General features: G+C 37.3%; 6 protein-coding genes across 6 annotated transcripts; 2 read left to right on the top strand and 4 right to left on the bottom strand.

The window, feature by feature from the left end:
- Positions 1-4393: 4393 nt before the first annotated feature.
- LOC110904315 (MLO-like protein 12) lies at positions 4394-9958 on the top strand. The gene is made up of 15 exons (XM_022150161.2): positions 4394-4600; positions 4691-4748; positions 4839-5077; positions 5634-5750; positions 5893-5953; positions 6795-6883; positions 7009-7083; positions 7339-7433; positions 7551-7600; positions 7683-7723; positions 7821-7994; positions 8678-8713; positions 8807-8874; positions 9148-9208; positions 9319-9958. The coding sequence occupies exons 1-15, from the start codon at positions 4478-4480 to the stop codon at positions 9772-9774; spliced, it is 1743 nt and encodes a 580-aa protein (XP_022005853.1). The 5' UTR covers positions 4394-4477; the 3' UTR covers positions 9775-9958.
- An 11431-nt stretch (positions 9959-21389) lies between these two features.
- On the top strand, positions 21390-23500 carry LOC110904316 (zinc finger protein BALDIBIS). The gene is made up of 3 exons (XM_022150162.2): positions 21390-21847; positions 21960-22359; positions 22464-23500. Exons 1-3 carry the CDS (start codon positions 21715-21717, stop codon positions 23287-23289), a joined length of 1359 nt encoding a protein of 452 aa, XP_022005854.1. The 5' UTR covers positions 21390-21714; the 3' UTR covers positions 23290-23500.
- Positions 23501-26848: 3348 nt separating this feature from the next.
- Positions 26849-27823, bottom strand: LOC110906081 (fasciclin-like arabinogalactan protein 12). Its single transcript, XM_022151393.2, has one exon. The coding sequence runs from the start codon at positions 27776-27778 to the stop codon at positions 27035-27037; it is 744 nt and encodes a 247-aa protein (XP_022007085.1). The 5' UTR covers positions 27779-27823; the 3' UTR covers positions 26849-27034.
- Positions 27824-49441: 21618 nt separating this feature from the next.
- LOC110907580 lies at positions 49442-62225 on the bottom strand. Its single transcript, XM_022152541.1, has 7 exons — positions 62189-62225; positions 60957-60982; positions 60859-60863; positions 53911-54224; positions 52817-53802; positions 51488-52444; positions 49442-49513 (listed from the first exon to the last, which is right to left on the bottom strand). The coding sequence occupies exons 1-7, from the start codon at positions 62223-62225 to the stop codon at positions 49442-49444; spliced, it is 2397 nt and encodes a 798-aa protein (XP_022008233.1).
- LOC110907579 lies at positions 62222-67506 on the bottom strand. Its single transcript, XM_022152540.1, has 5 exons — positions 66795-67506; positions 65416-66521; positions 64948-65182; positions 63521-63912; positions 62222-62404 (listed from the first exon to the last, which is right to left on the bottom strand). The coding sequence occupies exons 1-5, from the start codon at positions 67504-67506 to the stop codon at positions 62222-62224; spliced, it is 2628 nt and encodes an 875-aa protein (XP_022008232.1).
- A 2680-nt stretch (positions 67507-70186) lies between these two features.
- LOC110904317 (fasciclin-like arabinogalactan protein 12) lies at positions 70187-71189 on the bottom strand. Its single transcript, XM_022150163.2, has one exon. It carries the CDS (start codon positions 71149-71151, stop codon positions 70396-70398), a length of 756 nt encoding a protein of 251 aa, XP_022005855.1. The 5' UTR covers positions 71152-71189; the 3' UTR covers positions 70187-70395.
- Positions 71190-72089: the final 900 nt, after the last annotated feature.

Below are 72089 nucleotides of genomic sequence, written 5' to 3'. Positions count from 1 at the left end.
CAAGTTAGGGTCTTGCCCTTTCTTGTTTGTTATTGGCCTTGGCGCCTTGAAATCGACATTCTCCGTCATCAATACCTCCTTTGGAGTTTTTGTGAGCGGAGTCCAGTGTTTGTCACGGTTGTCGTCTCTGACTGCTTTCTTGTAACCGATTCGGTCAATCGTATCTCGCGCGTCTTCTCTGTAACGTGGCCTGTCGTCACGGCCTCTGGGTCTCTCAGACTTCCAGTCATGACTCTTGTACTTGTTGCGCTTGTTGTTGTTGTCGCGCGTACTTCCTCTTGAAAATCGATCTTCTGGGTAGTAGCCCTTTCCACCAGCAAGGGACTCCTCAGTTTGCGCGACGATTTTTGTGGCTTCCATCAGTTTATCCCACTCCTTCGGCATTCCATCTTTGCCTGTGATGGTTCTAATGAGACTATCGCAGCGTATAGCCTTTTTAAAGTGACAGCGCATGAGTTGCTCACTGACGCCGCCTATTTCCAGGCACTCTTTGTTAAAACGCGTGATGAAGTCCTCCAGACCTTCACCATCTCTTCTCCAAATATCTTCTACTTCGGCTGTGTCACGTTGGTAGCGACGTTGTTGGCTAAAGTAGCTTAAGAACTGCGTCTTGAAATCTGTCCATGACTTAATCTTTCCGGGCGGAAGGCTGTCAAACCAGGCGCGAGCCGCTCCGGTAAGAGTTTGAATGAACAGGTGGCACCACATGGGCATGTTCCAACCTCCCATGCAGCCCACACTCGTTAATGTTCTGACGTGGTCGTCTGGGTCAGTCAACCCATTGAATTTCCCAACGGTTGGGGGTAGCTTCTCTCGTGAGAGTGGTGCGAGTGCGATTTTCGGGATAAACTTGGAGTGTTCCGCAGCTTCCGCTGGTCTGTATGCCAGGCGGAAATCTCGTTCAGCCTCTTCTGTATAGCCAATGTGTTGTCTTGGCTTATAGTACTCATGGTTTTTTGGTAAACGATTAAAGACTGATGACTCTTCATCACCTTCCCATGTAGGATCATATGGGTCGGTTTCTTCCCATTCATTGTTCATGTTGCGCGGCGTGAGCCGGCTGTGAACAGGGCCTCGTTGAAGGTTCGACGGATATTCATAGTAACTATCCGTTTCCCCTCTTGTATCGCGCGTGTCTTGTACGCTTAAACGTCTTGTAGGGGGAGGCCTGTTGGTTCTGCCTTGTATATTGGCTGGTGGTGGCATTTGGCGCATCCCCTGACTCGGAGGGGTGACCAAGGACGGTTCTGCCGTCAAAACTGCCTGCTGCGCGATGAGCGATTGGTATGCTGCATTGATAGTGGCGATGTTCTTGGCATACCACGAGGCTGGGGTTTCGCCCTCTGGTAAGCCAAGTAATGCAGATACATTTTGAGGTGGCGCTGTGTTCGATGGTCCCTCTCCGTTTCCTGGGGTGACCACTTGTGTGATGCGGGTGAAGCTCCCGCGCGGACCCCCAGTATTGTTGATTTCAACTTCGCCGATTTCTTCGATTTGTTGGGCTTGGAAGGTTTGGACTCCTTCACCCAACGCCGTGTTAGAGTTGGTTCCGAAACCGAACTCTGGGATGATTCCTTGACCAGTCATAGTCGAAGGAAAAGTTGTCAAAAGCTCAAATAAAAGAAGATGAGGGTGGTTATAGAAAAAATCGGTGGGCGCCAATGAAGAAACAGTGATCTAATTAAGGTATTAATTAGGTGGGTTTATGTTCCTATCATAGAGGTTAATCTTCTTTTAGGTATTTGAGCTCCGACTGGTTAGTCAACCTGCAAAACAGAACACCGTTACTCGTTAAGAGGGGAATGTGGGGGTTTCCCTCTTAACCGGGCTCCGGCGTGAGAATAAGCGACTGCTTTGAGAGTAATTAAGTAGTTAAGAGTAAGAGCCGAGAGAATAGAATGTTTAACCTGAGGAATGAAGGTCTCTATTTATAGCCGGAGAGGTGTAAGGGGTTGTGGGCTGATGGGCCTTGGGCCAGAAACGGACAACAACGAATATGCTCTTTGCCTTGCTGGCCTCGACCGCTTAGTGGCTTCTAGATGCTCGCCGGAGCTGGCGCACCTTGATTGGAGCCACGTGTCATTGTTGTCGGCCTTGTTGTCCTTCTGTCATCAGCAGACGAGTGGAGATCGTGGGACAGTTGTCCCCGTCTCTTGATTGGTGCCGTGTAGGCGTCCTTGTGTACTTATCGTCAGAGGATCGTGGCGCACGATTGAACAGAGCCTGCTGGGTGCTCATTGGCTATTTTTACTGCCACTTGTACCCTGTGTACCTCTGTAGGTAACAGCGCGTCTTCCTACGGAGGGGATTTTGTTTGATGGCAACTAACCCGCGCGGGGCTAGTGTGCACATTTATACCATTGTTTTTATGCTAAGTGTTGATATCTGGGTTTGTTATGTGCTCTTCCTCGCGCGGGGTAAGTTATAATGTGACGTGAGTTGCGCGAGGCTGTATTATCAAGTTGTTATGTTAAGGAGTATGGTCTCACGTGCAACCTGTTATGAGGTTTGCGCGACTTTTTGGGACCATACCCCTTCAATGCATAAAGGTTATATATTTGAAGAAGATATAGCAACTAAACAATTAAACTTTGAAAAAAAGATAGCACGTGGAAAATATCGGATTCCATCATAGTTGAAGGATCTATCTAAACAATGATATTTGTATTCAACTTAAAATGTGCAAAGATTAATTGAGTGAAGAGATTGAATTTTTGTATTGTAAAAATGTAGGTATGATCACAAAAAAATAAGGAAATATTTAAAATAAATAAAAAAGAGATACATGATAAAAAGAAAATAAAAAAGTTAATTTTTTGAGAGTATATGTTTCTATGGTAAACGAGTATATATGGTTTTGGGTAATCAGGGCGAGTATCACCTAATCCTCTCTGTATCCACCCCATACCCTCAAAATATATATATTTTTTTTCAATCCCAAAGCCAGATCGACCCACATCCAAATACCAGTCCCAATACCCGCCCTGAATATTTCGCGTTTTGTGACTATTACCATCTCTTGTATGAATGCGACAAAATATTGTTAAAATAGAGTAGAGTTTCAAATATATGATATGACTTGTTAATTAAAATGATATGGCTTGATACAAAGTTAAACATGTCAGGGTTTGGGGTAAATGTGTCGAGAGGCTAATGGTACGATTGAAATTGTGTCTAAATGGGTTCTACCAGCTTAACATGTTTTTAAGACACGTAACACGTTTAAACAAGTTAATAGGTCAACAAGAAAAATTTAAGGCCCGTTTATCAAAACAACATAGTTTTAGGGGGTGTTTGGCCTAGCTTTTATTTTTTGGCTTATGCTTATATTTTAAAGTAGCTTATAGCTTATTTTTTATCATTTAATAAGCTCTTTTTAAGTGTTTGGATTAGCTTATAACTTATTTTTTTTATCATTTTTCAAATAAGTTAAAAAACCATTTTCAAATAAGCTTCTTTAAATTAGCTTATATAAGCTAATAAGCATAAGCTTAAAAAGCTAAACCAAACACCAAGTTAACCTTATTTTATAAAAAAACTAAAAAAGCTATAAACTTTGTTAAAAAAGTTAGGCCAAACACCCCCTTAAGTATAAATTATAATTTTTATTAACTTTTATTTTAGCATATTAATTATATCTCTTTATTTATGTGTTTTAGTGAGTTGTGTAACTAATTAATTTAAATTTAAACTTTTGGTGCCATTGATGTTATTAAAATACACATATTTATTTGTGTCATTCACGTTATTGACTTACTTATATATAACCATGTTAAATGTGTCATTTCGAGTAACCCGTCTGTTGATCTCATATGTGTTGGTCTTTAATAATTGACACATATAACTAAATATGTCTTGTCAAATTTCAGTAATCGAGTTAAACGTATCATGTCAAACACGTCTTGTTTAACATCACACGACACATTTTTCAAAAACTTGTCTGAATAGATAGAAGATGAAAAAACGGTAACACAACACAACACGGCACATTTTTTCATCTCTAATTAAGAAGTCAACAACTGGTCCGAACAGAAAGAAGATGAGAAAATGGTGAAACTAATTAAAGAACCAAGGCATTTTTTTTTTCAAATAATATTAAGGCTTTAATCCGGTAGAATATTTCCATAATATCTCTTGTCATATCAAATATTAAGAAAAATATACACTTCTTAAACCTTACAAACGTATACATCTAGTTGCATTACATTTTTTTTTTTCGAACGGCGGATTATATTAAAAATATAAAACAAGGGGTCAACAAGAAGCTAGAGTCCACGTCCCCGTTGTAAATGCCCACCTTGAATTTCTTCCATCACTATCCCTAAAATTAATTCATGACTATCATAAAGAAAACAACCGCTCTTACGTCTTAATTATTTCACCAATTAAATTAATTTATGCACGTATATGGTGTATATATAGCGTATTGCGGCCTCCATTTGGTTTTGCTTATGTTATTGGAGTCACAGAAACCGCTATGGGAGAAGCAAGTAAAGGAAGATCTTTGGAACAAACGCCTACATGGGCTGTGGCTACTGTCTGTATTGTATTGGTTGGAATCTCCATTCTTATTGAACACATGATCCAAAAGATTGAACAAGTAAGTAAACAAGTCTAGATGTTTTTTTTTTTTTTTAATTCTATTTATATTCGGTTAATTAGTTATTGATTAAAATACGTTCGAAATCAGTGGGTCAAGAAGAAACAGAAACGAGGTCTATATGAGTCATTAGAAAAGGTCAAAGCAGGTATACGTCGTGTTTTTTTTTTTTTTTTTTTTTTTTTTTTTGGGGAAAAATTCACTGATGATCATGATATGATTTTTTTTCTTTTGGTAGAACTTATGTTGCTTGGATTCATATCATTGCTACTGACGGTAGGAACGGCTCCAATTACACAAATATGCATATCGGAAAGCGCTGCGTCCACTTGGCATCCATGCAGCAACCAGTATGAGCAGGCGTTAGACATATATGAAAGTACAGAGAGTCGCCGGAGACTCCTCAGTTGGTCGGAGACTGGTGAAGGCGGCCGTCGCATTTTGTCGGGAAGCCCCTACACCAAATGCGCAGAAAAGGTAATATATCAATATCAATCACTAATAAAAAAATATATAGGGGCACGCTATACCCTCTACGCCTTTTGCTTTCTAAGGCCACACGGGGCGGTCCCGTGATGGCCATGTATAACGAGTTATGGGCTTTTGCTACACCGCCGCCACCACTTGAAAACGCGTGGTAAAATAAACGCGTTACCACCAACACGCGTTGAAGTTTTGAGTTTTATAGGGTATGACTTGTACATTGTGCATTAATACTTGTATATTGGAATCCCCATCACTAGTGATTCCACCCCTCCTACATTTCTATCACTAGTGATGGAAATTGGATTGATGACATGGCATTAGTTGATTGGATAGTGGGAGTGATGGAATCCATCACTAGTGATTCCACCCCTAGTCCCCTAATATTACAACGTTTTCAAACGGGCGGTGTTGGGCGTTTGACAGTTAGGGCTTGTGTCATAGTCCTCCTGGTTGTTAGAAGATTCGTGGTGTGGGAATGCCATGATCCTTTAAAAAAAATAAAGTTTAAGAGACGTACGGATTTGATCGACGTTTTTAATATTTGCAGGGAAAAGTGTCATTTATGTCTTATGATGGGGTTCACCAACTTCATATATTCATCTTCGTGCTGGCTGTATCTCATGTTTTCTATTGTATCCTCACTATGGCTTTAGGTAGATTGAAGGTAATTACGATATATACGTTACTTTGCCTAAATATTAGTGTTTTTGGTTATTGTTAGTGAGGAATATATATGTTTTTTTATGTTTCACCATCTGCATGGGGAATGCATGTATTAACGATTTGGTTATTATCAATCGGTATAGATGAGAAAGTGGAAGCAATGGGAAACAGAAACAAAAACGGAAGAGTACCGATTCTCGCATGGTATGTAACTCCTTCAAATAATTAGGGGAGTGTGGGTGATCACTAGTGATAGAATTCCATCACTTACAATATCCAATCATGTTTCGCCATGTTAGCAACCATATTTCAATCACTCACAACCTTTTTTTAGTGGCGGTGGTCATCACTCACTACCACACCCAACAATTTCCCCCCAACCAACAACTACCCTCACAACCAACAACTATCACACCGTGAAAAAAATCACAGAATCGCCCCAACGTTGAACTATCACGCGTGGAAAAGGGAGTGGCGGTGGAAAGAAAAAACCCATCACTCGTTATTTTCTTCCATCACGGAACCGCCCCGTGTGGCCTTATTGTATATAATATATCTCACCATAAAAATAGTTATGTTAAATACAAAAAAAAAATATAAATATAATCATATATACATAATTTTATAGTTATCAAAAAATAGTAGGGGCCGGATTGCTTCACAATTTGATGTACGCAACCTTACCCTTCTCTTTGTGGAAGTTGTCTTATCCCATGGCTAGAACCCATGACTTCAAGGTAACAAAGCAGTAACCTTATTGAGTGCTCCAAGGCTCGCGCTTAAATAAAAAAATAAATAAATAATAAACAAGTCAAACTTGACTTAAAAAATTACTTAAGAGCTAAGCTTAAGCTTTAGAAACTCGAGATCACACTCTCTTAAGTTAAACAACCCTGAGCTGGGACTCAACTCATCTTGTTGAATTACGAGCATAGGTCTTATAAAAAAAATTAAGATATGAGTAATTACATTTTTGTTCCTTGTGTGAGTTGCGTACGTTGGTAGCTGTATTTTGGCCGGTCTGATATGTTAATAAGATTTACAGATTCAAAAAGATTTAGATTTACAAGAGACACATCTTTTGGAAGAAGACACATGAGTTTTTGGAGTGAATCCCCCATTTTACTTTGGATTGTAAGTCTCCATGCTCTATCTTTGATAAAATACCTTTTAGATTTTGTATGGCAAGAGTAACAGAATAGGTGACCGTTTTTCTAGATTTTATTTACACTAATTAACCTTTTGATATGCTACTGTAGGTCTCTTTCTTTAGACAGTTTAATAGATCGGTGGCTAAAGTTGATTACTTGACGTTAAGACATGGATTCATCATGGTAAGCAACCCTTTAATTGCCTAACAGTCGATACAATCTGTTTAATTTTATAATCGATCCATTGTTTTTTAAATATCATCGTTGACACTGACTATTAAAATTCTCTTTTAATACCATATCGTCCTTAATTTTCTTGTAGTTTGACGCACCTAAAAATTGTCATGGGTATATTACCAAAGGGGAATGTGAAGATAAATTCTTTTATGACGTAATTAATTAATTTGTATCATACTTTTAATTATTGGTTTGTTTTAGGCACATTTGACACCACACAGCGACTCAAGATTTGATTTTCAAAAATACATCAATAGATCACTTGAAGAAGATTTCAAAGTGGTTGTGGCAATCAGGTGGCTATTTATTTCTCAATCTTTATACAAATTCATATTTCTGTATATTAAATTGTTAGTTCCAAAGCGATAAACGTATAGCCGTAATTCTGTTTTTGCATTTTATTTTCATGCTAGTCCACCTATTTGGTTATCGGTTGTGGCGTTCTTGCTCTTCAACACTCATGGTGAGTTTAATATTAATAGTTAAAGGCATAATTTTATTTTCATCTTACAATATTAATTTTTTTTTTTTTTTATTCTGGGCAGGATGGTATTCTTACTTATGGCTACCTTTTGTCCCCTTGATTGTAAGTATATATTAGGTTTTATGTTAATATGATTTAATTTTTTATTTGGAAATTATGTGACTATTAATTAATTGTATGTGTGTCTTATTTGGTGAAGATTGTTTTACTGGTGGGGACAAAACTACAAGTAATAATAACAAAAATGGGATTAAAAATAGAAGAAAGAGGAGAAGTTGTGAAGGGTGTACCGGTGGTTCACCCTGATGATGGACTCTTTTGGTTCAATCGCCCCCATCTCCTTCTCCACCTTCTCAACTTTGTTCTCTTTCAGGTTCCTATATACACACTTTTGTTTTAAATTCTTTATATCTTATATATTCATGTTTGTGGGTCATGTTATTAAATAAAAGATGAAATTTTTTTTTTGATTATGCCTTGATGAAAATAATAAAAAAATAATCAGCCAGCTAGCTGAGTATACCGTTTTTTCTCAACTTTTATCTGGACTTTAGAATATAAAATCCAAGTTTTTTTTTTTTGACAAAACAAAATATGAATTGAAGCCCCTAGTTGTAACTAGTAGAGAAAAAGATCTTTAGATGACACCCGACAAAAAATGATCCATTTTCGTTGTATGGCTGATGTGACATCCCTTATTGGTTGCTCAACCATGCCAATGTTGATTTTATAGCTCTAAACCATGTCATTTTCGACGCCGAGTATATTTTAGAGAGGCCAATAATCATATCATTTAAAAGGTTAAAAAGTAATACTGTTATAAATTTGATTTAATGGCTACTTATTAGCTAAACACTTGTGTCAACATGTGTGGTGCTTAAAAGTTTTATAAGAGTTTTAAATTAGCAAAACACGGTTAACCTTTAAACAATATCATCGTTTCAGCTTGAGAACACAAAAAAAAAAAAAATAAGTTCAATTTCTTTCTTTGTCCTTTCTTTTCTGTCCACTTGTTATGCATTAGCATTAACTTGTGTTTTAACATGAAAACTGCAGAATGCATTTCAGCTAGCCTTCTTTTCATGGACAGCGGTAAGAATTAATGTCATTTATATATTAATTATTGATTATTGATTACATAAATATAATTATCAGACTGTTAATTTTTTTTTTCTTATGATCCAGTATCAATTTGGATTGAAATCCTGTTTTCATGAGCAAACACAGGATGTTATCATCAGAATTACAATGGGGTCAGTTATTAAGTCTCCATTTTATGCTTCAGTTTTATTGAGAAATAATAAATATCAGTGTATTACACATTTGTATTACATGCAGATAATTTTTTTTAATTAAATTTCCAATTTATTTCACTAAAAAATTTGTCAAGTTACATCAAAACAGAAGGTAGACGGGCTGTTACGCCGCCACCATTTCTAAATTGCAAACTCTAACCTTCCAAAGACAAACCCCTGCCCCCGGGGATGAACAATTGTTGCAGATAATATTTTTTTTTAATTTCTCAGGGCTTTAATCCAGATCCTTTGCAGTTATGTCACTCTTCCTCTATATGCCCTCGTCACACAGGTAAATTTAATCAACGTGTAATTTTGATAAAATCTTTATTTTATCGACGTTATGATTGTAAATAATATTTTTAGTTTTTACCGTTTTATGAGGTTTTGTTAATGTTGTAGATGGGTTCCACGATGAGACCAACAATATTCAACGATAGAGTGGCAAGGGCACTGCGAAAGTGGCGCCATGCCGCAAGAAAGAAGATAAAACAAAACAAGAAACATCCAGGCCGAGTGACCGCAATGTCAAGCAGTCCCATGACACCATCCGCGGGCAATAGCTTGTCCCCAGTTCACCTATTAGGTCACTACCGAAGCAATATTGATAGCCTTGATCAGCCCCCCTTGACCAGATTTAACTTGAATAAGGAGAAGTGGCTTGTTGATGGCTCACCCTACCCTACATATCATCATGAGATCGAACTCAGCCACATGGACCAGGGTATGGACCAAGCCCACGAGTCTAGTTCATCGGTTGCATCATGTTCTGATTCCGCTGCTAAAATTGAACATGAGGTGGTGATAGAGGATTCAAAAGATTCTTCTTTTGAAGATAAATTACCAAATGAAGACTAGATGTTTATATGTAGCAAAATAGCATACCACATTTGGTATTGAATTAGTGCTGATAATTCAGTTACTAATATGTATGCTTTTTGTGTAAGTTTTATTTATAATGTTTCAATCGTCCCCTTTTGTCACATTAGAAGCATTGTTCGTGAATATATAATTTAGTGAATAAAATCAGTTTTGGATGGTATTTAAATGTTAAATTACGAAGAAGGTATATATTCTTGATTTTAATGGTTTATTTGTTATTATATTAGAATCCTTTTTATAAGTTGTAATATAACTACAATGTAATAATTAAATGAGTTAATTACTGTTTTCGTCCCTGTGGTTTGTTAAAAATCACTATTTCAGTCCATTAGTTTAAAAATTGCGATTTTAGTCCCTGTGGTTTCATTTTCGTAACCATTTCAGTCCCTGTGGTTTCACTTTCGTAACCATTTCAATCCATTATTCTGTTAAGTACAGGGACTGAAATGGTTACGAGGTGGACTGAAATAGTTACGAAAGTGAAACCACACGGACTGAAATCGCAATTTTTAAACGAATGGACTGAAATAGTGATTTTTAACAAACCACAGGGACGAAAACAGTAATTAACTCTAATTAAATACTGAAACAGTTTGTTTATCATAAGTTGTAATATAACTACAATGTAATAATTAAATACTAACAATTTTTAAGATGTTAAGGAATGGGCCTGGATGGGACCATTAATTATGCCAAAATTAGTTTGCATTATTGAGTTTAGGACCGGAACAAGACCGTGAGTAGGATCGGACATCACTTTTGAATTTAGATCTGGGCCTCCAATGACAAAAGCCTATTGCAACTGTAATAGACTAGTACTATTATTCTCTATTACATATCTAAACCAAAATAATTGCTTTAACATAGGACGTATTCGTACATTTTTGTTATATATTTATTTTTGGCAAAATAGGTAAACTGTCATAACTTATTACCATTTTACGGACAATAGTTGAAATTTAAGTTGATTTATAAATTAACATGTAACATCTATAAGATACCATATAATGTATTTTTTTTTTTTTGAACGACAAATTTGGATCACTAACGGACCAGTAGAGTATTATCGTGCCACCACTGGAACCATCCTTATCCATCTCTACTAGGCATAATATGGGAAAACCCCCCTTGTGGGAATCGAACCCATACCCTATTGGTCTCAAAGTCCCACCTCCAAGATGCCAATAGGCTATAAAGCCGTGGACCCATATAATGTATTTAAATGTCAGGTTGTCAAATAGCGTGGTTCACAATCAAATACGTTGAGAGTTCAAATCTTACAAGATGAATGTATAATGTATTTGTCCTAAAATATTTAGAACTTGTTGTTAAAAAAAGGATATCTACCCCAAGACACGCACGCACTTGTTGCACAATTTTAGTTTTAACAAGTAAAAGAAGTAATTTTTTTTTTAAAAAGTGTCCCTCTATGTTAAGTTAAATAGAAAGTTGTATAAAAACAGATCAAATAATAATTTAATACATGAAAGACTACCAACTACCTTTTTTTTTGAACGGCAACTTATACTCACCAAAGAATCGAACCCCTGCCAAATGAATTAACATTGAAATAACCAACCAATTTACCACCAACTACCTAATAGTGTATATTTCTGTTACGTGTTGGAGAGGGACATTTAGTTTCATGAGTTGATGTAACATAGGTGAGCGATGCCACATGATACATTCAATCACTCAATGAAGATCACGGACGACTTGAAAAAAATATATATAAATAGTGACTACTCAATACTCACGTTTAAATCGCCAACACATTGCTAATGATTTTAACGTTTAGAAATTATTGATCTTCCAGTTATTTTATCATCACGGCAAATTTTAAAGTTGTACCATTATTTTATGAATTTAGTACGTTGAACCTTATCATAACCATTTTATTCTAGTATATGAAATAACACTTGGTTGAGGGTCCCAGTGATCCCATAACGGGCATAGGTGTAGATCTAGTAGTAGGATCAGAGGTATTTGAGGTGCAGGGTGTACATATAATAGTAGGATTGGAAGTATATGAGTTAGTCGTTCAAAACAAAATCAATTGTTAAACGTAAATGTGGGTATGTCAGATACCCGATGGGTAATTAACCTACAATATATGACAAATATTCAATATAAGACCAAAATTACAAATACCTTACCGAAACGTGAGAATGCTAGATACCCAATGTGCAATTAACCTACAATATCTAACAAGATTTGACTAATATAAGATCAAAATTAACAATACCTTATCAATTGGTTTAGTAACACTCTAATGGGATTGAGTGACCACAGGATGAGTATGGGTAATTGCTATGGCTGCTGGTGGAGATAACGGTTTCAATGGCGGAAGAATGTGTTGCCCTAGATGGAGATGGCGAGCTAGATGGTTGGGTGAGGGTGGGTGGGTAACGTATCCGATGATGGCACCCCTATAAGTGATGGGTCAAGAATAAGTGACTCAATAAAGTGTCGAGATAGCCATATAGGGCAGGGATCATATGAGTAACTCATAAAGTCATATAAAGGAGAAAGTTTGAGAGAAAGGAATCAAAAGGAAACGAAGACTCATAAAAAAATAAAATGATGTGAAATGATAATCTTCTTGGTATGAAGATCAAGATATTGCTAGCCACGATGATAATAGATGGGTAACAAAGGCATCCAAAGATGCGAAGTGGAGAATAAGATGTGGTTTGTTAAATAACTCGGTGAAATGGATGCCATTGTTTATAAAGGCGAATGGAAGAATGTTTAGACGTTGGGTAGTCATATGTAAAACTTCAACCCAATTTTCAACGTTTAAAAGACGTCTAGCTTTTATAGCGTCTTATAGAACCGATTTAAATAGTTTCTAATAAAAAAATAAAAATTATATCACCGGTTTAAAAGATGTCTAGCTTTTCAAAAAAAAAAATATTATTAAATTTTACCAGCAACCTATTAATCATATATGCATCAATCAAATATTTAATTTTACATTTATATATACAAAATAATAGCATTTACAATTTAAATTTACATTTATGTATACAAAATAATAACATTTATAAATATGTGTCTATGCTATAGTTTTCTATGATCAAATTTGTGGGTCTACAATATGCTTGACTAATAACATATTGTGCTTCAAGTGCACCCAGAAATGTAAACATTTCAATGTAAAGATAAATGCATATATACCTTGTACACAAGTATAACAGATCATGCATGCCCATTGCAAGTCCATATAAACATGAAGATAACATGAAAGGAAGATAATTCATACCTTGTATTCAACATATGTATATTATCTACAAGTTCGTCTGTTTCTTCTCAACTAAGTGGCATAGCATTGTAGAAGATCTTTAGTAGACAAACAGATAAAAGTTAAAGCGTACAGTTTAATATGTATTTCAGTTCAACATATATAAAGATATAGATATTATAATTAACTTACAAGATGTTCTTGGTAAGTAATCATAGATTCATTCATGGTTTCATCACATCACGTAATAGCCTCATACTCATTGTCCCTCTTATTGAAGGCACTGAATATATTTAAAATTAGTATTTAGGGGAAGGTTTAAATGAAAATCACTTTTATTGTGAAAACTCGAAAACTAACTAAAAAAAGCCTAAAAATCACACCAAATTTTTTTTTTACAATTTTTTTTATTAAAAATCGCTATTTTTTATATATATATATATAAAACTTTTTAAAAAAAAAAAATTGTAGTACACATGTGTAATAATACACATGTGTAGTATTACACATGTGCACTACAAAAAATATTTTTTTTTTTGAAATTTTTATATATATATATAAAATAGCGAAAATTGGTATGCAAAAAATAAAAAAATTGGTATGTTTTTTTGGTTTTTTTAATTAGTTTTCGAGTTTTCGCGACAACTATTGGTTTTCATTTGAACCTTCCCCTTAGTACTTAAAATAAATAAATAAACAAACAATAATAGAAATTTACTTCGTATTCTTTCCATCTTTAAGTGAATGTTTAGTGATTTTTAGCTACATTAACAAATAATAACATTATGAGTAAGTTGTCAAAATCGTCACTGAGGTTTGGGTATGTTTGTCATTTTCATCAAAAACAATTTTTTTGTATCATATAGTCCTTTACTTTTGGGATTTTTTGTTATTTTCATCCAAACGTCTGACTTTTTTTGCTAAAATTGTCCCTGAGATTTGGGATTTTTTGTCATTTTCATCCAAATGTTTGATAGAAAAAATAAAGCAAATTAAATGTTTGGATGAAAATGGCAAAAAATCTCAGAAGTGAATGACTATATTGTACAAAAAAGTTGTTTTGAATGAAAATGACAAAAAACCTTAGGGACGATTTTGACAATTTATTCTAACATTATATTATTCATCCATATAATTCGGATAAAAATAAATATTAGAAGACCTTAGCCTCCTAAATTAAATGCTATTTACATTTAATACATGTATAAGTGTGTTTTGATGTCAAGAACCTCTGGAATTAAATGATGAATTTCAACATATCAGATAGTATAAGTCTGATTCAAACTAAATGACACATGAAATAATTAATGCGGGAATTTTGATCGCCAAATTTAAATCAGTACAAGGAAATTAAGTATTTCTTTAAAATGTTTACCCAATCATCTTGTAACACCCCTAAAATATAAATCTTTATTATAAATACGATGTCGGTAATAAACCCGAAACGAACTAACTAGGAATAAAATAACCTAGTTAGAAGAGAAGTCTTGTAGTGACATACTAGTGGGTTAAAACACTTAAAATAAAAACCTGATAATAGATGGGGGACCAAAGTTGTAAAGTGTGAAAATTGAATGATTAAAAACAAAATAACACACCAAACACACACCTAAGTGTGTGTCTGGTTCGATCAGAGCACAGGGCGACCAAGGAAAATCCCCCATCAAACCCTTAACCACACAAATCTCATAAATTGAAGGCACAAATCAGTTCCAAAACAAAACCCGAGCATAGATTGATGATCTCTCCTTAGTAAAGGGATCATAAGGTATGTGAAATTTCGTTGAATGATTCCAATTGAAATTCTGAATCAATACTTGAAACTCGAAATTAATGATGCATGATAGTTGCTTGGATGAAAGAGGAATGAAATAGTGTTTAGGGATAAACCCTAGTCAATTACTTGTTGAAATTTTGCTTAATTCTTGTGAATTCACCATCACCATTGAAGGTTATAAGTGGGTTTTGTAGGAACATGTTAAACACTAGAATTTTGATTGTTGTTCTAGTGTAATTTGAGCTCTAGGAAGTGAATTCAGATTTTGTTAATGTGAAAATTGATATGAACATGCCTAACTGATGTTAATCTTGGCTAAATAACAAGTTATGAACTTGATTATGAATTGTGTAAAATTCTGCCCTTAAGGTGTTTGTAAAAATGTCCAAGCGAAGGTTAAATGTGGAAATTTGAACAAAAAAAACGCATACTTGTACAATTTGGTGAACTATGCGTTATATGATAATAAAAGAGTTCTAAACGGTTTGCGGTTGAACTCTATAGGAAAGGAAACCGGAACGTCAAGCGGACAAGCCGGTGGTGACGCGCGTTTGAAGGGTGTGCTTTGAAGGTATGTAACCGTGATCCCGTTACATTATGTTGTAAGATTAATTATGGATATTTGGAATTGTGTTTAGTAGAAAAGGTAGCGTTAGTAAAAGTGACGTAGATCAATATTAGTTAGTCGAGTCGTAAACTTGAATAACAAGTGTTTGGTAGTCATTAGAAGTGGAGGATTCCATAAATGAGCCAAACGGGTCAAATAATTGTTTAGTAAGTAGTAAAAGTGTGTTTAGAATATCATTTGACAATGATGGATTACAAGAGCGTGAAACCATAGATTTGGTAATGAAACGCCGGTGATCATAAGCCCTGGATGTCGGGTAAATACGTCTTGCGGACATAAAATTTGTTAGTGGTTAAATTAACGCAAAAGCTAAACGGGTCAAATAAATACATAAGGCATTTATAGACTTTCTGCCTGTACATCTAATTTTTGATATAATCATCTTGATAGATGCGTTGGTAATTTAATTACGGACGCGTAGGAAAAAGAATCACCTAAAATGGACTTACGAATCATAAGTTATGGTGGTTTTAAGTTTGGACTTGATAAAAGGTTGAGCTGGGCAAGTGCAGCGACAAATAAAGGAACTTTCTGTCAAAAAGGGGGCTAGGTGTAGCGCGACGCCCCTTAGCGTACGGCGACGCCCCTTAGCGTACGGCGACGCCCCCTAATTCTAAGAATTGTTTAAATTTTGTTGTTTTGACTCATGAAACTTGTTTATACCCATTCTAACATTATCAAAACTAACATTTGATGTGGTTTTGACCTTAGGTGATGTTGGTCATGCTCCGGATGACGATCAAGCAACAATTCAAGAACCGAACACTATCTTTTGAAGCTTCCGCGCTTGTCTAATCTTGTTGAAAACAATGTTTTATGTTATAATCACTTAACTTGATGTTTTGGGATGTTAAAAATTAGTTGGTAGTTAACTTGAATACGGTTATTATGTAAATTTTCGTTTTGTATAACATTAGGAATGAAGTATTATCTTTTAAAAATGCGTATTTTATATTAAAGTCCCAATTAAATAAGACGGGTGTTACACATCTCTTCAAAACGTTTTCTATCTCTCTCTTCAAAACCCAAAACCTTACCATTGACCTTTAAGAAAAACACTAATGGCAGTCGAACCATCGCTCAAATATTGGTTCTACGATCGGACCGGAAAACATTTTATTTGCACTGGCGTAAATATAATAAACTGGTGGGTCTTTACCGGTGTAAATTGTTAGGTTTTATATAACGGTGTTCTCTAAAGGGTTTTAACAAATGTATTAAATATATAATTTAACTAGCAACACTGTTGTATTCTGTTAAATAAAACGCTTCATAGAGAATCTCGAGTCAAGTATTAACTATAACAATGTTTAAGTGTTTTTTGTACCGCAGTTTTATTGAACCGCTTTAATTAATTTTATACTGTTGTAATTAATGTTTTTATAGTACTGTATTTCTATCGTAAACTAAACTAAATTTTTGGTGTTTCTCTTATATCCTAAGTAATTATATTGATAAATAAATCAAACAAAGTAATTACATTTGTAAATAAATCAAACATTCAATAAACCATCTAAAAGAATATTCATCTATGTTAGTTCATTAAATTCTTGTATGTTCACTCATTCACATTGAAAAAGAAATGAAGAACTCACATAGTCACGTACTCACATTCATTGACTCTCTTAATATTGGTCCTCTTACATACTTAATTATTTACTCTTACGTCGTGTGGTGCTCATAGGGTGACATCCCTTTTGTGGCAAGCCGAACGGCGTTATATTTTATGGTATTCTCATTGGCAAAGAAATATCTACTTGGATCTTGTTGTTGACAAGAATTTGCTTCTTCATAATGATTTGGTGTTGTTGACAAGAATTCGCTTCTTCATAATGATTTGGTGTTGTTGACAAGAATTCGCTTCTTCATAATGATTTGGTATTTTTTTACTTTATTTGGATATCCACATTTACTTTAATTAGATATCCGTTTATAATCGTTCATCTATAATTTTTTTATTCCTTTATTTACATGGCTTTGTTCATTTATGTTTGTTTGTCTCTGTTTATGTTCGTGAATCGTTTGCTTGGATTATGAACAAACGAACGTAAATAAACATGTTTATTTCTTAAAGAACGCACAAACAAAAAGATTTATTCATTCATTTGATCAGATTAAACAAACAAACACCAACAAGTCTCATTCATTTTTATTTAATTTATGTATAAGCTTACAAGTCACATAACATGTGTGATTCACGTGTAAATAAATGCATAAATTAAAGTTAAAAAACACTTGAAAACAAAAATGTGGTGTCGTTATCATTCAAAAAAGGCGTCCCACATTTTTACAACATGGCCAGAGAGTATTTGTAATCGTGTGAGAGAGGTAGAATAGGTTTTTACTTTTTAGTTTAGTGGTATTTAAGTAGTTTAATAAACTTAAAAGTTGGCATTTGTGTTTGAATTTTGAAAGGTGTATTAGTAGGTCTTTGCTATTAATAGCAATTAATTATATGTACAATTGGGGTTATACATATATAGGGGTCAGTTATTGTACAAATTGACTTAACGTATGAAGCGTACAAGATTCAGTATCAACATGCGAAAAATGATTTATAACATGCGAGTTTGGTTTTTTGAGTTAGGTTGGAACATGTCCTAACTAATTATGAGTCTTTCCATTTACTTTTGTAGGTGTGGGTATATATCACATCCACTTTATAGACTAAACAAATACCTGTACTGGGCTGGCGTACTATCATTATATAAGACGGTGGCATACTGCCTATTATGAACATAGTTTACTACTGACAACCCATAGTGGGAAGGCTCACTGCAATTGCCCCAGCTTCAATACCTCATTACGTATCATGGATCCAGAATACCCTAATTCCTATTCATATTATACATCATATTTATTTATTTTATTTATTATTCAAGTGGGGTTGTGTTAACAGCCTTACATGGTCTCAACACCTCATTCGCTTCCAAATAATTATCATATAAAAATATATCACATAGACATATAGTTTTAGGAAAACATTCATTATGCTCTCGTTCACACGAGTTTAGTATCAAATACCTAACAATCATTCTTCTGAGTCGAGTACAATCTAGCTATCTTGGCCTATGATAGTATTCTTAGCGACATGTCTATTAAGTCACATAATTACTTAGTAGTCAAAATCCAAGAAATCATGCCTAAGAGTTCCATATTCATACTTAAGTATTCTTATAACAGCTAGTGTAATCAAGTTTTAATGTCCAAGTCTTAGTCATCCTCGTGCCTATAATGTTCTGGTTAAAGCCTAGGTTTTCTCATTAAAATACCTAATTCGCTAAAACCTTGGGCTCTGATACCAACTGTAACACCCCACCCGTAACCCGGGTGATTATGTACAATTGATACACTAACAACGGAAGCAACCTAAACTTTTATTAAAACTTATAATAGTCTGAGTACAACACTTTATTTGTTTACAAACTTTTAGCAACTAAGAACTTCTTGATCTTTTAAACTCCACAACGGTCAAGAGTTCCTATAGCTTTCCTCACGGCTCACTTGAGATAAGTATACTCAAAACGACGTCAGGTATATATTGGTGAGCTCATACTATACAATTTTATAAAGACAGACCACAATTTACATTATATGCATACACAATATGGATATGTGACCATATTATAGTCAGGTTGGGTCTCATTGAACCTTATAGGCCATATTTGACTTGTCACAAACTACCGTACAAAGGACATACTTGTCTTCCAACTGTGCCCCTTTACGGCCATCACATAGGTGTGAGTGAGTGTGTATCGCTGGACCTTATAAGCACGAAGTGCCTGTAGGTACAACACATTATTACCCTTCCCAGATTGACACACCCCATTAAGCATAATAGGATCCTATATACCCCTACTGACACATGCATACTGCAACATTATCATTATTACCAGTTATGGACGAGTATACTATCACAGTTTAAAAGACGAGTGACTCACCTGATTAACAATTGCTTAAGAGCCGTTAGTCCGTTCGGTTTATGTCTCAAGGTCCTGACCCAATTACATAATCCTAAGTTAGTTAATGGTACACCTAACTAGTCATTATCGTGGTTGGATATTGGTTAACGTTGTCTTGTTTAATTAAGCATGGTTGATCAGTCCATGCCTAACTAAGGCTAGACTACCCAATACCCGCCCCTGACAATAACCCTATTACCTAAAAATAATATTATCACTACTACTAATAATATATTACTACTAATAATATTATTAATATTAACTACTAAAAATAAAAATAAATAATAAATAACTAAACATAAACTTAAACGAGGACATACCTTAAAACTATCTACGGCACGTTGATGTAGAGTTTTCTTACTCCTGCTCCTACTCGTGCTCCAAAAACGACTACTAACAACACCCAACGGGGTATCGTATGTTCGTGATTCTCTTTATACTAGAGCATTTCTATTAAAAACTGATACTCTAAATAACAACTGGGACTTCTTTTTATAAGGAAGCAAGCAAGCACCTCAAAACATATATGTGGGATCTATTGACCTGCTTGCCTGCTTGACCTGCCTGCTTGCTTATATATATTAATTCTGCTGCTTTACTCGTTTTTCTCGTATAATTAACTTTCAAACTGTAACGTTTTATAAAACGATGAATATGCCACTAGGACAAGCTCATTTTTATCTACATTTTAACCTAAATTTCGTTAAAAACGGAATAGGGTCAAAATATAATATATTTTATTATTATTATTATTATTATTATTATTATTATTATTATTATTATTATTATTATTATTATTATTATTATTATTATTATTATACGGTCTCTTATAATACTAAGTACTCGTCTAACCACTACATATTTTAGATGACCATTCTACTCATTACTTACTAGTTTGACAATATAAGAAATATAAATTTTATATACTTTTATTTTTGTCTAAAACACAGGGTGTTACAGCGAATGCTTCAAAACAGACAAAGTTTTTTCATGCGCAACGTGCGAGTTTGATCCCACTAGTTTTCATATATTTCTGACTTTATATATATATACACACACGCACACACACTTTTAAAAAATCGTATATTTTAGCGGCCCATTTTTTCATTTATTCTTATGTTCTCTAGTATATACATATGTACAGATTCAAATATATTTATGCTTTCTTTCTAAAATTAAGTTATTTACTTTAGGGGCCCGTTTTTTTTTTTACTTGCCCAGAACCAAAATTATTTTAACGATTCTCGAAGACGGCACTGCAATGAATCACGAGATTGTGAATGTCTTTTCCATGTTAATGTGTTTTTTATTTTTATTCTCAAAATGAGGGGTCGAATGGTGTCAAAAGCCAAACAACCGAAGTGACTAGACGTGATTGGATAGTGTACGTTTTGTAATGTTTTGAAGCAGTTTGTATAGTGTTCAGATATATGATGTGATTTTAATGCAATGCTTCTTTTCAACTTTCACATGATAATACGCCACGACACAACATACGAAAAAAATGTAATATTTCATATATAACCATTATTGTTAGAGCATCTACGTCACCGGATGAACCTACCTCACCCATACACATCGCCGGACTAAGCCGGATGAACCCACATCCTCTCACAACTCGTCCGAAATCTCGTCCAAACTTCAAGACTTCCCTCACTTTCTCTTCCACCTCGAGGCCAGTTCGAATCCGGGCGAGAGAAACCCTACAACGTGGATGCTCTTGCTAATATTAGGCTATTCGATTAAATTAAATACATCTTTTGCATTCTCAACTAAAACTAAAAAAAGTAATATTCTATTTATAAAACTTAATTATGAACGCAATTAAAAATTTATAAAAAAAAATAACGAACTTAAAATGTAAAAAAATGAGTTGGAACTTGGAAGTAAAAGTCAAAAGTTACTCACGGAGAAGGTATCGATTGTGGTCCACTTGAGTCTCTGCCTGACGGACTTTACATACGACCCGTGTAGCACATAATAATTCTCTCTCTCTCTCTCTCTCTATACCTGTTGTGTGTGTGTTTTACTGTCTGAAAAATATTCTCTAAATTCTCGTATGTGTTCTGTCGGACAAAGATTCAAAGCAAACAAGATCTTCATACAACTTTAGTTGAAAAAACATATGAATCTTTATCTAAAACCCGTGATCTACCGTGCTGTTTTTCCAGGATTTCGTCATCTTTGAACAACAACGCTGGATGAACCACATGGCCATACATCATCATCTTCTTCATCTTTCTATCTATTTTTAGCACCATCTATTATTATTATCATCTTAAAACTGAGAATCCACTCTCCTAAAATGATGTCTAATGATGGCTTCTCATCACCTCCTTCTCCCCACCCACCTTTGTTTCATGACCCCATCACAAACCCTAACCCTAATTCTTCCAATTCTTCGGTTAAACGAAAACGTAATCTTCCTGGAAACCCAGGTAAACTAATTACTAATTAGTCTCATAAACTATAATAAACTATCATATATCAAGTTTGTTACATGTTTAAATTCCTTTTTTTTTTTTTTGTTAACTTGGTTTAAATTTATAGATCCGGATGCAGAAGTGATAGCTTTATCGCCAAAATCGTTGATGGAGACGAACCGGTTCGTGTGTGAGATTTGTAGCAAGGGGTTTCAAAGAGATCAGAATTTGCAGCTTCATCGAAGAGGTCACAACCTACCATGGAAGCTTAAGCAAAGGAACAAACATGAAGTTGTGAGGAAGAAGGTTTATATATGTCCGGAAATAAGTTGTGTTCATCATGATCCGTCTCGAGCTCTTGGAGATCTAACCGGGGTTAAGAAACATTTTAGCCGGAAACATGGTGAGAAGAAGTGGAAGTGTGGGAAGTGTTCGAAGAAGTATGCGGTTCAGTCGGATTGGAAAGCTCATAGCAAGATTTGTGGTACTAGAGAGTATAAGTGTGATTGTGGAACATTGTTTTCAAGGTATGTATATTGTGAGTTTGTGATTACTAATGATTAATGATTAGATTAGAACTGAAAGAGGAATATATTAAATATGCATGTTTATTTTTTAATAAATGTAACAGGAAAGATAGCTTTATAACACATAGAGCATTTTGCGATGCTTTAACGGAAGATAATTCAAGAATGGCATCATTCGCCATGGCGAATACCACTAATATCGGGTTCCAAAACAATTTGATGATGATGAACAGCGGTGGTAGGGTTATGGATCCGGGTATGAGACCGAGATTACCAATTTGGCTGCAACACCATGACAATAATAGTAACATTCCCCTCGAAAACTCGACAACAAGTTCATCTTTTATGGGGTCATCAAGCTCAAACAACAACAATGGTGGGATACTATCATCAGAAATGATGCAGTGGCTGAGTAGAAGTCGTCAGGAAACAGCCGAAAATTTTGCGGAGGTGCCACGTGGGTCATTCTTAAAAGAGGAAGAAGAAAGCACCAAAGGGGAAATTCAGCTGAATCCATTGTATACTCACTACGGTGGTTGTCCAAATCCGCCACCACTGCCTCCGCCGCATATGTCAGCCACTGCGCTTTTGCAAAAGGCGTCTCAAATCGGGTCAACCACAAGTACAAACTCGGGCGGTTTTGGGCTCATGAACACAAGTGACCTCTCTGGATTTAGTTCTTTGAATCAGCCTGACAACTTAAGTGATGGGATGATCATGAGCGGTGACGGGTTAATGATGATGATGATGGCGGGGATGTCAACGCAAAAACCAGGCGAGGCAAGCTCCGGTGGTGACGGGAATTTGACAAGAGATTTTCTTGGGGTGGAAGGGAACGAGAGAAGAGCATTTAGTATGCCACAAGAGCTAATGAAGTTCACTTGTTCAATGAATGATTCAAACATAGGATTCAGTAGTGGAAGCCAATGAGAGAATGCTAGCTTTGGCTCATGAAGCACACTTGTGTTTGTGTTTTTTTCTGATTTGATTTTATGTTTTTTTTTTCATGTTCCGTTGGTAACATTCTATTTGTTTCCGGTGAATCGTGGTAGTAAATAATGCTGTGGCCGCAAGGCACTATCGTATATGGTAATTGTAGATGAGTTTTGCAAATGAAATTTCAACATCAATGATTCTCTCATGTAGTCATGGTAATTATCCGGTCGCGTGCTAATAAATCGTTTGGTTTTCTAGTCGCTATTGTTTATCTTGTTATCGCATCTCCAACGGTGTGAGGTGAGACCGTCCGAGATTTCAGACACAAAGCACAAACCGACGTCACCATTGGAGGTGAATCGTCCGAGAATTGTGGTCCGTGGAGGCGGAGGCGGACTCTCACAAACCATTTGGATGGGGACCACACACAAACTTCAATTTTTCGTATATTTCTTATATAAAAGTGGAGTGTGAGCTAGAGATTTGCGTAGGTTTAGAGTTGGAGGAAAAATGAAAGTTTTTTAGGTTGGTTTGATATCTGATTTGGAATGCTGAAGGGACGGACGGCTTTTTATGGTTTGTGGATTCTACCACCAGAGATGTTCTTAGTGCCGTAACGATCAAAGTATAATACGTGTCAAAAAGTGTTTACCTATCTTGCATTACACTTTTGGAAGATAGGGCAAGTTCGCTAATGAATTTGAGTCATAAGGTAAACGGGGAACCTACATCATATAGTGACAAGGTTGGTCTCTTTTATTAAAATAAAGATGTTGCCTTGCGTTAATCAAGAATTGTAGATTACAATGCTACCAATTATATACGGAAATTTTGTTTCTTATATATAACTAGGATTGCGACCCGCCGCAATGCGGCGGGGATTCTTTAGTTATAACTAAGTCAATCTAGGACTCGCACGTTATGTTAAACCTGTCAAACGGGGAAAAACAGACGATGTAAATACGTTCACCCACACACACATGTTGCTTCGTGTTAACTCGCAAAATTTAGAACGAAACGTAAAAACGTTAAACCAAAGACGCAAGTTGCGATATGTTAAGTCACAAAATTTAGAACCAAGCATAAAGCGAAAAATTTGTGGAAAATGAAAACTATAAAGGATGAAAGTTGAAAGTACAAAAAGTTATGAGAATAGATTACAAAAGATAAAAAGTTTTGGGTTAAAAGTAAAAAAAAAACGAATAGTTTTGGGTTAAAAGTAATTTATGAAATACTTTTGGGTGAAAAGTAAAAAAAAAAATCAATTTTTAAAAATGAAAAACCCCCAAAGCCAACGTTACGACAACCATATGCATAACCATTTTTTCTTTGAAAAGCCCCCAAAGCACACCGCGCGTTGCGGCGGGGCGTAAAACGGTGTGTCAAATAGTACTAATGTCACACAACCGTCACCGACCACCAACACTGACTCGACCTAGGATATGCGTGTTGCGACGAACCTGTCAAACATGGAAAAATAGAGGTAAAAACATTGAAATACACATGCGCGTTGCGTCATGTTAACTCGAAAAATTTAGAACTATACGTAAAACGAAAATTTGCGAAAGATGAAAAGTATAAGTGACAAAAGTTGCGAAGTTAAATTGCAAATAATGAAAAGTTTTGGGTTAAAGTTAAAAAAACAAATTATATAGGGTTAAAATTGAAAAAGATAAAAACCTTTTGGTTAAAAGTAAAAAATTCAACTTTTTTTTTTGAAAAACTCACAAAGCACAATATAAAAGTTGTTATGCACAAAATACTTGCAAACTTATATATGGAATAATAATGAAATGTTAGGTTGGAATATTATTTGTACTAAAAAGTATTCTGATATATAATAATAATAAATTTATTATTAAAGTGTTTGAACAAAATTTTCTTGTTTTTTAGTTGTTGTTAAAAAGAATGTGACCAGACTGAAAGAATGAAAAGTCAACGTAAGCGGCTGTTACGTTTGTAGAGTATGAGTGTGTATTATACATAAAATAAAAAATACAAGGGTTCTGCTAAAAATAGGTCTTGCCTGAGAAGAGCATCAAGGAACAAGAACGCGCTATGTGTACATTGTTAGTTTTTCCGAATGGCAACTTCTATAAATGATATAGAGCATCCACTTAGTTTTCGAACAGCAACTTCGATAAATTGTTAGTTTTCGAATGACAAGTTCATCCACTTATCCCGTATAAGGGTAGTGAGATTGGATTTATAACTACACCAAATATACACATCCTCTTTAATTAGATCAACAATCTTTGTGACCGGTATGAAGTTGTCATTGAAGACCATCATGTTTCTAGCATCCCAAGTTTACTAGTATTTGCTTTTATTTATAAATGCAAAACGCATCATTGTTATACAGTAAAACTGTGTTGTTTTATCAAATACCACACAAGTTTCATAATAAGGATAAAATAATAAACGCATAATAGTACAATAAAACATAATTATGAATACTAATTAATAACTCAATTTTCATTATGACAATTAAACTACACCCTCAAGTAGTAAACAAGCCAATTTCTTACATAATATTATCATTTTCTGATTAATAAAGATCAGATTTTAAAAATATAGTAATATTTTACTTATATTAAAGATAAAAAAATATTCAATTCGACGTTTACAAAATAATTGCTTATGAAAAAATATCAATAATTGTGGAATTTTTTTAACCCCTTTAATTTATTTTATTATTTGGATCTCAGCTATTGATTTCCTTTAATCAAAAGTCCACATCTTTACAACATTTTAAGTTCAACGTATATTACTATTGAAGTGGAACAATTGACACATAAGGCTATGAAAAGTTAAAGGAAAAAAAACACATGTTATGTACGCGTCATGTAGACACTATTTAGGCACGTATTATTGTTTTCACACTCATACTCACTAGTTAAGTGTGTAGTGGTATGAACAGTGTGGTGATATGTGTGAACTTTTTTTAATCTTTCAATACATGTTATTAATTATTTTTAACAAAGAATATTAAGTTTTTTAAACAATTATTTATTATCCAGAAATATTAATGTAAACACGTGTCAAAATCGTTTATGAGATGAAAAATAATTTTTTTGGAGAACAACTCTGTTTCTGTTAAAATTTATATCACTATATTCATAAGTAAAAAAGACTACGGATTTAGATTCTTTTTAATTAACAAACACAAGTTATTTGAAAATAATTGAAATAATATTTTTAAATAATGAGCTAAAAAAATAAAAATAAAATCAAAGGATGACGTGAACCTATTTGATTGGCATGTGGAAATCAAGCGTAAATCAATGATTATTCTCTCACGCCCGTTCAAAAGCCATTGCCTAAACGCCCCTCACAGGAGAGAGGCTTGGTATATATGCATGTGCCTGTGGGCATGGAGATAACGTGACACGCGCTATTGGGTGGTATCTGAATGGAGTTGAAATAGAAATGGGATTGGAGGATTATAATATTATTTTTATATTCTGATAAATACATTTAATAATAATAAAAAACAATTATTTTTATTTAGATATAAACCTTTAAAACGTAGAAATTAAAGATATGAAAACTGGAATTCCATTTTAACACAAACAAATAAAAGATTATACAAAAATTAACATTAACAGTAGATTACAAAAGTCACTCACTACACAAAGTGACAAAACCATTACCCTTAAATCACAATCACTCAAACAAAAGAAAAAAAAAGTGGCCCCACATCACGTTTCCGACATGGCATCATCACAACCGTCCATTGTTACAAATAAAACGTTGCAATGAAACCAATTAATCCCCCCATCAAGCCATGCAAACCAAGACGTAAATCAACACTCGAGCTAGCAGTACTGTCCGTAGCCGGAGTATCATCATCCCCAGCTTTCTTCTTCTTCTTCTTCTTTTCGGGCTCGGGTGCGGGTGCGGCCGCTGGTGGTTGAGGACCAAACAAGCTCATGGGCAAAAGAACCTTGTCCACTTGATACACAGCAAGTTGACCATCAGTGTAGATCGTATTCTGCAGCGTGGCATTAACAACACCCGTAGTTAGATTAACCGAGGTGCCGTTAGTCGTAATATTCAATGGAAAGTTATAGTAAGTGCTATCACCGGCTTGTGTCCTCAATGGATTGCTTAGGGTTTGGAATTGTGAGGTGGATATGAACGTGGGGATGACATGGAATTTAACGAGTTCGTCCTTTTGTTGGTCGTTGAGCGAGTTGAGCACGCCTGGGGCAAGGCTGGAGAAGGCGCTGTCGGGTGGTGCTAGCACGGTCATGCCTTGTTGGGAGTTGTTGAGTTGTGTGTTTATTTGGTCACCAACTTTGGTTATGCCATAGAGGCGGATTAGGGTGGTGTATTGGCTAGCTTTTTCTAAGATTTTGGTGATGTTGGTGGGAAGTGGTGGTCCGGGGGCCGGGGCCGGTGCCGGTTGAGCTATGGTGGTGGTGCATAGGAGGAATATGAGTGGTATTGAGAGTTGGAAGGTGAGAAAATGTGGTGTCATTTTGTTACTCTTTTTGTTTTGGAAAAATAGAAGGGTTGATAAGATAATTAGGGGTGAGATGAGTTGGAATGCATTGAGGTTTATATGGACAGGGGGTGGGGTAGGGTGTAGGGTGAAGGTGGGGTAGGGTGGAGGATGAGAGTATAGTGATTATTTGGTAAGATGTTTAAAATTGAAGTTGGTGATAGGTTGCAGTTTTAGTTAAAATTGTAATTTCAGGTTTCTGCTTTTTTTTAATTATATTAAGTTAATATATAGTTGTCATATTTCTTGATGTGAACATGATAAGTTTTAAGAAACTGTTTTGTAATAATGATGAAGAAAATAACACATGGTTAAATGATGTAAAGATTTATGTGAAAAATTACTTTCATTCTTAGACCTTATACTATACTTTATATATTTAGTTAACTCTTGTTTAATATGCATTGTTAGGGTGAGGGGCACCTGCGGGTTGGCTAGCGGGTACCCTTTACTCACACCCAAACACCGTCATTGGTGGGGTTGACTAGAGAGAGTTGTGTGTATAGAAAGAGAATAGGGTAAAAAGGTTAGGTCCATTTTTTAGAATAGTGGAGTTACTAAATCGGGTAGTTTATGGTGGTAGATAGACCAAGTGACCATGGCACAAGAAGATTAACGAGACTTAGGGTAGAGGGGTTAACCTTATAGAGCTCCTCTCATCATTAATCAATCATTAATTTTATTTTAAATTTATTCCTTTCTTTTTAATTTATAACTAAAATTAAACAACAAATAAAATAAATATACAAATAACTATATTCAAACATGACACATTAAAACACATAAAAAAAATATTATTATTTCTACCCGTCATCTTCGCCGTCAACAAGGTTAAACCATATATGTTAAATTAAATCCGCTCGAAGATTCAAGTGTGTATCCTTGTCACGTATCTTCATTCGGATAGCTTCTTTCTCGGCGTATTCGTCGATTGAAATGTATCGTCAAAGTCGCACAAAAGGCTCTAGAAATGTCCTCCATGATCATGTTATGCAAGATAATACACGTTTGCATTACGTTTCTCATTTTTCTCTTTTTATATATATATGTGAGGGTTGAGCAATGATAGTCCATCATTTCTTTAACACTTTGAATGCTCGTTTGACATATTTTCTTGTCGACTCATGTTTTTTCTTGTAATACACATGTTTAATGTCATCCAGACACGAAGCAGTTTTCATCGACGTAAAACACTCCGGATAAATACCGTCGACAAGATAATACATGTACTTGTACCAAACATCATTTGCGTAAAATGATAAATTTGGTACAACCCCGTCTATGATATGATCAAACAGATTCGATGATTATAAAACAGCGATATCATTGTGTCACACCCCGATTTCCACGTGTCTCACCGGTGGGCCCGGTGGGAGATTACCGTGACATAGTTGGCAACATTATAGTCAAACCACACAATATATATGAATGCACAGCGGAAGCATAAAGATAATATATTTCAACGTTAAGTGTAATATCAAAGTATCACCAATGTTGAAATAAAATCCACAGGGGATCAAATAATAAATAACAAAAGTATTGTTCAACAGACTTCAGGCATCTTAAGCTTGCGAGACTTCTAGTGATGCTAAGGAGAAATCCCAGCCAATTACGCATAGTACCTGCATTTAGTCTTTTTGGGAAAATACGTCAGTTTACACTGGTAAATACATTCAACCGACACTTTTGTAAAATGTTTAATAAAATTGGTTTAAATGCTCAAGGCACAAACTCTTTATAACTTGGGATAATTTATAATCAAATCTTGTAAAGAATTACATGTTACTATGCGTTCGGTCGCCCGAGTCGTGTCGGGTTAAAGTTTAATAGACACGCCACATAGTATAAAACCGTGGCGAGTAAACCAACGGCTACACTTTTATAGTCATGGACATAATGCCGGGTGTACGCCTACACCCGGATGTCGAGGTCGTGGCCATTCGTAAATGCTGCCAAGGATATCCGGGACATGGTCATTAAGCCCCCAAAGGCGTCAAGCCAACAAAACAAGTTTTTAAACGGGTCACATTGATAATACCCAACTACTAATGAGTTGGGGTCAATTGCCCGACCAAGCGGTATTTTAAATACCGTAACCCAAGCCCGTATAACGGAAAATAAGTTAAAAGTATTTACCTTTGCAAGTATAATTCCTTAATTGAAATAAATTGCAGATAGCTTTTACTGGTCCTCCTAATCTGGAACGAAGGTTTTATAATAACCTATTAGAATCCTAACGGGTCTTTAATTTAGCCGTATCTTAGACCGGTCAGTTTCAAAGGATTGATACGGTTTAATCGCGTGAAAGGCAATAACCGGGAATGGAATGTGATTTTGACCCAACAAGTTTGAAGACTTGTTTTATAGGGGTATAGTAATCACACTCTGTAATTTGGGGTCAAAACAATATGGTTTGACCCGTTTCGGCTAGTTTATGTAAACTAGTTACATAAGACGAACTATGCGCGCAAAAGGCGTAACGGGTAACCGTAGGAGTCCTACACTGTTCTCCTAAGTCAATATGCCTTAAAGAGGTTGTGGTATCAGTAGGATACCTTCCATAATGCCCGTAACAAGTTTAAGTTCATTTTATGCCCCGAAGGGGTATTTCGGTCTTTTTAAAGATTATAAAAGAGGTTTCAGAGTTCTACAGGAAATCTGAGTTTCCCAAACAGTTTATAAAGTCTAAAATACTTTATTTATTATTTAAAATCAGTAGCAACTGGAATCGGGTCAAAAGACCTTGTAGAACTCAAGTTATGGCCGAAAAGGGTATATTCGGTATTTACCGAACCGTTGCCATAACCGCAGGTTATGAGCAGGTTAAAAATAATTAAAAATCTTTAAAAATCCCAAAATATTATTTTACATCAGTGAGTAAAAGTTTTGGTGTCGAAATCCGGGTTTAGATAGGCGTTATGCTAATTGCGCTATTTAAGTACTAAAGTTTCGCAATTTGCGCTATTTAGCATAACTCTTATTCTGGACCTCGGATTGACATGAAATTTTAGGGACATGCTTAGAAATCAGTAACCAAGATTATGATCCTTTCACATGTCCGAAATTCTCGTTTTAAATTAAAAAGGGCGTTACGGTCAACTTTTAAGCATTTAACGGAAATGTGTAAAAGACTCGGACAAACAACGAACCGGTCACAGGGGTTTATACCATCATGTAACCTGGTCCTAAGAGAGTCCTAAGGCATATCTAAATCAAACTTTAACGGATCAGAACTGAAGTCAATGCAAAAGTCAAACTTTTGCAACTTTCGGCTCCGAACCGGGTCTAAACAGAAAATGGTTGGATCAAACAAGCTTAGACTAGTTTATATACTTATTATCATGTTTTATGAGTGTTCAAACATGTTACATATCATCTACATTACAGATTATGCAAATATCGCAAAATAACATTTATGTTGACTTTTTCTAAGCACGTTTGACTCGATATTTGAACTAGTTAGAGTGGGAATCAGAGGGTGCCCTTTTAGGGGTTTAATGCCCACATGATTACCATCATATAACTATCTTTGATTCGACAAATCACTGGACCATTCGTGATTTATCGCAAAGTCAATCGTTAATTACGACGGATTGACTTTTAGGCTAAAACTGTGGAAAAACGAAACCACAAAGGGTTAGGCAACTTACAGAAGCTTGGTGCACGACTTAGAATGATAGAGGAAAGCTTGAGAGCTCCAGAAATGATCAGAAGGCAAGTTTTGAGGTGTGTTTCACTTATGCACAATGAGGTGCCTTTTATAGTGAAAAAATGGACTCAAGATCATTACACATCACCCTACCATGGAGCATGGATGTTCAGCAGGTGGCCCTTGGTGCTAGGGGTCAGGTAGAGGGCGCCCATGCTTCATTTATTGCTCAAATGATCGTTCACAACTTCAAACAACAAGTCTGTCCAAAGTTTCTGCATCTGGGACTTGCACGCGGCCCACATTAGGATCAAGCAACTCACACGCGGGCCGCATGGATCCTAATGTCAGAAAACAGATCTTCAACTGGCGCGCGGCCCGCATTGGCTCATGCCTAACTTCAACGCGGCCCGCATGAGGTCTGTTTTCAAAGATTTTCAAATCTTTTGTAATGATTAACCTGACCTTTCGGTTTCGAAGGGGTAACTTTGCGATTTGGCCCTCGATTATTTACCATTAAGGGCCTCGTGCCTTTTACCCGCACTGTTAAGTCCCTGGTTAGTTTAATTACTATCCGAAAAGCCTTAACTTTCATTGTTGACGCTTTTAACCTCTCTCATACGAATTTGATCATAACTTTCTCGTTTTAAAACGGAACTTCGCGAAACTTATGTAGTATATTCTAGTGAGCGTATTTTACTGTTACAAAGCCTCGGGTTCGTCAAAGGGTCACTCAGAGGTATCAATTAAACATGTTGACACAATTAACCCCTGTAGCTTGTAATCTCTTACTTTCTTCCGCGTTTCGCTCCGTACGATCCATGATTTATTCGTTTGAAGGTACGAGCATCGTTTAGGGTTACTATACAGTATATTTACCCTTCGTTGACATTTATAACCCTCGAATTTACTTATTTTCAAGGTTTGTCAACTTTGTCCTTTATTAAATATTTAATGCCACATGTAAACTCATGACACGTGTTAACACCTTATTGGACACAAAATTTCGAGGTGTTACATCCTCATCCCCTTAAAATAAATCTCGACATGAGATTTACTCAAACAAATAAGGGTACTTTTCTTTCATCGTGGCTTCAACCTCCCACGTGAACTCGGGACCTCTACGGGCATCCCATTTGACCTTTACTATAGGTACATGCTTCCTTCGAAGCTTCTTTACCTGTCGATCTTCAATCGACAAAGGTTTCTCCACAAATTTCAAGCTCTCATCTATATGCACATCTGTGTGTGGTATCACCAATGATTCATCAGTGAAGCATATCTTTAGATTGCAGATGTGGAACACATTATGAATTCCACTGAGCTCTTCCGGCAAGTTTAACTTATAGGCAACGGACCCGACACGTTCGATAACCTCGAAAGGTCCTATGTATCTCGGGCTTAGTTTGCCTTTCTTACCGAAACGCATCACCCCCTTCTAGGGTGACACTTTAAGTAACACCTTTTCACCTACTTCGAAGTGAAAATCTTTACGCTTCAGATCCGCGTAACTCTTCTGCCTATCTCGGGCAGCCTTGAGACGGTCTCGAATCTGGACAATCTTGTCCGTCGTTTCGAAGATTATCTCTGGTCCTGATAATTGGACATCTCCAACTTCCGCCCAACAAACAGGCGATCTACATTTTCTACCGTATAATGCCTCGAAAGGCGCAGCCTTTATGCTGGTATGGTAGCTATTGTTGTAGGAGAATTCGATTAGTGGTAGGTTCTTATCCCAACTACCACCCAAATCGATAGCACATGCACGCATCATGTCTTCCAACGTTTGAATAGTACGCTCACTCTGACCGTCTGTCTGAGGATGGTAAGCCGTACTAAAATTCAAACGTGTGCCCAAAGATTGCTGGAAGCTTTTCCAGAAGTGTGACGTGTATCTAGTATCCCTATCGGAGATAATAGACACAGGTATGCCATGCAAGGCTACAATCTTATCAACGTATAATTGGGCCAACGTGTCGGAGCTATAAGTCTCCTTGATGGGTAAGAAATGAGCTGACTTAGTCAGTCTATCGACTATAACCCATATTGTGTCATTTCCTTTCCTCGTCTTGGGTAACTTGGTAATAAAATCCATAGTTACACATTCCCACTTCCATTCGGGAAGTTCAGGCTGTTGTAGCAAGCCTGACGGCTTTTGATGCTCAGCTTTGACTTGCGCACAAGTCAAGCATTTGGCTACATAAGCGGCTACAGACTTTTTCAAGCCTATCCACCAATAATTTGCCTTTAGATCCTAATACATTTTATCTGCTCCAGGATGGACATAATATTTGGAACTATGAGCTTCCTGGAGGATAACATCTCGTAGTCCTCCATAAATTGGAACCCATATTCGTCCATTTAATTGTAAAATCCCGTCCTTGCTAAGAGTTAACTGCTCCTCAGTTACTCCCAGCTTCTCTTTAGGATAGTTAGCTTCCAACACAGCCTCTCGCTGTGCAGCTAATAACCTTTCAATCAAATTATTCTTTTCTTCAATGCTCTTGGCATTGATTCGGATGGGTTTCACCCTTTCCTTTCTACTTAAGGCATCAGCGACTACATTCGCCTTGCCGGGATGATATCTGATTTCACAATCATAATTATTTAAAGTCTCCATCCAACGGCGTTGCCTCATGTTTAACTCCTTCTGATTAAACAGGTGTTGAAGGCTTTTATGATCCGAATAGATCACAAACTTGATACCATACAGATAATGCCTCCACAGTTTTAGTGCGAACACAACGGCACCCAGCTCCAAGTCATGGGTGGTGTAATTCTTCTCGTGCACCTTTAACTGTCTCGAAGCATAGGCAATAACCTTGCCTTTCTGCATGAGCACACACCCCATGCCTGTGTGTGACACGTCGCAGTAAACTACGAACTCTTCAGTACCTTCAGGTAATATCAACACAGGAGCGTTGCTCAGCTTTTGCTTCAGAATATCAAAGGACTCTTGCTGCTTAGGGCCCTAAACAAATTTTATCTTCTTCTTGGTCAGGGAAGTTAAGGGCGCAGCAATCCTTGAAAAGTTTTCAATGAATCGCCTGTAGTATCCTGCTAACCCCAGGAAACTACGAATCTCTGTAGGCGTCTTTGGCTCTTGCCAATTCATGATAGCTTCAACTTTAGCGGGATCCACCTGGATACCACGTTCGCTGACAACGTGTCCTAGAAATTGGACTTCTCGTAGCCAAAATTCGCACTTGGAGAATTTGGCATAGAGTTTCTCATTATGCAGGAGTTTGAGAATACAACGAAGGTGTTTCTCATGGTCAGCTTGGTTCTTAGAGTAGATAAGAATGTCGTCGATGAAAACGATGACGAATTTATCTAAGTACGGCTTGCAGACGCGATTCATGAGATCCATGAACGCATCCGGTGCATTAGTGAGCCCAAAAGGCATCACTAGGAACTCGTAGTGACCGTAACGAGTCCTAAATGCGGTTTTATGTACGTCTTCATCTCTGACTTTCAGTTGATGGTAGCCTGACCTCAAGTCAATCTTCGAAAAATAACTTGCCCCTTGTAACTGATCGAACAAATCGTCGATCCTCGGCAAGGGATATCTATTCTTTATCGTGACTTTATTAAGCTCGCGATAATCGATGCACAGACGCATCGATCCGTCCTTCTTCTTAACAAACAGGACAGGTGCTCCCCAGGGAGACGAACTGGGTTTTATGAAACCTATAGCTAGTAGTTCATCCAGCTGGGTCCTCAACTCCTTCATTTCGGTTGGTGCTAGCCTGTAAGGTGCTCTAGCAATAGGTGCTGCTTCAGGGATGATATCGATCCTGAATTCCACTTGTCTATCTGGTGGCAAACCAGGTAGATCTTCAGGGAAGACTTCTGGATACTCCGAAATGACGGGAATGTCTTCTATCTTCAGTTTAGGCTCATCAAAAATCACCTGTGCCATGTAGATGACACAACCCTTCTTTAGACATTTTGAAGCCTTGAGCATAGTCACTTGCTCAGGCAATCCGTACTGGGTATCTCCCCGAATGGTAAGCGATTCACCAGACGGAGTCTTTATCACCACTTGCTTTCTGTTGCAGACGATTTGGGCCTGGTTGTGAGATAACCAGTCCATGCCCAATACTAGGTCAAAACCGGCCAATTTAAAGGGAAGTAGAGATAGAGGAAAAGAGTGGTTCTTAATGGATATCACACATCCATCTAACACAGTGGAGACGGTTTCTATGGTACCATCTGCTAGCTCTACCTCATAATTCACATTTAAGGTTTTGACAGGCATATTCAGCAATTTGCAAAATTTATGATCTACGAAAGACTTATCAGCGCCTGAATCAAAAAGTACTCTTGCAAAGATATCATTTACGAGAAAAGTACCTGTGATCACGTTATCATCCAGCACTGCTTCTTCCGCCTCCATCCTGAAGACTCTAGCATTGTTCTTCTTGGCCTCTTCCGGCTTCTTGGCATATTTAGGGCAGTTGCTTTTAATGTGCCCCTTCTCATTGCAGTTATAGTAGGTTGCATCTTTTATCTTCTTGCAGTCCACAGTCTTGTGGTCCTTGGACTTGCACAACCCGCAAGCATACGACTTCGACTGAGTCTGCGAGTTTGATTCGAGCCTACGCTTCCCAAAGTGATGTCTCTTGCAAGTCTTGCACTTGGGCTTCTCACCAGCCTGTTGCCCATCCTTCCTTGACTCCGACCCTCTCTTGTTATCACCGTTTCCACGGTGCTTCTTGCCCGACCTCCGTGAAGTATCGTCCTCACGCTTTCTCTTTTCCGCTTCTTTGTTCCTTAGCGATCTTTGTCGGACCGCATCCAGAGTAAGGGACAAAGATATGCCGGCTACAGATCAAAAGGTCGCTGGCCGAGAGGCCTTCACGCTTGCCTTTATTTCGGGGGCTAACCCACCGATAAAACGAGCGATTCTCTTTGGCTCCAGGGTTACCAGATATGGAACCAACCGGGACATCGTGTTGAAGCTCGTTAGGTAAGCTTGACAGTCATGGTTTGTCATCACCAAGGACAGGAAGTCAGTCTCTATCTTTTCAACCTCATGTTGAGGGCAGTAATTTTCCTTGATGAGAGAGATGAATTCCTCCCATGACATGTTGTATAGAACAGCCTTTCCCGAGGCCTGAACCAACGCCCTCCACCAAGCCAGGGCCTCGCCCTTGAATGATTGAGACAGAAACTTTACCACATCTCTTTCTGCACAGCCGCTGATATCCACCACGGTGTCCATCTCGTCAAGCCACGTCATACAATCAACCGCTCCTTTCTCCCCAGTGAAGTCTTGGGGTTTGCATGATACAAAGTACTTGTAGGTGCAGCCTCTGGCGCGAGATGCGTCAGTATATACTCTTCCTTGACGGACACTATTTTCATTGGATGAATGATTATCATCATCCTTTTTGGGCTTAGACGGTGGTTTGCTGTGAGACTTTGAGTGGGTTTTCGGCTTGGAGTGTGGTTTGGATATGGTTCGGCTCCGAGATTCGGTATACTCCTCGTATTGTCGATCCAGAGCTGCCTTAACAGCATTGTCGACAAGAGCCTTTAGTTCTGCGCCCGTCAAATGGACCTGGGCGTTATCATATTCGTCTTCTTTTGAGTGGCTATTTTCTCCACTAGGATCAGCCATGGTAACTTGAATCTGTTACAGAAGATAACGAAAATTTTATTTAGGAGTTTATTATGGAATTGTCTTTTATGGCAATTCATTAACCATGGTAACAGGGACCATATCTGGTTAATTTGTTACTCACTCTTATTTAGGATTTGAATATAACTTATCCTAATTACAAACAATATTGTTATTGGCATAAAAGCCTAGTCACGAGGACGTTTTTATAATATTAGCCGAGATTACAGAGAATCAAGGTATGGAGGATTGAACCGTAGTCCTTTTACCCTTTCTGACAGGGAGTCATAGACCACCACTGTCCTTTGTCTTATTTGACAATAATTATGGCCCATAGGCACTACATCACTAATGGATGTTTAATAAGTTTGGCCCGTAGGCACTACACCACTAATGGATGTTTAATAATTTATCATCTTCATTGATGATTTAACCCATGATTTTATGAATCATTTAATTGGGCCTTGGAATCCTTAGAAGGATTCTTATATAAGAATGACGCGTGCGATTTTAACGAATCACGTCTGCCATGAACGTTAACATGATTACAGAGGTTAACTGGAATTCAGAATCTTTTAATCAGGTCTTACCATCTTGGCCGGGTCTAAAAAGACACCTGGCTAGGTTTCACTCTTAAGACTCTTTATTTAGGCAGATTTAAATTTAAAAGGAATGATTTTTGATTTATTTCATATCTAATAACAAAAATGAAATTCATAACATAACATTCCATAACTGTAAATACGATTACACGCTGCCCTAAACGGGACTTTTTAAATAAATAACTACCTACGCAGAGGTTTATAGAAAAACATATCCACGCAGGGACCAAATACAAGATAGATGTCCTCGCAGGGACTAAAAGATAAGTCCGCGTAGGGACTGAAATACGATAAATGTCCACGCAGGGACTAAATTGCAAATACAACATTACATAAGGAGACTAATGGTCTCGTTTCTTCCTTCCCTTCAGTAGGTTTGCTAAGCCTTTGAGAAATCCACGATTACTCTTGCGTTTTTGTTCGAAGTCTCGTTCCACACGGTTTAAACGGTGGAGTATTTCTTCTTGCTCCGGTGGAGAAAAACGTGGCTGCTGCGACGGTTGCTGAACCGGAGGTCTAGAGGGTATTGGATACCCATGAGCTGAGTAATCTGCTCTCCAAGAGGTTCCATGGAGGGCATTATAATTAGCCGCTATCACATATCGATCGGCATCATAGTTATAGTTGTAGTGCGTATGAGTCGGCTGCTCAAACGGATTGTATGCCGTGGAAGCGCCGTACGCTGGTATCGGATTGTCATATCCGAATGGTGGCGGAGGTGGTGCAACTGGTGCAGAATTCACCTCTGCAGGGTGACCAGAAGGTTCTCCTAATTGTGGTTCTTCTTCAGGTACTGACGGAAAGTGACTAGCACTCGAGTGGCGAGGGGTGCTGAAATGAAATTCCCCTCCTCGGGTAGACATCCGTGCGCCTGACCTTCTACGCATTGGCGGATCTGGAATTACTGGTTGAACCGGTGGCGGTGGTGGTGGCGTAACTGCCACGAACCGCGAATCCTCAGAAGGATCCTGTTGTTGCTGTTGATCATGAGGCGACTAATGATGTGAAGGTGTAAAGTACCAATTACATTGGTCGAACCTCGCCTGGTAACTATCGGGACCTTGATAGGGTGTTCCATGGAAGGATGACCCATCCAAGATCTCGATTGGATGATCGGGAGTACCCCTTGCAGGTTCGACGGGGTCTGTATCTTCGTTCATATCCACTGCATTATCTTCAGAAAAGTGATCTTCTGGCCCTAGAGGGTTATACCCTATTGGCTCTTGGACGTAATCCGCCGGATTAAATTGTCCTACGAAGAAAGGTGATGGATCGCCGTAAGATCGGTGCGAAGCAGATCGCTGTAGAGGTATAAAGGATGGTTGAGGGTTATTGGGATTATTTTCCGAATCTGGTCCAAATGAATGGCGGTATGAGGGTGTTGAGCTATGCGAGGTAGAATGTCTCGCAGGTTCAAAAAGGTTTCTCCTTCATCTCTGTGGTTCCTAACTCCTCGTACTAGAAGGAGCCCGCATGTTCGAGGGTCCAGCTTCGTGATCATTGTGAGTAATGATCGTTCCTTTGCCTCTTCCTCCTCTTCCTCGTCTGATTGCAGGTGGCATATTTCCTGCTTTCAAAACTTTAAATAACAATAACAATAAAAAGACAAACTGGAATAACAATTCGAATTTGTCCTATGTTCTTGTCTAGACTCAAGTATGTGCAATTGTGTAACTGAGATTAAACACAAAGGCTAGTGTTTAATTCACTCAGTGTTGGCTCTGATACCAACCTGTCACACCCCGATTTCCACGTGTCTCACCGGTGGTGTCACGGCCCCCGACCCGGTTTGACCCGTTTCAGGAGCCGCGGGACAGAAATCCCGTGATATTTATTTAATTGATTTTAGCAGCGGATGTTTATCAACAGGATCTTTTTAAAGCTAAAAACGTTTCCCGATTATTTTATTTCACAACTCGGGATAAAATCCCGGTAATTTACAATAACATGATTTTACTGAGAAATCTTTATTTTTATAAAACATATTTCTCTATTTTATAATGAGCCACTTTCTTAAGCTTGAAATGCTCCCCAGCACTTTTCCTGAATTACAATAGATCACCTGAAACATGTTTGAAAAAGGTTTTGTCAGCGGGAAATACTGAGTGAATCATTCTATTTATTTAAAATGACTCGTTTATTATAATTTACAGTATTAAGAGTTTTTACATATGTTTCTGATATCTACCAACTACCCACAGTATTTGTCACTCGACCAGATCTGTGACTGTGGTCATATCACCATTGGCTGCCCCAATGAATGACGTATATCACTTAATTTTAGGTTCGCCCACCTAAAGTGATTAAAACAGTAGTAATGTGCACAATACCCCACATACCGGCTGTAATTTGGTGATTACATAAACTTAATCACTGTAATTATAATTCTGAAAAAAATTTGGAGTATTGTAAAACAGTTGATAAGAAGAGAATGACTCACATTGCAGATTAACACGGACAGAATATGGTTTAGCCTTGTTAACCTAATTTAAATAATAATGCACACAAAATCGGGTTAGTGATCAATACAGCATTTACGATAACTCACGAGATCAAATTCTCACAACGAACGAAAAAGTGCGATACTTAAACATCCATCGATTTAACGACGAACGACAAAGTATAACCCTAATGTGGGCGGCACTTAAACATCCATTGGATATATTGATCGGTCAGAAAATGAATCGTAATAGCGATCGAGTTATTACCCTGTTTTGCGGTAGCACTTCGTGATCAGTGTGTGTTTAATTGTAATAATACTATGATAACTCGACGTACAGAAAGCTTTTGGCCGTCGTCTCAACTTCTGAAATCAATTGCCAATGTCGGCTATTTATACACAAAATTTGGCACGCTTACGGACCGTATGCCCTTTCCCTTACGGTCCGTAAGAGAGGCGGTCTAATTATATAGGCTAGCTGGGTTCGGGACTAGCTTTGCTGACTCAATGTTAAAACGAATTTCAATCTGTACAACGTATTTTAGAGATAATTATCACTAGGGTTTAATCCCCCCTGAGCTTTAGGGGCCCTGATCCTAATTCCAATTGTTCTAAAAATTTTAGGGTTAGTGCAGAATTACTTGGGTGTCTCAATTAGGGTTTTCTTATTGACTAATTATCATCCTAATTATGGATGTTAATGAGAGTTATTACATCCTCCCCACCTTAAGAAAAATCTCGTCCTCGAGATTCATTGAAATAGATGAGGGTATTTCCGCTTCATTTCTGACTCCAGTTCCCAAGTATATTCTGGTCCCCTCTTTGAATCGCATTTGACTTTGACTAGCACTAGTCGCTTGTGTTTGAGAAACTTGACCTTCCGGTCTTCTATTTGTAAGGGTTTCTCTATGAATTTTAACTTTTCATTTACCTCTATATTTTGAAGAGGTACTACCAGGGATTCGTCTGATAGACATTTCTTGAGATTGGATACATGAAATACATCATGTACTCCAGCTAGTTCTTCTGGTAGTTGTAAGCGATAAGCAACTGGTCCTATTCGTTGGATCACCGGGAACGGTCCAACATATCTTGGACTCAGTTTTCCTTTTTTACCGAATCGTACTACTCCTTTCCAAGGAGAGACTTTCAATAGTACTTTGTCTCCTATCTGGAATTCTAGTGGCTTGCGGCGATTGCCTGCATAGCTCTTCTGACGATCTCTAGCTGTCTTCAATCTTTCCTTGATTTGGGTTATCTTGTCTGTGGTTTCTTGCACGATTTCTGGACCTGATAATTGACTTTCTCCTATTTCTGCCCAACAAACCGGAGTTCTGCACTTGCGTCCATACAGTGCTTCGAATGGAGCGGCTTCGATGCTTGAGTGATAACTATTGTTATAGGAGAATTCGATTAATGGTAAATGGTTATCCCAATTATCACCAAAGTCAATTACACATGCTCGGAGCATGTCTTCTAGAGTTTGGATCGTCCTTTCACTTTGCCCGTCTGTTTGTGGATGATATGCAGTACTTAGATTGAGTCGGGTTCCCATTGCTTCTTGGAAGCTTGTCCAGAAACGGGAAGTGAAACGACTATCTCTATCCGATACAATGGAGAGTGGGACTCCATGTAAGGATACTACTTCATCCACATACAACTTGGCTAACCTTTCCATGCTAAAGGTTTCTTTCATAGGTAGAAAATGAGCGGATTTGGTTAACCGATCCACAATTACCCAAATAGCATCATTACCTTTTCTGGTTTTGGGTAACTTAGTAACAAAGTCCATTGTTATGAGTTCCTATTTCCATACAGGCATTTCTAACTGTTGTAGTAGTCCTGAAGGTTTCTGGTGTTCGGCTTTAACTTGTGAACAGGTTAGACACTTAGATACGTATTCGGCTATATCCTTTTTCATTCCTATCCACCAGAAATTCTTTCTTAAATCTTGGTACATCTTATTGTTTCCTGGATGTACAGTATTCCTAGATTTACGAGCTTCCTCTAAAATCTTTGATCTTAAATTTCCCTGTTCAGGTACCCAAATTCTGCTGTTGTGGAATTTCCAAATTCCATCATTTCCTTGTCCCAATTCTTTTAGGTAACCTTTCATTCCTTCACCATCATCCTTGATTGCTGTTTCCTGAATTTCCTTCAATTGTTCCATTAAATCTACTTGTAGATTTATTCTAAGAGCACGGACTCGCTTTTGCTTCTCATGATACTTACGACTTAAGGCATCTGCGACTACGTTTGCCTTTCCTTCGTGATATTGAATATCACAGTCGTAATCACTCAGGATTTCCATCCATCTTCTTTGCCTCATATTTAACTCTTTTTGACCAAATATATACCTTAAACTTTTATGATCTGTATAAACAGTAAACTTACTTCCATACAGATAATGTCTCCATATCTTAAGGGCAAAAACTATAGCTCCTAATTCTAAATCATGAGTCGTATAGTTTTCCTCGTGCTTCTTCAATTGTCTGGAAGCATACGCAATTACCTTCTTGCGTTGCATTAACACACATCCGAATCCTAATTTTGAAGCATCACAATATACTTCAAAGTCTTCTGTTCCTTCTGGTAAGGCTAAGATTGGAGCATTGGTTAATTTCTGCTTCAAGATTCTAAAGGCTTCTTCTTGTTTAGGTCCCCATTCAAACTTAATGGCTTTACAGGTTAGCTTAGTTAATGGTACAGCTATCTTGGAAAAATCCTTAATAAACCGTCTATAATACCCGGCTAAACCTATAAAACTTCTAATTTCCATTGCGGTTTGCGGAACCTTCCAATTGGTAATTGCTTCTATCTTAGCAGGATCTACGTGAATACCTTCATGATTTACCAGGTGTCCTAAGAATTGCACTTCTTGTAGCCAAAATTCACACTTCGAGAATTTGGCGTACAACTTTTCTTTTCTTAACAAAGTTAAGAGTGCATGCAAGTGCTGACAATGTTCGTCCTGACTTTTTGAATAAATAAGTATATCGTCTATGAAAACAATTACAAATTTATCCAAATATGGTTTACAGATCCTGTTCATCATGTCCATGAATGCTGCAGGTGCATTAGTTAACCCAAAGGGCATGACTGTAAACTCATAGTGTCCATACCTAGTTCTAAAAGCAGTTTTAGGTATGTCTTCTTCTTGAACCTTTAATTGATGATATCCGGAGCGCAAGTCTATCTTAGAAAAGTACTTGGCGCCTTGCAATTGATCAATAAGATCATCAATCCTAGGTAATGGGTATCGATTCTTAATTGTAACCTTATTTAGCTCTCTATAATCGATACACATTCTCATTGATCCATCTTTCTTTTTCACAAACAACACCGGTGCACCCCAAGGGGATGAACTAGGTTGTATAAATCCTTTGCTTAGTAATTCATCTAATTGCTTCTTCAATTCTAGCATTTCGGTAGGAGCTAATCGATAAGGTGCCTTGGCTATCGGTGTAGTTCCTGGAATTAGATGAATCCTAAATTCTACCTCCCTATCTGGTGGTAACCCAGGTAAATCTTCCGGGAATATATCTGGGTATTCTGAGACTACAGGAATTTCCTTAAGTTCTTTACCTTTAGTACTAATGATTACTGAAATCATATATACTATTCCTTGTTTTCGTTCATAATTAGCAACTTTCATTACTGATATGAACTTCAGTGGCTTCCGAGGTTTATCTCCTGTAATCATGATTACTTCTCCAGTAGGTGATTGAATTTCTATAGAGTTTTTATCACAAATGATTTGAGCATGGTTGGCTATTAACCAATCCATTCCTAATACAACATCAAATTCAGCTAATTTCATAGGTAATAGGTTTGCAGCAAATTTATGACCTGAAAGTTCTATTTCTACTTTTTGCAGAACCTGATTGATTTTTACTGAAGTCCCATCTTCGGTTTCGACTGTAAAAATCTGCCTAATGGTAGTTAAGGGTAACTCAAGAGCTTGGAAGAATGAAGTATTTATAAAACTTCGGTTTGCGCCAGAGTCAAACAATACTTTTGCATAAACATCGTGAACTAAAAACGTACCGGCTATCACATCCGGGATGAGCTCTGCTTCTTGAGTGGTTAGCTGGAATGCTCTGACATTCTTTTTAGTAGCTCCTTCGGTTGCCTTGGGTTTGTTGTCTACTGGTTTGACTAACTTAGGACATTCTGTTTTGAAATGTCCGGCTTCTCCACAATTGTAACAAATTATGGATTTCTTTCTGCAGTTTTCTTCACGATGTCCTATCGTTTTGCAAAAATTGCAAATTTTATTACATTTTCCAAAATGTTTCTTTTTGCAAATTTTGCAGAATGGCAAAGTTGAAGATTGCCCTGCTCCTCTTTGCTTGAAATTACTACTATTACCCACCCTAAGTCCTTGGGTAATTTTCTGAGCTAGTTCCTTCTTCTTATCTTCATCTCTTGTGCGTATCAGTTCATCAGTTAGGGTGTTAGCTAATTCTACTGCATCGTCAATAGTGCGAGGTCTCGCAGCCTTAACGATATTGCGAATTTCGCCAATTAATCCCCAAATATAGCGAGAAATGAGTACCGGTTCTGGCGAAGCCAGTGTTGGTACCACTCTAGCATATTCAAAGAATGTCGAAGTATAACCACGACAATCTACACCTATCATCCGATGATTTAGGAACTCATTTGCCATTTGTTCCTTTTCATACTCAGGACAGAATTTTCTTTCTACAAGATTCTTAAATTCTTCCCAAGTCATAGCATAAGCCCTATTTCTTCCTTTAGCTTGTAACACAGTGTTCCACCATTCGAGTGCTCCTTCTTTAAACAGATTTGATGCGTACATGACCTGATCATCTTTGGCACACTTACTTATTGCAATTACTGCTTCGGTTTTCTCTAACCAACGCAGTGATGCAGTTGCCCCTTCATTGCCTGCAAATTCAGTGGGTTTACAAGCAAGGAATTCTTTGAAAGTGCAACCAGGTGTTGCAGCTTTCAGTTTCTTAGGGAGCGGCGTGTGCTGGGATTCGTTATCATGATTAACATGATTATTGCCCCCGTTTATACTGTTACTGAAGTTATCTTCAGAAGTACGTTTACTAGGAACAATATGTTGCGGTTCGATTGGACTTTTTACAGCAGCAACGAATGCTGGAATAGCATTGGCTATCCTTTGAGCAACAATATTTTCAATATCTTGTCTAGTCATATATTGATCCCCTGGATGTTGCTCCGACTGATTAACCTCATTTACCGGTTCATTACCAATATTTGCCATCTGATAATATATATAATTTTTTTATTAGTATCTGATAAATAGCAATTACACACAAACAATCAGACAACAATACATGTATAGTCAAAACTATCGATTTCTTGATTTCATTTTATATCGGTTATAGTATGCATCAATACACACCAATATTTTACAAAGTTTTATTCGTAGTTATGTTACAGACTGATTTCACTATTTCTTTTACTATTACACAATTATAGTTTTACCATCCTCCTATCTCTCGTCACTTGTCGTCCTAAAAACGAAGTTCCCTTTCATCATACTTCCAGGCAATTTGTCCCCCTATCTCCCTGATTCTATTTCCTGCATCCATCAATTCTTCACCATAATGGCGAAGTTCCGCCATATTTTCGTTACTCATTGGTGGATTAGGTAGGGGTTCTGGATCGAATTGTGGAAGAAAGGAATAAGGGTCGTTGACAATATTTTGAAATTGCCAATCATTCGTCCACCATTCGTCCATTTCTACAGGTTGAGAGTGGACTATTGCTTCTGGGATTGCTGGTTCAAGATTTATAGGGAGTTGATTTTCAAGAGGATAGGTAAAAACATTAGTATTGACAGGCTGAATAGTCTCACAGCTTGCCAATAGAAAATCTATTTCCTCCTGAAAAGTTATTCCCTGGTTTTGGTTGGAGCTCTCTCCAATTTCTATCTGAGTTGGTCTAGAACCTTGTCCTACTTTCATTTCTATTTCTTTAGAATATTCCTCAAACTGTATTTCCATTTACCTAAAATCTTTCTTGACTTCAGTTTCCATTTCTTGCTGTTTAGAACTTTCTTTGAGTACAATTTCTTTTCCTTTTTCTAAAGGGTTGTTTATTTTAGGAAGTTTCGTAGCTGGATTTTTCCTACGTATACGACTACCCCATACATAATTCTTTCTTTTCTTTCGTTTTGGCTTTGTCAAAGGTGGAGCATTGAATTCTACAGGTTGTTCCACATCAGCAAAGTATCCAGTAAAATCTTTGGAAACTTCTACATTCACCGGGTAAAGATTGAGGTTCTGAAAAGCTTCAGATATCTCATTCATGCTGTGTAGCATATATGCAAAATGCACAAAAAGGCTAAGTTAAAACTTTGGAACAAAGTTTAACAAATAAACATTGAAGTTTTATTGCACACTATTTGTACAAAAAAACAAGAAAGAACACACTCGGATTTATTTATTTATTTACTGGGAAGTGCTATTACTAGATTTAGGGTTTTTAAAGATTTGCATGTTCTGCTACTGTGGCTAGCATATATAAATTTGCCCATCTCTCATCTAGCTTGTCTTCCCAAGGTGATTTATTGATTAATTCCTGGGTTTCCTTTTTAATCCTCTTTTCTCGGATTTGCTCCTTACTTTTCTTAATAATCATACTCCTTTTTCTAGGAGAAAGCGGTTTCTCATACTGTGCTTTTCGCACAAATATTCCTTCTTCAGGAATTGTAGGGAGTTTTGAAGATTTGGTTTGGGATGAACTTCCCTCTTCGTAGACTGACCTATCTAATTTAAGATAGATATTTTGCAGCTTTTGCTTACCCATACTGTAACTAACACATAGTCAGTTTAATAAAACACATAATCACATAATAGTAATCAGGAAAAAATTAAGTATTTCTAAATACTTAATTAGCTTAACTCAGTGGCTCTGATACCACCTTATTTCTGTCACGGCCCCCGACCCGGTTTGACCCGTTTCAGGAGCCGCGGGACAGAAATCCCGTGATATTTATTTAATTGATTTTAGCAGCGGATGTTTATCAACAGGATCTTTTTAAAGCTAAAAACTTTTCCCGATTATTTTATTTCACAACTCGGGATAAAATCCCGGTAATTTACAATAACATGATTTTACTGAGAAATCTTTATTTTTAGAAAACATATTTCTCTATTTTATAATGAGCCACTTTCTTAAGCTTGAAATGCTCCCCAGCACTTTTCCTGAATTACAATAGATCACCTGAAACATGTTTGAAAAAGGTTTTGTCAGCGGGAAATACTGAGTGAATCATTCTATTTATTTAAAATGACTCGTTTATTATAATTTACAGTATTAAGAGTTTTTACATATGTTTCTGATATCTACCAACTACCCACAGTATTTGTTACTCGACCAGATCTGTGACTGTGGTCATATCACCATTGGTTGCCCCAATGAATGACGTATATCACTTAATTTTAGGTTCGCCCACCTAAAGTGATTAAAACAGTAGTAATGTGCACAGTACCCCACATACCGGCTGTAATTTAGTGATTACATAAACTTAATCACTGTAACTATAATTCTTAAAAAAATTTGGAGTATTGTAAAACAGTTGATAAAAAGAGAATGACTCACATTGCAGATTTAACACGGACAGAATATGGTTTAGCCTTGTTAACCTAATTTAAATAATAATGCACACAAAACCGGGTTAGTGATCAATACAGCATTTACGATAACTCACGAGATCAAATTCTCACAACGTACGACAAAGTGCGATACTTAAACATCCATCGATTTAACGACGAACGACAAAGTATAACCCTAATGTGTGACGTGACCGTGTCGTCTCGATCAGTCAAAAACCCAATTAAACCTAGGTAGCTAGGGTAAGTCGGGTATCGAATCCACGAATAGCATGTGGTCAGTATTGCACGACCTGTTCGATTAGTTAGACTATTTACAAATAATGTACAAAATGATTATGAAGATTGCTATTTTTGTTTATTTGTTTGGTTTTTAAAATAAATCGGAGTGAACCGACAATGGGTATTATCTAAAACACTTGTGATTAACTAAAATTGCAACTAAATTATTAAATGATTAAAACAAGAAATTAGAGACGAGTTCCACACCCGGTTCGATTACTGCAAGACCTAGGGTTCCTACATGTTTTAACTTGATTCAATTGCATATAGTGATTAACGGATTACTATCACGAAGCTTAGGTGCCACTTGCTATCGACGTCATAGACAACGGACCGTAATGCACTTCGTTACCTCGGACATGTAAATCCTAACCTACGATAAGGCATAAGTGCACATAACCATTTCGCAAAGTCATAACTTTTAACATCGTTCGACAATTTACGAATTCGAAACAAATGCAAGACAATTATCGAAGGTTTCAAATACTAAACAATTTGTCAGAAAATCAAATCAAATACGAATGCATAAACCCTAGAATTCTTACAATAATCTACACTGGGGTGAAACCGAAGAGGCTAGCCGTTCATCACGTTCAAAGTCATCAACACCAAAAATCCTCTTTTTCTTTCTTGGTCTGCGTGCAAAGCAGCCAAAAACGTAACCCCCCGTAAATAGGTCAACCAAGCTTTTAAAACTCGTCAAACAACAAGAAAAAGCAAGAATTCGCGATGGGCACCAGGGAGCGGCGTCCCCGACGCTGACCAGAACCTCCAAAAGCTGGCGACGGCCTAATCTCCTGTATACGGACACTTTTGGCGACGGTACTTTCTATGGGGCGTCGCCGACGGCCCCCTGGGCGTCGACGACGGTGCCTATAAACCTCCCTTTTTGTTTTCTTCATAACTTCTTCGTTTTAGCTCCATTTTACTCACCGTTTTCGCCCACGTACTCGTAATTCAGCCCTCTATCATGCCATCTTCCAATATATTCATTTTAAATCCATTAACATCACCCAAAATACATCCAAACTTCATGATTAACCCGGTTTTGTTCATTTCACATCCCCGGTTGATCCCGTTTGCTCCCGGTGGCCTGTAAAGCTCCCGAAAAGCCCTTAAACTCCATTAAACCTGCAAAACACAAATCTAATTAAAAGTAGGCTATTCGGAATAAAAAGTCAAGTAAAAACTCAAACTTAGACACAACTGAACACCGTTATTCGACCACGTATCACATCCCCACACTTGTCTTTTGCTTGCCCTCAAGCAAATCTGTAATTCACTTTCACGTGGGTCGAACAAGAAACACACTCCCCATTCCCGAGACGAAGGTTAAGGTCCAAAGCCATACCCGGTTCAAACTTTTTACAATTTACAAAATATCTAATGGTAAAGTGAATAATCACATATAAAATGGTTATCCAAGATTAACTCGCCCGTGAAACCGACAAATCATGCACATCCCTCACAATGTTCTCTCCGCTCGGTTTATAATTTGGCTAATTTTCATAATGTATTAGCACTTTAAAAAAAATAATCCCTCAAACCCGATTAGAACACGTACCTGCATAGGCTTGCAACTCAATCATTCTCCACCACTCAACACGAATACGAAGCACAAGTCATAAGGTCTTTGTAAGGGTTGTAGCGGGGCTAGGCTAAGGGTAGGAAATAGGATATTTTAAAGTGGCTAAGGTGATGAAAACTCGATTTTTATTACAAAGCAACTACTCTAAACAAAACTAACTATAGACATTAACTACGAGGCAATGATTTTTTTTCGTCCTTTTATTCAACAACTAATAACTCATATTTTTGTATTTTCTCAACGATTTTCTATTCTCTTTTTTTTCGCAACATTTTCTGATTGATTTTTTTTTTTTTGCAAACACAACTATACAAACAAATAATCCTATAATCGAAATTTCATCACACGGGTTTAAAAGAAAAGGTTTAACGGTTATGGGCTAAACGGGTTGTCAAACGAAAGGATTAGGCTCAAAGTGGGCGACTAGGGGATTTATTTGGGTAAGGATGGATAAATGGTTTTAAAGGAAAAGGTTCACCTAATGCCTTAATCATCCTCGTGCTTGTATTCGGTCTATGGTCTCAAACGTATCAAAAGTCGCAAGTTCTACAATACATGACTAATGGTCCACTCAAACAAAGAAACATGAATATGTAATCCTATAATGTAAAAGTGGCTCAAAACCTCACATGTATAAAGGGTATGGTATGCGACATGCATAATGTACTAGTTTCTTAAGCGGATTATTCCCAAATAACCACCCGCTAAATACCCGTCTTGCTATTAATTTGAACTTGACCATGACAAAAGACCAAATGGGTTGTGCCATCCCTCGTTGACTTAGTTACTTGTGCTTTAAGATTGCTTTTTAAACAAGACATTTTGAAAAATTTTTGAAATTTTCCCCCATCCCCACACTTGAAGTAAACATTGTCCTCAATGTGTAGTGTTTAAATGAACGGGTCAAAAACGAAAATTTTTACTACTCCCCCATCCCCACACTTGAAGTACATATTGTCCTCAATATGTGAAAACTAGAGTATTAGATGCACAAGGGATGTGACACGGCTAATTCTCCCAAATTCTCACCCCGGAAATAAAATACAAAATACACTCCACTTATTGTTAAACTACGAATCAAGGTAAAAAGGAAACGCATGCACCTGATTTTTGTCGCTTGATGCCCATGTCTTCTTCTTCTCTTCATAAAACCGGTTGTCTCTCGAACATCATATACCTACAAATTCTAACCCTTGTGTAGAAGCATGCTTCTCACAACCATTGAAATTTGTTAGGGGTTTAGTTCTACCGTTTTTATAAAAGCATTACCAAGTCATGTGTTAAATTACCTTGATTTTTGTGGAAAAATAAATTACAACAACAACAAACCTAACTCACTTTCGTAGGAATCACGGTTGCATTTAGCTCATGCAACAAGCCCTTTTAAACCCCCCAATAGCTTGGGAGGACGAGTAGGTCTCGTGAGGGTTATATAGGGAACACACCCACAACGTTCATTTATCTACTAAAAAAAAATAACAAATTATACAACAACAACAATACTAACTAAACTACGAATAACAACTAAAACGAAATGCAAAATAAAATATACAACAACAATTAACTTACCACCTCATGGTGGTCGAATGGCATGCTTGACGTCCACGAGCTCCTCAAAATCACCCACCGATGATTCGTACCATTTGTTGCCAAACGGTCCAAACTTCCTCACCTCCTCTTCCTTTTTCTTTTCTAGAGGTGACTTCTTTGCTTTCTTCTTCTTCTTGACCGTCTTCTTCTTTGTTTCTCCAAACCTACCAACCATAGCATAAACCTTTTTGTTTGGATTCATGTCCTTTTTAAGACACTTATCCTCACCGAGTGGGTTAGTAAATTTTGGAAAAACATTTAAATTTAATTCCCAGTCCCCAAACTTCATGCTTACCGTTCCCGTTGCACAATTTATTATGGCATTAGCAGTTGCCAGGAACGGCCTACCCAGTATGACTATCGGTTGGGTGTCCCCAACACACCCAACATAGTCTACTACCAAAAAGTCAACTGGGTAGTAGCAATCATCCACCTTAACAATCACATCCTCCACCATCCCCCTTGGATACGTGGGAGTCTGATCGGCCAATACCACGGGAGTATCAAAATTTTTTAATGGACCAAAATCATATTGGTCATACAAACTCCCGGGCAAGATGCTCACACAAGCTCCAAGATCTAGGAGCGCCCTCTCAATTTTAAATGTTCCAATTTGAATTGGAATAAGAGGATCTCCCGGATCTTGAGCTTTTGGGGGAAGGGCACTCGATAAAACGGCACTCACATGAGACATCAAATCAACCGGTTTGGGTAATTTGTTGTGCCGTTTTTCAATGCTTAACCCCTTTAAGCATTCCACATGAGCCGGAACCTTTTTAATGTCATCTAGTAACGGTAAATTAATTTTAGCTTGCTTAAAATTTTCCCACCCCTCGTCCTTCGGTGGGCACCGTTCTTCACTTTTCGATGCATTAAGCAGGTTAAGTTGATTTAAACAATTTTCACAAAAAGAATTTTTAGTTACGTTTTCATTTTTACTTTGTGAAATCGTTTCGTGTTCATTTTCACTTTCCGACTCCTCACCTATATTTTCCACTACACCATCAACGAATTGTGGTGGTGGAATGTTTTCAACACTACAAACTTCATCATTTAAAAGAATACTTACCGCGCTAACGCGTGCATCCCTCACGTTGCTTGTGCTAAAACCTTGATGCTTCGGGTTCACTGTAGTGTCACTTGGAAGCTTTCCCATGCTTCCTCTCACTTGAGCTATCTCTTGAGCAAGTTGGCCCACTTGCTTTGCCAATTCCTCATGTGCTTTATCTCGAATCTCGTTTGTCTTCTTCATCTATTTGACATCATTGTGAGTCTCTTTTATGTTGCTTTGAGATTCCTTTTGCATGTTCAGCAAGGCATCCATCTTGGCACTCAAGTCATCGCCACCGGTTTGATTGTTCGACCCGCTTCCGTTACCGCTTTGATTATTATAATTCTTTTGATACCCACCTTGGTACCCTTGGTTGTAATTTCGTTGAATACCTCCTTGGTTACCACCTTGATGGTTTTGATATGATGACCCGCTTTGACCTCCTTGATTATTCGATTGGAAGTTCGGGTTCATTTGATTTGAAGCGTTACCATATCGGAAATTGGGGTGATTTCTCAAACCCGGATGGTAAGTGTTGGAGTTCATGTCATATTGCTTCCTATCTCCATACACTTGATTGACTTCCTCCGGTCCTGTTGGACATTGTTCTGCTCTATGTCCAATATCACCACATTCCTCACACACATCAAACTGGACCGCATTAACTTCTTTCTTCTTCATTCGAGCCATTTCCCGCTCTAAAGTAGAAATCCGATCTTTAGAATCAAGATCGGGAAGTGAACGGGAAATAGGATGTTTCTTGGCTCGATCGGCCGACTCTTTCTCTTTCGAACGTTTACTCATTCGCTCCAAGAATTCCCAATCATCGTCTTCATGGTTGCTCAAAAGAGTCCCGTTACTCGTCGACTCGAGACGATTCCATGTTGTGTCATCCAACCCTCGAACAAAACACTTTACCAATTCCCACTTCTCAATTTGATGATGTGGACATCTCCACATCATTTCTTTGAATTTTGTGAAGGCTTCATGCAATAATTCTCCCGATAATTGGCGAAAAGACCTAATTTCATCACGAGCGCCGTCGGTCTTTGCCATAGAGTAGTACTCATCCAAAAACGCTTGTTGCATTTCCCCCCATGTGCGGATGCCATTGGCCGGGAGTGTAAGAAACCATTGCTTCGCTTTGTCCTTTAGTGAAAATTGGAACAAGCGAAGTTTAACTTCTTCTAACGCAAAGTTATGCCCCCCAATAGTGTTGCAAACTGAAGAAAATTCCGCAAGATGTGTGTAGGGCTCATTGTTAGACCTCCCATTGAAATGAGGAAGTATGTTGATATAATGTGGTTTACAGTCAAACATTCTTCGCTCACAAACAATGGGTGAATAGTTCTCGGTGACGATCGGCCTAAAACGGTCATTTACTCCCTGTGGAGGTTGTTGACGACGATAAGGACCATTGACTTCTTGATCCTCCATTCTTCGATTATCCCTCCTATCATCTCGTCGATCATTCCTTCTTTCATCTCGCCTCTCATCCCTTCTAACATCTCTTATATCGTCCCTCCGATTTCCACCTCGGTTTCCCCCTTGATGACCACCTCCCACGAAACGAGGAATCCGGTTAGGGTTAGCATTGTTGTTGTTGTAAAACCCATCATTCCGGTTCCGTTGGTGGTTGTTTCGTGGTTGGCGGTTATTTTCGTAACCGCCATTCCTTCTATTCCCGTAACCATAATCATCCTCCCCAACGTAATTGGCATTTTGATAGCCAAACTCTTCATCTTCGTACTCTCTTGCATTGTAGACATTACCCCTATTAATGTATCCCCAATCTTCATCGTCATCCACTCGATCATCAAAGTAACCTCCATCCTCTGAATTTTCTGTATGAATGCTTACATGTTCCGGTGATTGATAACCGGGCACACTATAAGGTTCATCATCAGGGATTGCATTTCTCAAGTCGTCGATGTTGAAAAATGGGTCTTCATTCGCGGGATTGCCGCGATCTCGATTACCTCTACGGTCGGAATTGACATTCCGGTCATCAAGGTTGATGGGTAATGAGGCTTGTCGATGAAGGGTTTGTGGTTGGGGTGTTCGTTGAGAGTTATTGGGATTTTGGTTTCGGAAAGGTGGAGTGGGTGGTCTAGCGTTGGTGTTACCACCCGGTTGTTCTTGAGGTATGGGTTGAACATTTTGGGCGGGATTGAAATTGCTTCGGTATTGATATTGATTCTGGTTTGGGTTGGAGTTTTGGTTCGCCATTGAATCGGTTTCAATGGTCGGTGTGAGTGGTGGTGTTTGGTTGGTTTGATTAGAAGCAAGAGTTGCTTCTAACCGGCTTGCTAGGTTCCTTCTTGCGACTCTTTCGATTTCCGGTTCGTAGACTAACGGTGAAGTCCTTCCGGAATTCCGCGTATGCATGCACTACCTGTAACCTGCACAAGTAACACACCCCGCGTAACAAGGAAAAAGACAAAGTGCAAAAAGAAGCTAAACAATTTAAACAGTTAATCACGCAAATTCAAACAATATCCAAACACAAAGCGCACGCACTCCCCGGCAATGGCGCCATTTTGACGTGACCGTGTCGTCTCGATTAGTCAAAAACCCAATTAAACCTAGGTAGCTAGGGTAAGTCGGGTATCGAATCCACGAAGAGCATGTGGTCAGTATTGCACGACCCGTTCGATTAGTTAGACTATTTACAAATAATGTACAAAATGATTATGAAGATTGCTATTTTTGTTTATTTGTTTGGTTTTTAAATAAATCGGAGTGAACCGACAATGGGTATTATCTAAAACACTTGTGATTAACTAAAATTGCAACTAAATTATTAAATGATTAAAACAAGAAATTAGAGACGAGTTCCACACCCGGTTCGATTACTGCAAGACCTAGGCTTCCTACATGTTTTAACTTGATTCAATTGCATATAGTGATTAACGGATTACTATCATGAAGCTTAGGTGCCAGTTGCTATCGACGTCATAGACAACGGACCGTAATGCACTTCGTTACCTCGGACATGTAAATCCTAACCTACGATAAGGCATAAGTGCACATAACCATTTCGCAAAGTCATAACTTTTAACATCGTTCGACAATTTACGAATTCGAAACAAATGCAAGACAATTATCGAAGGTTTCAAATACTAAACAATTTGTCACAAAATCAAATCAAATACGAAAGCATAAACCCTAGAATTCTTACAATAATCTACACCGGGGTGAAACCGAAGAGGCTAGCCGTTCATCACGTTCAAAGTCATCAACACCAAAAATCCTCTTTTTCTTTCTTGGTCTGCGTGCAAAGCAGCCAAAAACGTAACCCCCCGTAAATAGGTCAACCAAGCTTTTAAAACTCGTCAAACAACAAGAAAAAGCAAGAATTCGCGATGAGCAACAGGGAGCGGCATCGCCGACGGCCCCCTGGGCGTCGGCGACGGTGCCTATGGGGCGTCGCCGACGGCCCCCTGGGCGTCGGCAACGGTGCCTATAAACCTCCCTTTTTGTTTTCTTCATAACTTCTTCGTTTTAGCTCCGTTTTACTCACCGTTTTCGCCCACGTACTCGTAATTCAGCCCTCTATCATGCCATCTTCCAATATATTCATTTTAAATCCATTAACATCACCCAAAATACATCCAAACTTCATGATTAACCCGGTTTTGTTCATTTCACATCCCCGGTTGATCCCGTTTGCTCCTGGTGGCCTGTAAAGCTCCCGAAAAGCCCTTAAACTCCATTAAACCTGCAAAACACAAATCTAATTAAAAGTAGGCTATTCGGAATAAAAAGTCAAGTAAAAACTCAAATTTAGACACAACTGAACACCGTTATTCGACCACGTATCAATGTGGGCAGCACTTAAACATCCATTGGATATATTGATCGGTCGGAAAATGAATCGTAATAGCGATCGAGTTATTACCCTGTTTTGCGGTAGCACTTCGTGATCAGTGTGTGTTTAATTGTAATAATACTATGATAACTCGACGTACAGAAAGCTTTTGGCCGTCGTCTCAACTTCTGAAATCAATTGCCAATGTCGGCTATTTAAACACAAAATTTGGCACGCTTACGGACCGTATGCCCTTTCCCTTACGGTCCGTAAGAGAGGCGGTCTAATTATATAGGCTAGCTGGGTTCGGGACTAGCTTTGCTGACTCAATGTTAAAACGAATTTCAATCTGTACAACGTATTTTTGAGATAATTATCACTAGGGTTTAATCCCCCCTGAGCTTTAGGGGCCCTGATCCTAATTCCAATTGTTCTGAAAATTTTAGGGTTAGTGCAGAATTACTTGGGTGTCTCAAATAGGGTTTTCTTATTGACTAATTATCATCCTAATTATGGATGTTAATGAGAGTTATTACAGGTGGGCCCGGTGGGGGATTACCGTGACGTAGTTGGCAACATTATAGTCAAACCACACAATATATATGAATGCACAGCGGAAGCATAAAGATAATATATTTCAACGTTAAGTGTAATATCAAAGTATCACCAATGTTGAAATAAAATCCACAGGGGATCAAATAATAAATAACAAAAGTATTGTTCAACAGACTTCAGGCATCTTAAGCTTGCGAGACTTCTAGTGATGCTAAGGAGAAATCCCAGCCAATTACGCATAGTACCTGCATTTAGTCTTTTTGGGAAAATACGTCAGTTTACACTGGTAAATACATTCAACCGACACTTTTGTAAAATGTTTAATAAAATTGGTTTAAATGCTCAAGGCACAAACTCTTTATAACTTGGGATAATTTATAATCAAATCTTGTAAAGAATTACATGTTACTATGCGTTCGGTCGCCCGAGTCGTGCCGGGTTAAAGTTTAATAGACACGCCACATAGTATAAAACCGTGGCAAGTAAACCAACGGCTACACTTTTATAGTCATGGACATAATGTCGGGTGTACGCCTACACCCGGATGTCGAGGTCGTGGCCATTCGTAAATGTTACCAAGGATATCCGGGACATGGTCATTGAGCCCCCAAAGGCGTCAAGCCAACAAAACAAGTTTTTAAACGGGTCACATTGATAATACCCAACTACTAATGAGTTGGGGTCAATTGCCCGACCAAGCGGTATTTTAAATACCGTAACCCAAGCCCGTATAACGGAAAATAAGTTAAAAGTATTTACCTTTGCAAGTATAATTCCTTAATTGAAATAAATTGCAGATAGCTTTTACTGGTCCTCCTAATCTGGAACGAAGGTTTTATAATAGCCTATTAGAATCCTAACGGGTCTTTAATTTAGCCGTAGCTTAGACCGGTCAGTTTCAAAGGATTGATACGGTTTAATCGCGTGAAAGGCGATAACCGGGAATGGAATGTGATTTCGACCCAACAAGTTTGAAGACTTGTTTTATAGGGGTATAGTAATCACACTCTGTAATTTGGGGTCAAAACAATATGGTTTGACCCGTTTCGGCTAGTTTATGTAAACTAGTTACATAAGCCGAACTATGCGCGCAAAAGGCGTAACGGGTAACCGTAGGAGTCCTACACTGTTCTCCTAAGTCAATATGCCTTAAAGAGGTTGTGGTATCAGTAGGATACCTTCCATAATGCCCGTAACGAGTTTAAGTTCATTTTATGCCCCGAAGGGGTATTTCGGTCTTTTTAAAGATTATAAAAGAGGTTTCGGAGTTCTACAGGAAATATGAGTTTCCCGAACAGTTTATAAAGTCTAAAATACTTTATTTATTATTTAAAATCAGTAGCAACTGGAATCGGGTCAAAAGACCTTGTAGAACTCAAGTTATGGCCGAAAAGGGTATATTTGGTATTTACCGAACCGTTGCCGTAACCGCAGGTTATGAGCAGGTTAAAAATAATTAAAAATATTAAAAATCCCAAAATATTATTTTACATCAGTGAGTAAAAGTTTTGGTGTCGAAATCCGGGTTTAGATAGGCGTTATGCTAATTGCGCTATTTAAGTACTAAAGTTTCGCAATTTGCGCTATTTAGCATAACTCCTATTCTGGACCTCGGATTGACAAGAAATTTTAGGGACATGCTTAGAAATCAGTAACAATGTTATGATCCTTTCACATGTCCGAAATTGTCGTTTTAAATTAAAATTGGCGTTACAGTCAACTTTTAAGCATTTAACGGAAATGTGTAAAAGACTCGGACAAACAATAAACCGGTCACAGAGGTTTATACCATAATGTAACCTGGTCCTAAGAGAGTCCTAAGGCATATCTAAATCAAACTTTAACGGATCAGAACTGAAGTCAATGGAAAAGTCAAACTTTTGCGACTTTCGGCTCCGAACCGGGTCTAAACAAAAAATGGTCGGATCAAACAAGATTAGACTAGTTTATATACTTATTATCATGTTTTATGAGTGTTCAAACAGGTTACATATCATCTACATTACAGATTATGCAAGATATCACAAAATAACATTTCTGTTGACTTTTTCTAAGCACGTTTGACTCGATATTTGAACTAGTTAGAGTGGGAATCAGAGGGTGCCCTTTTAGGGGTTTAATGCCCACATGATTACCATCATATAACTATCTTTGATTCGACAAATCACTGGACCATTCGTGATTTATCGCAAAGTCAATCGTTAATTACGACGGATTGACTTTTAGGCTAAAACTGTGGAAAAACGAAACCACAAAGGGTGGCAACTTACAGAAGCTTGGTGCACGACTTAGAATGATAGAGGAAAGCTTGAGAGCTCCAGAAATGATCAGAAGGCAAGTTTTGAGGTGTGTTTCACTTATGCACAATGAGGTGCCTTTTATAGTGAAAAAATGGACTCAAGATCATTACACATCACCCTACCATGGAGCATGGATGTTCAGCAGGTGGCCCTTGGTGCTAGGGGTCAGGTAGAGGGCGCCCATGCTTCATTTATTGCTCAAATGATCGTTCACAACTTCAAACAACAAGTCTGTCCAAAGTTTCTGCATCTGGGACTTGCACGCGGCCCGCATTAGGATCAAGCAACTCACACGCGGGCCGCATGGATCCTAATGTCAGAAAACAGATCTTCAACTGGCGCGCGGCCCGCATTGGCTCATGCCTAACTTCAACGCGGCCCGCATGAGGTCTGTTTTCAAAGATTTTCAAATCTTTTGTAATGATTAACCTGACCTTTCGGTTTCGAAGGGGTAACTTTGCGATTTGGCCCTCGATTATTTACCATTAAGGGCCTCGTGCCTTTTACCCGCACTGTTAAGTCCCTGGTTAGTTTAATTACTATCCGAAAAGCCTTAACTTTCATTGTTGACGCTTTTAACCCCTCTCATACGAATTTGATCAGAACTTTCTCGTTTTAAAACGGAACTTCGCGAAACTTATGTAGTATATTCTAGTGAGCGTATTTTACTGTTACAAAGCCTCGGGTTCGTCAAAGGGTCACTCAGAGGTATCAATTAAACATGTTGACACAATTAACCCCTGTAGCTTGTAATCTCTCACTTTCTTCCGCGTTTCGCTCCGTACGATCCATGATTTATTCGTTTGAAGGTACGAGCATCGTTTAGGGTTACTATACAGTATATTTACCCTTCGTTGACATTTATAACCCTCGAATTTACTTATTTTCAAGGTTTGTCAACTTTAGTCCTTTATTAAATATTTAATGCCACGTGTAAACTCATGACACGTGTTAACACCTTATTGGACACAAAATTTCGAGGTGTTACACATTATTTGCACCGGCCATACTAAAGAACGTATGCGAAATTCAAAGATCTTGAGACGCGACTAATTCTAGTATTAGGGTTGGACCATCGTGGTCACCTTGATGGTGTTGGGCTTTCCAAGTAGTTGGACAAGCCACACATGATCAATGTGTGTAGTCAAGGCTACCTAGCATCCCTGAAAACCGTGTATTATTTGGTGCGCTTCGTATAAAAGTGGGATATCGTTACACGTCTGATTTCTCAAATATTGCTTTCTGTAGAGGTTGATAATAATAATAATAATAATAAGAGTAAACTGCAATTTTACATCCTGAGGTTAGGGGTCATTGGCATGTCTACCCCCCCCCCCCAAGGAAATAATTGCAATTTTACCCCCCATTGTTTGCTCTTATGTCGGATGTTTACCCCCTGGCGTCAAAGTGGCTAATAGATCTGTTAACTCTAAGTTGAAATGACTATATTACCCTTACATTTTACCCCCCAACATTCCTATTAAGTCGCACAATTACCCCCCACTGGTAAATTACTAATTTGTCCTTTGTTATTATCCCTTGTACTTTGTGTTAAGACACAACATTACCCCCTGAAATTTACAAAACCCTTCCCGCCAAAATCAAATACCTGTTCTATGATTCTATAATAAAAAATCTGAACCTGTTCTTTGATCTAAAACCTAATTCTGACTTTTGAACACGTAATCTGAAATATAACAATCATACCTGTTCAAAAATCTGAAACCTAACAAGCAAAGACTCCAAAACTGGTAAATTACTAATTCTGAACCTGTTCTATGCATATGTTATAAGAACTTCAGGACGAACAAAAGACTCCAAAACTGTTCCATTTAAATGCTTGAAGAAAAAATCATCAATTAAGAACATTATGCATCGGGAAGTGTTCAAAAATCAGCAATTAAGAAAAAAATCAGCAATATCATGCAATGTGAACAAATCAAGCATACCTGCACTAACAATTTCACATTTGTATCAAATCAGTTATTTCTATAAGGTGTTCATACCAAGCATACCTGTTCAACCAGTGTGAACAAATCAAGCATACCTGCAATGTGAACAAATCAAGCATACCTGTTCAACCAGTGTGATCAACCAAGCAAACTGTCATTTTAGAACTTATGCACATACGGCAATTGTGATCAACCAGTGTCATTTTAGAACTTATACACATGCAAACTGTCATTTAGACAAATCTGATTAAGCACACTTATGCCCAACCTGCCAGAATCTGATTAAGCCACTTATGCCCAAACTGTGTGTTATTTACAACCTGCAAATGCCCAAACTGTCAGAATCTGATTAAGCCACTTATGCCCAAACTCACATTCAGACATTGTAACACATTCAGACAATGTGTTCAGGACCCTGATTAACTAACATTGGCCGATTATACCTTTGGTGTGGCGGATGATACAGCGGAGTAGCCAACAAAAGACCGGCATTTCCACTGATCTGAAGATAGCGGTTGTGGTTGTTGTGATCGGACGAGGAGAAGAATGATCGGACGAGGAGAAGAATGATCGGACGAGGAGATGTCGTCGTAGAGACACTGATCGCCGCCGGTGTGTTATGTCGCCGGAGAAGAAGGTTGAAGATCGATGGTGGGAAGGTGGGGGGTAATTATGCTTTGGTCTGTTACTTATAGGGGGTGTTGTATCAAAGAAGCTTGACATAAGAGCAAAATGACAATTTTACCCTTTGACCATCAGGTTATAATGTTGACTGTTATCCCACTTTGACGCCAGGGGTAAACATGCGACATAAGAGCAAACAGTGGGGGGTAAAATTGCAATTATTTCCTTAGGGGGGTAGACATGCCAATGACCCCTAACGTCAGGGTGTAAAATTGCAGTTTACTCTAATAATAATAATAATAATAATAATAATAATAATAATAATAATAATAATAATAATAATAATAATAATAATAATAATAATGAATATTAATAAATAATAATTTTCAATTAAAAGAATACCTTCACAGAATTAGGGGGTGTTTGTTTTTTCTTCAAACATCTTCAAGGAGCTGATGTATGCAGGCGCGCAGACGTTACCCTTGAAGACTGTTTGTTTTTTTTTAAACAGATCTGAATATAGCTTTTTTCAGCTTAAAAAAAAAGCTATCATACCCTTTCTTCAAACATCTTCACAAAAAACCTAACTCTCTCATCTTTACAAAAAAACCCTCCTCCCTCAAAACTAGACCACCACCACTGCTGTCACCGGCTCCGGCCGTCGCCTCAGTCGGCCACCACCACCGTCGCGGCTGCCATCAACCTTCAACATCATCATCGTCATCATCGATCATTCTCATCGTGTCGACATCATCAGCATCATCATCATCGTGTCATCATCATCATCGGTCTGTCGGAGAACCTCGCCGGCTCCGTTGTGTTCTTGTACCACCTTCCTCTTCTTCTTCGATTCTATAAACGCATTTGACAAATGAACAAGAGGTTCAAGGTCTGCTGTCGTCATTAATGGTGAAATAGCCTACAAAATTTGTAGTTAATTTTGATGTAAACTCATTTTCAAGCTTCGTAGATCACATGTTGCAGAAACACACTGATGTTATAGGCGAAAATATAAGCTCTTACTTTAGGGCTTTTTGAAGGTACTTTATTATTAGATATATGAACAATTGGGTTATTTTTTATCTTTTTGTTTATTTTTTAATATAATTGCTATAAGTGTTTAGAAGAAGGTGAAAATAATACATAATTGAAATGGAATTCAGTTTAGTTTGGTCGATGATTTGGGAATTTGGGGAATTGAGTTGTACATGTGTAGTTGAGGTAATTGGTTTAGGATGTTTTGATTTGGAAAATAAAACAAAGTTCATGTAGTTTGTACATACATTATCAATTTATAAAAACAAACAGTCTTATATTTTCAACTTGAAGAGCTTCATGTTGATTATATCTTTAAACATGTATAAAAAACTAAAGAATATAAAGATACGTACTTGATGGTAATCTTTGCGGATGATGACGAAGCCATGCTTCCCGTCAAGATGTTCTTGGTTCCACTTTAGAGTGTCCTCTATGGATGGATCAAGATTAGAGAAAAGTAAAAAAATGGAGTGTAATTATTTGGTGTAGATTATTCTCCTTTTATTCTCATGTTATGGACACTCAAAGGGGTAACCCTACACATTCTTCCTAATGTCATTATTTCCATCAAATAATGACTTATAATTAATATTTAGGATAATAATGTCATATGGTTAATTGTATTTAAATGATCAATAAAGGCCACAATTATATAGAAGTCTAACATTCTCCCACTTGGCCGAGTGATCATTAACGATGAGTATTAAGTAATTTTGGCCAAGTTTAAAAATACTCATCAAGTCTCATGTTGAAACCATAGCAGAGAGTTACAATCATTCGAATTGAAGTCAATTCGAGACCCCCAACAGTCATACTAAATCTCAATATAAAACACTTAATCATAAAACCAAAATGACTGAAATAAAATCCTTAGGGTAAGTAATTACCTTACATAAGTTTTGTCTATAAATCATAAGGTGCGCACAAACATTAGTATAGACAAAATCAAACATTCAAAGAAATAATAATCATTCATACACAGTGTATGCTTTCATACAAGGTCTTTACTAAAACCCATTCTCATTACAAGATCTTGGAAAGTTCTGGGTGGTAGACCTTTAGTCATCGGATCCGCTAGCATATCTTTAGTGCTTATGTGCTCAATACAAAGATTATTTTCCTCTACACGTTCTCGAACGAACAAAAACTTTGTATCGAGGTATAAACCAGCTCCGCTCGAACTGTTACTATTCGAGAAACTAACAGCAGCTGAGTTGTCACAGTAAATCTTCAATGGTCGTGATATGGAGATAACGACTTTGAGTCCAGTGATGAGATTTCTTAACAACATCCCATGGCACGTTGCATTGTACACTGCAACATATTCTGCCATCATCGTTGAGGTTGTTGTTAACTGTTGCTTATGACTCCTCCATGAAATTGGTCCGCCTGCAAGAATAAAGATGTACCCCAAAGTCGATTTCTTATCATCTTTGCATTTAGCAAAGTCAGAATCGGAATAGCCTACTACTTCCAAGTTGTCAGTTCTTCTGTATGTCAATTTATAGTCTTTCGTTCCTTGTAGATATCGCAACACTTTCTTTGCTGCTTTCCAATGATCTAGGCCGGGATTAGATTAATATCGGCCTAGCATTCTAGCAATATATGCAATATCGGGACGAGTACAGACTTGAGCATACATCAAACTTCCTACTACTGAAGCATAAGGTATCAATCTCATTTGCTCTTTTTCAACCTCTGTTTTTGGACACTGAAAAGAGCCAAAAACATCTCCCTTAACTACTGGAGCCACTGATGGAGAGCATTGTTGCATGTTATAACGTGTAAGAACACGATCAATATAAGCCTTCTAGGATAGACCTAATATCCCATTTGTACTATCTCGGTGTATTTCGATGCCTATTACGTAAGAGGCTTCTCCGAGATCCTTCATGTCAAAATTTTGCGAAAGTAATCGCTTTGACTCATGCAACAAATCTAAACTATCACTCGCCAAAAGGATATCAACCACATAAAGGACAAGTATAGCAAAGTTGCTCCCACTCATTTTGAGGTAGGTGCATTGATCCACTTGATTCTTGATAAAGCCTTGTTTTTTCATAATTTCATCAAATTTTAAGTACCACTGACGTGATGCCTGTTTTAACCCATATATGGATTTCTGTAACTTACAGACTAAATGTTCCTGACCTTTAGGTTTAAAGCCTTCAGGTTGAGTCATAAACACATCTTCATGTAAGTCACCATTAAGGAAAGCAGTTTTGACATCCATCTGATGTAACTCTAAATCAAAATGAGCTACCAATGCCATAACGATTCTCAAAGAATCCTTCCGTGAGACAGGTGAGAAGGTTTCTTGATAATCGATTCCCTCTTTTTGAGTATAGCCTTTAGCAACCAATCGTGCTTTGTAGCATTTGACGTTTCCATTTGGGTCTAATTTGGTTTTGAATACCCATTTACATCCCACGGGTTTTACCCCCTTGGGCAATTCAACCAATTCCCAAACGCCATTCTTTTTCATGGAATCAAGCTCATCAATCATAGCTTTATTCCACTCAGAAGATTTATCACTACCAATGGCTTCACTGTAAGAGGTTGGATCATTATACTTTCCTAAATCCAAATCAGCTTCATTAAGGTAGGTTACATAATCATCAAAGTTAGTGGGCCTTCTTGGCCTTGATGACCTCCTAAGCTGATTTTCAGGTTCAACAAGTTCATTAACTGGTTCAGGAATTTGGTTATGCTCTTGTGAGTTTGATGTACCTTCATTATTAGGGACGTTAGGAGCATTAACTTCAGTGGAAACATGGGGTGGTGCAGTGTTATGTACAAGAGGTGTAATAGGAGTTAAATTTGAAAAGCCCATCCCCCCTCCTCTTGCACTTCTTGGAAATTAAAGACTCCACTTTCACTGCTCCCACTGACCTTAAAGTCCTCTATAAAATCAGCAATTCGACTTTCCACAATACGGGTAACGTGTGAAGGGCAGTAAAATCTATATCCCTTTGATCGTTCGGGATATCCTATGAAATAGCAACTGACTGTCCTCATGTCAATTTTCTTTTTCAAAGGATCATAAAGTGTAGCTTCAGCAGGACAACCCCATACTTTCATATACTCTAAGCTTGGTTTCTTTCCTGTCCAAATTTCATAAGGAGTTTTTGGGACAGATTTAGAAGGAACCCTATTTAGTATAAGAACGGCTGTCTTCAATGCCTCAGTCCATAAAAATTTTGGCAAATTTGAGTTTGCCAACATACTTCTTATCATGTCCATAAGGGTTCTATTTCTTCTCTCAGCAACACCATTCTGCTGAGGTGTACCCGGCATGGTAAATTGGTTCACTATACCGTGTTCTTTACAAAAATTAAAGAAAGGACCGGGAACTTGACCAATGTCTGTATGTCGACCATAATACTCACCCCCTCTATCTGATCTCACTACCTTTATCTTACGGCTAAGTTGGTTTTCAACTTCAGCCTTAAAAGTTTTAAACATTTCAAGTGATTCAGATTTTTCTTTAATCAAATACAGGTACATGTACCGAGAATAATCATCTATGAAAGTAATAAAAGACGTATGGCCAGTAATGCCAGGTGGAAAAGGTCCACAAATATCAGTGTGTATGAGTTCTAATAATCCAGAACTCCTTGTGGCACCCTTTTTATTTTTATTAGTCTTTTTCCCTTTAATGCATTCAACACATGTTCCAAAATCGCTAAAATCAAGATCTGGTAATTCACCATCCTTCACGAGTCTTATCATTCTGTCTCGTGAGATGTGGCCTAAACGTCGATGCCATAATTTAGATGATGTTTCCAAATCATGTTTGCGTTTTCGTTTTCGTTTGTTGATTTTCTCATTTACATTATATGACAACAAAGATTTCGAAAAACTATAATCTAGTTCTAACTTATAGAGATTTCCATCCAGATAACCACAACCAAGAACTTGGGAGTTTAAACTAATAGTGACCTTTCCATGCCCATGTAAAACTTCAAAACCATCATTGTCTAACTTTGATACTGATACTAAATTCCGAGTAATTTTCGGTACATATAATGTATCATAAAGTTTAATACAATGACCATTTTTCATAATAAGTTGCATGTTTCCTATGGCCTCAACTTCAAGTTCTTCCCCTCCTCCTGTTCTAAGCGTTCTTTGGTTTCTTTCCAGCCTCTGGATTGTAAGGAATCCCTGTGTGGAATTGGTAACATGAACCATTGAACCAGAGTCAACCCACCATGTGTTAATTGGTACATTAATATTAAAGGATTCAATTATCATAAATGCATCAGTACCTTTCTTAGCCAGCCATTCCTTGAATTTTGAGCAATCTCGTTGCAAGTGCCCTTTGTTATGGCAGAACTTGCAACGAGACTGTCCCTTGGAGACATTAGGGCTGGAAACAGTATTTGAATTAACTTTCTGGACTTTTGAACTTTCCCCTTTAAAATTTCCCTTCCTTTTCACTGACTTAGTGGTAGCGATATAAGCAACTTCTGGTTGTTCTAGTTTCAAACGTTCTTTCTCCTGCACACACATTGCTATCAACTCACTCATTGACCATTTGTCTTTCTGAGTATTATAGTTGATCTTAAAAGCATTAAAACGTGCAGGAAGAGAAGTCATGATGAAGTGTACTAAAAAACCGTCGCTTATTTCCATGTCTAATCCCTTTAACTTATGGGCCATGTCGCTCATCATCATTATGTGCTCACGCACACCACTAGTCCCTTCATATTTTGTGGTAAGCATCTTCAAAATTAGAGAACTCGCATGTGCTTTAGAAGATCCCTTGAATTGCTCCTCAACTGAATTCAGATATTCTTTGGCATTCTCTGAATCAGGTATAGCTCCCCTAATGGCAGTTGAGATGGAATTCTTGATAACCATAAGAGACATTCTATTAGACCTTTCCCACTTTTCATGCTCTATTTTCTGATCTGTAGTGCTTTCAGCAGTCAGAACAGCAGGAGGGTCATGCCTTAGGGCATAATCAAGATCCACCATACCAAGAGTAAGTTTAACTGTATCCCTCCATGTGGCAAAGTTTGCCCCAGTCAATAATTCAATTCCAAGGCTAGGGCTAAAAGTGGATGCTAGATCAATACAAACAGAAGAGTTGGAGTAATCTATTTAGGGGTAATCAAGCAAGGCAAACAAAGATAAGTACATTGAAGATAAATTCTATTATAACACCAAAATAATAGATTAATTAAGATTCTATCTGAATTTTGGCTTCGCTTTGGCTTTGACCAAAATTCAGACATTATGAACATACATAAAAAAAAAATATATTGTCTTGATGTTTTACATAAACTTTGGCTTCGCTTTGTCTTTGACCAAAATTTATGCATTATAAACATACCATAATAGACTAACTTATTGTTCAGAATGAACTTTGGCTTCGCTTTGGCTTTGACCAAAGTTCATGCATTATGAACACAATAAACCGACTTAATGTTCTACTTGAATTTTGGCTTCGCTTTGGCTTTGACCAAAATTCATGAATTATGAACGTGCGCATATATGATAAAATTAAGCACACAAATATATCATAACACCTTTGGGCAAGAAATGATATATCCATGTAATTAGGCTTATAATTTATTATATGTATCATCAAACATTTGGCTTTAGGTTCATTGTAAAACAATACATGTAATTACATAAAATGGAATAACATCATTTACTTTGTAAGAAACTAAAAGGAAACAATAATTATTTGTTCTAGAAAACTAGAAATAATACTAAAATACAATTTGTTTCCTAGTCCATCAAAGGTCACATAAATTTCATAATGAGCATATTTAATAATGCATGAATTAAGTTCTATTTATTTGTGGAGTAAACGATAAGATTGAACTTAAATTGCAAATACCAAGGGTCTTATCATTTAATCACATTAAACAATTCAAGTGCATTAATTCTAATCACATTAATAAAATTATTTCATCCTTAATCTAAAATAACCAATATATATGAATATGAAGAAACCATAAGATTCATATTTATGTAACTAGGCTTAAAGATTAGTAAAACTAAACCATACAGTAGGATATTGGCATGCATTAAAAAAAAGAACATTGATTTAAACTAACTTGTTTGGACGAATACAAACAGAATATATCATCAAATTCTATTTATGCAATCTATATACATATTAACATGTCTTCATAACCTTAGTCAAATATTATAATTATAAAAGACATCATTATGTAATAGAGATTTCAATCATATGATATCATTAAACAATTAAAGTTGTGAAATCTATTCAGCAAAAGTTATCCAATTAAAATAAACAAATGCATGGACATGATACAATGAATTTGTTTTTGATGGAATGTATAACTTTCAAAATATACATTATAAAATTAAATTTATGTTAATAATATCATCAATCAAGTATAAAATGATTTGGTGATCTTACTAAATTAATTCAATAAAATATATGTGATATCATAAATTGAAAAATTAGGACAGTTCATGATCTTCTAATTAATATTAAGTAATCCGATTATCTATTTGTAAATTATGAGATTCGGATTTCTGAAATTTGTAGAAGAACACTTTATACAATTATTAAAAAATTGCAAATTTATCATGAAGATCACATACAATCGAATCAATTCCTATTATGATTGAATTGATATAATCAACATAGTGCTCTGATACCACATGTTGATTATATCTTTAAACATGTATAAAAAACTAAAGAATATAAAGATACGTACTTGATGGTAATCTTTGCGGATGATGACGAAGCCATGCTTCCCGTCAAGATGTTCTTGGTTCCACTTTAGAGTGTCCTCTTGGGATGGATCAAGATTTAGAGAAAAGTAAAAAAATGGAGTGTAATTATTTGGTGTAGATTATTCTCCTTTTATTCTCATGTTATGGACACTCAAAGGGGTAACCCTACACATTCTTCCTAATGTCATTATTTCCATCAAATAATGACTTATAATTAATATTTAGGATAATAATGTCATATGGTTAATTGTATTTAAATGATCAATAAAGGCCACAATTATATAGAAGTCTAACACTTCAGACCACATCTTCAGTTGCAGACATAAAAACAGATGAAATCAGCTTGCAGACAGTTTATGTCTGCAAAAACAAACAACACCTTAGTCAAGACTATCTCGGCATACTATTCCTGACATTCTTAAATACTCGTCTCATGTATTAGTTGTCATGTCGTATGTTAGTTGACATTTTTAAAAACTAGAGAATCCAAGTTTACGTCTAACATCTTATCTTTGTTTGAAATATGTCTATGCATGCTCTACATCGTCTGAAATTATATAAAAAAAAGGCAACTCGTGCGAAAGCGACGCAAAATTGAGGTTCAGTGATGACAATGTCTATGAAATACCTCGCTTGTGTGGATCGGGACAAACATTATTTCATCTTTATTGTTTTTAGAATGGCGAATACAAACAAAAACTGTGATTTGCAACAATTGCAAATGTTAGGATTGTATTGAATGTTTAACTCCTTTTTAATGACATAACTTTTGTTTAGAATGTTGAATGTTCAATAGCATATCTCTTATTTATCGGCAACGCAACGTGCGCCTGGCATCAGTTAACTAAAAGATGCACTATTGTGTAACAGACAAATAAAGTTAATCCTTTTGCTATGTCATTCGAAGACACTAATAGTTATAGTTAGAAATTAATGATATGAAAACTGGAATTTCATTTCAACTTAAAAAAAAGAAAGAAAAACATGATACAAAAATTAACGGTAGATTACAAAAATCAATCACCACACAAAACAATTAACCTTCAATCACAAATTCACAATCAAAGAAAAAAAATAATAAAGCTGGCAAAAAAAGAATGGCCCCACCTCACGTTTCTGTCATGGCATCATCACAACCGTCCATTGTTACAAATAAAACATTGCAATGAAACCAATTAATCCACCCATCAAGCCATGCATACCAATACGTAAATCAACACTCGAGCTAACAGTACTGTCCGTAGCCGGAGTATCATCATCCCCAGTTTTCTTCTTCTTCTTCTTTTCGGGCTCGGGTGCGGGTGCGGCCGCTGGCGGTTGAGGACCAAACAAGTTCATGGGCAATAGCACCTTGTCCACTTGATACACAGCAAGTTGACCATCAGTGTAGATCGTATTCTGCAGCGTGGCATTAACAACACCGGTAATTAAAGTAACCGAGGTGCCGTTAGTCGTAATATTCAATGGGAAATTATAGTAAGTGCTATCACCGGCTTGTGTCCTCAATGGATTGCTTAGGGTTTGGAATTGTGCCGTGGATATAAAGGTTGGGAGGACGTGGAATTGAATGAGTTCGTCCTTTTGTTGGTCGTTGAGCGAGTTTAGCACGCCTGGGGCGAGGCTGGAGAAGGCGTTGTCGGGTGGTGCTAGCACGGTCATGCCTTGTTGGGAGTTGTTGAGTTGTGTGTTTATTTGGTCACCAACTTTGGTTATGCCGTAAAGGCGGATTAGGGTGGTGAATTGGCTAGCTTTTTCCAAGATTTTTGTGATGTTGGTGGGAGGTGGTGGTCCGGGGGCGGGTGCCGGTTGAGCTATGGTGGTGGTGATGGTGGTGCATAGGAGGAATATGAGTAGTAGTGAGAGTTGGAAGGTGAGAAAATGTGGTGACATTTTGTTACTCATTTTGTTTTGGAAAAGTAGAATGGTTGATGAGATAATTAGGGGTGAGATGAGTTGGAATGGGGTGAGGGCTTTTATGGAGTGGGGTAGGGTAGGGTGGAAGGTGAGGGTGGGGTAGGGTGGAGGATGAGAGTATATGATTATTTGGTGAGATGTTTAAAATTGAAGTTGGTGATAGGTAGCAATTTTAGTTAAAATTGTAATTTCAGGTTTCTGCTTTTTATATTACGTTAATACACTTTATATTTTTAGTTAACTCTTGTTTTAATATGCATCATAATTATGTATTAATTTGAAGTTTTGAACCAATCTAGTCATTTAAGTAGACTGCCTCTCTTATCCGCCAACCTTCTTTGAATATTTTGATTTATAAAGCCATGCTGATTATTAAAAAAACACATTCTAGTTACAAAATTTACGCCATGCTAATTATTAAAAAAAAAAAAACACACATTCTAGTTACAAAATTTGCATCAAATTTATAATGTCATTAGACTATCGCCCAAGTTAATTTAGATAGATTATGTGACAATTGACAAACCAATCAGATAATATTGGCATCCATCAATATAATGACTGATATAAACCAACGGATAAAAGTATCTTATAATTTATAAATAATATGTTGCCTTTAATCTTATGTTAAGAGAATAAGAGTATAGATTCGTAGGTACCTTCTCCCTTTAAATAACTTTCTAACGGTGGATCTAAATATTTAGAAACTAATGTGCGACAATAGTTATGATTTATCTAATTAATTTTTATGAAATTTGTTTGTTATGGAGGTTGTTCTATTTACAAACAAGTGGGAATTGAAACACTCAATCATGGGCCAGAAAGAGTGGGCCCATATAATAAGTTTTGCTTAGGAAGACAGGAAACACAAAAGTTAAATATCCAAACGGGCCGGGTCATGTCTTTCTAGCTCTGAAAATGTAAAT

The sequence above is a fragment of the Helianthus annuus genome, chromosome 14 (assembly GCF_002127325.2).
Source record: "Helianthus annuus cultivar XRQ/B chromosome 14, HanXRQr2.0-SUNRISE, whole genome shotgun sequence".
Taxonomy (NCBI): domain Eukaryota; kingdom Viridiplantae; phylum Streptophyta; class Magnoliopsida; order Asterales; family Asteraceae; genus Helianthus; species Helianthus annuus.
This window is presented reverse-complemented; position numbering and strand designations above follow the sequence as displayed.

Excerpts from the sequence above, each read along its gene's own strand:
- LOC110906081 (XM_022151393.2), bottom strand. The coding sequence starts at position 27,778 with ATGACACCACATTTTCTCACCTTCCAACTCTCAATACCACTCATATTC.
- LOC110904315 (XM_022150161.2), top strand. The coding sequence starts at position 4,478 with ATGGGAGAAGCAAGTAAAGGAAGATCTTTGGAACAAACGCCTACATGG. Across the intron at positions 6,884-7,008 it reads CCCCCATTTTACTTTGGATT|GTCTCTTTCTTTAGACAGTT; the intron begins GTAAGTCTCCAT and ends ATGCTACTGTAG. Across the intron at positions 7,601-7,682 it reads CTTGCTCTTCAACACTCATG|GATGGTATTCTTACTTATGG; the intron begins GTGAGTTTAATA and ends TATTCTGGGCAG.
- LOC110907579 (XM_022152540.1), bottom strand. The coding sequence starts at position 67,506 with ATGGTGGATCTTGATTATGCCCTAAGGCATGACCCTCCTGCTGTTCTG. Across the intron at positions 66,522-66,794 it reads GGAATGGCTGGCTAAGAAAG|TATCAGTATCAAAGTTAGAC; the intron begins GTACTGATGCAT and ends CTCGGAATTTAG. Across the intron at positions 62,405-63,520 it reads TGGGTTTTAGTAAAGACCTT|GCTATTTCACCATTAATGAC; the intron begins GTATGAAAGCAT and ends CAAATTTTGTAG.
- LOC110904316 (XM_022150162.2), top strand. The coding sequence starts at position 21,715 with ATGATGTCTAATGATGGCTTCTCATCACCTCCTTCTCCCCACCCACCT. Across the intron at positions 21,848-21,959 it reads TAATCTTCCTGGAAACCCAG|ATCCGGATGCAGAAGTGATA; the intron begins GTAAACTAATTA and ends TTAAATTTATAG. Across the intron at positions 22,360-22,463 it reads TGTGGAACATTGTTTTCAAG|GAAAGATAGCTTTATAACAC; the intron begins GTATGTATATTG and ends TAAATGTAACAG.
- LOC110907580 (XM_022152541.1), bottom strand. The coding sequence starts at position 62,225 with ATGAGAATGATCGATGATGACGATGATGATGTTGAAG. Across the intron at positions 53,803-53,910 it reads CGGGAATAGAAGGAATGGCG|GTGGTCATCAAGGGGGAAAC; the intron begins GTTACGAAAATA and ends GTTTCGTGGGAG. Across the intron at positions 52,445-52,816 it reads GACCGGAGGAAGTCAATCAA|ATGAAGAAGACAAACGAGAT; the intron begins GTGTATGGAGAT and ends GATGTCAAATAG.
- LOC110904317 (XM_022150163.2), bottom strand. The coding sequence starts at position 71,151 with ATGAGTAACAAAATGTCACCACATTTTCTCACCTTCCAACTCTCACTA.